At 38.2% G+C, this 72,089-nt stretch overlaps 2 protein-coding genes, 2 long non-coding RNA genes and 1 pseudogene across 6 annotated transcripts; 2 read left to right on the forward strand and 3 right to left on the reverse strand.

The window, feature by feature from the left end:
• Nucleotides 1–9,016: 9,016 nt before the first annotated feature.
• On the reverse strand, nucleotides 9,017–13,305 carry LOC106378504 (annotated as a pseudogene).
• Nucleotides 13,306–30,192: 16,887 nt separating this feature from the next.
• LOC106381893 lies at nucleotides 30,193–31,026 on the forward strand. Its single transcript, XR_001276756.3, has 2 exons — nucleotides 30,193–30,577; nucleotides 30,668–31,026. It is a non-coding gene; the product is annotated as an uncharacterized LOC106381893 (long non-coding RNA).
• A 44-nt stretch (nucleotides 31,027–31,070) lies between these two features.
• LOC106381892 (syntaxin-22) lies at nucleotides 31,071–33,098 on the reverse strand. The gene is made up of 7 exons (XM_013821835.3): nucleotides 32,707–33,098; nucleotides 32,523–32,616; nucleotides 32,298–32,437; nucleotides 31,860–31,922; nucleotides 31,617–31,774; nucleotides 31,436–31,536; nucleotides 31,071–31,355 (listed from the first exon to the last, which is right to left on the reverse strand). Exons 1-7 carry the CDS (start codon nucleotides 32,886–32,888, stop codon nucleotides 31,290–31,292), a joined length of 804 nt encoding a protein of 267 aa, XP_013677289.2. The 5' UTR covers nucleotides 32,889–33,098; the 3' UTR covers nucleotides 31,071–31,289.
• A 4,734-nt stretch (nucleotides 33,099–37,832) lies between these two features.
• LOC106379709 lies at nucleotides 37,833–40,685 on the reverse strand. Of its 3 annotated transcripts, none has more exons than XR_007319589.1 (6): nucleotides 40,305–40,685; nucleotides 39,968–40,037; nucleotides 39,584–39,725; nucleotides 39,401–39,460; nucleotides 39,229–39,314; nucleotides 37,833–38,689 (listed from the first exon to the last, which is right to left on the reverse strand). It is a non-coding gene; the product is annotated as an uncharacterized LOC106379709 (long non-coding RNA). The 3 variants fall into 3 exon arrangements; XR_007319588.1 differs by having other exon boundaries at nucleotides 39,584–39,740; XR_007319587.1 differs by having other exon boundaries at nucleotides 39,584–40,037.
• Nucleotides 40,686–53,803: 13,118 nt separating this feature from the next.
• Nucleotides 53,804–55,780, forward strand: LOC125582440 (proline-rich receptor-like protein kinase PERK1). Its single transcript, XM_048749145.1, has 3 exons — nucleotides 53,804–53,960; nucleotides 54,756–55,225; nucleotides 55,330–55,780. Exons 1-3 carry the CDS (start codon nucleotides 53,804–53,806, stop codon nucleotides 55,408–55,410), a joined length of 708 nt encoding a protein of 235 aa, XP_048605102.1. The 3' UTR covers nucleotides 55,411–55,780.
• The last annotated feature ends 16,309 nt before the right edge of the window (nucleotides 55,781–72,089 follow it).

The raw sequence follows: 72,089 nt of genomic DNA on the forward strand, positions 1-72,089 counted from the left end.
CATCCTCGGTTTGAAGCTGAGACACTTCGTCTACCACCTGAGTTTGGACCAGGTCGACCACGTCCCTCACAAGACCGTCATCAATCTGGCCGGTCTTCTTGTTGGTATACGCCCTCCTCATTAGGGCGAGATCATCAACCGGCTCGCCATCATTTTCTTCCGCCTTGAAAAAAAACATAAATTAAAGAAACATTAGAAATTAGAAGAAATGCACAATAAATTAAAATTCTGAAACTCAAATAATTGAAGAAGAAACGGTTGAACTTACCATGCGATCTCCCAGAGTGGCAATAGATTGAGCACCCAAGTTATGCTTGTAGATGCCCTTCCCTTTACGGTCGCTCCTGCGGTTGGTGGAGTTGGTGGAAGAAGTTTCTTTCGTCTCTTCCTTATCCCAATGCGCACACAACTCCTTCCAGACCGTGTCGTTCATCGACTTTGGGACCTTTTAATAATAATAAAAAAATAGTTTATTAAATTTAAAAATAGTTTAATAAATTAAAAAATTGTTTAATAAATTAAATCGAACCTTATTGATTTCCCACTTCTTCTTCCACTCGTGGATCTGCTTCCCATAGTTGTCCATAACTTTATGGACGAAGTGGTGATAGATAAAGAACGTCTCATCGGAATTCCAGTTGAACTCTTGCTGAAAAAAAAACACAATTAGTAGAAAATTTATATTAAAGATTAAAAATATAAGTAAAAAATTAGAATACTTACCGCAAACTGACGAAACCACAGAACCTGCTTGTCGGTAGGGAAGTGAGTGAAAGTCGGATGTCCCTTGTCGAGGGCCGAGTACATCATACGGTTGATCCATGCGCTGATCCCGTTCCCGGATCGGTTGAACCTAATAAAAAGAACAAACGGTTAATAATGAATCCAAATTTAAAGAAAAAAAATGTTTAATTACCATGCTTGACCCCGTCCATGTGGATACGGAGTGAGATACGGAAGATAGTCACGACCGGGCTGTTGAACCAACTCCGCAACACTCATCACTCCCGGAGGACCCGGAGGAGGAGGAGCGGATGCAGCAGCGGGAGCGAGAGGAGCAGGAGCGGGTGCAGCAGAGGGAGATGTATGGTTGGAGCTGTGGGACGAAGGGGAATCCTGAAAATGGCTGGAATCCCGAGACTGGCTCCCGGTACCACCACGACCACGACGCTGTCGAGGCCGGATCTGATCATCATAAGACCTGTAAATTAAAAATATATATTTAATAAATACAGAAATATATAAATTATTTTTTTTTTTTAAAAGTCTCAAATAATTTAATCAAAAAAAATTTATAGATATTAAAATATTTAATAAATATATAAAAATAGTTCTAATAAAAAAATAGTTTTAATAAATAAAAAATAGTTTAATAATTACAAAAAATAGTTTTAATAATATATATATATATATTTAAAATATTTTTAAATCCCAAATAATAGTTTTTAATCACAAAAAAAGTTTTATAGATATTAAAAAATGTTTTGTAAAATCCAAAAAATCGAATTTATATACAAAAAGATTTTGTAAAATCCAAAAAATCGAATTTATATAGAAAAATCGTTTTGTAAAATACAAAAATCGATTTTATATACAAAAATCGATTTTATAAATACAAAAAAATAAAAAAAAAAAAAATTATAAATCAATTCAACAAAACAAATTATTCAACCAAATCACAATTCTAAACCTATTATACAACCAAAAATCACAGTCCTAACCAATCTAACAATCACCCTAACAAAAATATCAAAACTACACAAAAACCTAACAAATAGAACCTAAGAGAGTGGGATAGGGTCCTTACATGATTTGTGTAAGAAAAGGGGAGATCGCCGGAGATATCGTCGGATTTCAGGGGGAAATCGCCGGAGAAAAAAGAGAGGAGTCGCGCAGAGGAAGAAGAAAGAAATGGGGAAGAAGAAGTGGCTCGTGGTTATAAAACCTAGGGTCCGACGGATATTATCCGTCGGAATTCCATCGGAATTCTAATTTCAATTTTCGCGAAATATTTGCCCGGTAAAATGAAAATATTCTGAGGACATTCCGACGGATAGTAAAATATCCGTCGGAATTTCCTCGGAATATTCTGAGGAACTAGTGTTTGGGGTTTCAAAACATCAATTTTTTGCCGTATTTCATTTCTTATACAATTGTAATGTATACCATTGAGGATTCTTTGTATAGATTAGCATAAACCATGAAATAACAAATTTCAAAACTAATTGAAAGTATCCCCTATACCGTTCATTAAAACGTATAAGTGTTTCTCTTATGTTGTAGGATTTCGTTCATACAATCGGAAAACAAATTTTAGACTTCATAATTAACGTAAGACACTTAATAAGGGTTATATAGGTGTTATTCAAACCGCAAAACGTTGTTTTCGGTTTAAAACCCCTATTTCCTCGGAATTTCCTCGGACTATTCCGAGGAAACCCTTTTCTTCCTCGTAATTCCGTCGGAATATTCCGAGGAACTAGTGTTTGGGGTTTCAATCTTGTACGTTTTTTATAAACGGATCGATCGATGCGTTTTTGTTAAAAATCGCATCGATCGATCACCAGATGGACGAAAGCCGTAATAATGTGATTGATCGATTAGATTATACCATCGATCGATCGAACAAAATCTCAAACGTTCCTCGGAATATCCTCATAAAATCTTGTACGTTTTTTTATAAACGGATCGATCGATGCGTTTGTGTTGAAAAACAGATCGATCGATCACCAGATGGACGAAAGCCGTAAGAATGTGATCGATCGATTAGATTATACCATCGATCGATCAACAAAATCTCAAACGTTCCTCGGAATATCCTCGGAAAATCTTGTACGTTTTTTATAAACGGATCGATCGATGCGTTTGTGTTGAAAAACGCATCGATCGATCACCAGATGGACGAAAGCCGTAAGAATGTGATCGATCGATTAGATTATACCATCGATCGATCGAACAAAATCTCAAGCGTTCCTCAGAATATCCTCGGAAAATCTCTTACGTTTTTTATAAACCAATCGATCGATGCGTTTTTGTAAAAAAACGCATCGATCGATGCGTGTGCGAACAGAATTATAAGGCAAAACCCGAACTTTTTGGATCTAAACCTCAGAACTCTCATCCCCTCCGATTTCCCCTATAATTCGACCCCCCCCCCCTTTTCTCTCTCTATAATCATCTGATTTGAACAATTTTGGGCTCTATTCCCCTTGATTTTTCGAGCTCTACCTGATTCCTACACTCGTTTTCACCCTAAGACATGTATACTCCGCGAATCTCCACATTCTCAAATCGTGTTCTTGAGCAATTTTTAAACAGATGTTTAAACATGGAATAGAACACAATTGTCTGTGATCAACGAGTTTGGAACAGGATTTGAGATGATTTAGGGATTGAGAATTTTTTTCAATTTGGTTTTTTTTTATCACAACTCGATTGTTTTTTATCAAAACATATACTGCATACTCACTTGTTTCAAAGATTCTATTTTGTAGAGAATGAAGCGCCCGAAAACATCAGCAAAGAAGAACACACAAGAAGATGGTTCGTCTCAGTGAGAGAAGCAAAGGCCAAAGAAGTGGGATAAGTCTGATACCACCCACTACAACAACATGAAGAAGGTAGCCGTTCCGGCTACACAACTAGCATGTCCTGAGACGATGACAATATTGGGAATCAAATCAGACATTGAAGGGCTGTTCCAGAACATGGGTCTAGGCCAACTATGCAACCTCAACGAACCCACTTATCCGGAGTTGGTACGCCAGTTCATAGCATCCGCATACGTCAGCCATCCCGATGATAGCCATCAGGAAGGTTTTCTGGCATTCGTAGTGCAGAAAGTATACTTTGAGGTATCTTTCACAGACCTCTGCGGACTATTTGGATTGAGTGCAGGGGAGAGGACATCTGGTCTTTATTGGACTTCAGAGCTGTTGAACTTCTGGGAAACGATTGGCACAGGGGTTTATAGATCTTCTCAGGCAAAGGAGTCACTTATCCGGAGCCCAGTACTGAGATATGCCACACGCCTCATTGGCTCATTGCTATACGGGACAACCACAGCCGCATCAGTCACGCAATGGGAGTTGTGCCTCCTGTACCAAGGTGTGAGGCATTTGCTACCGGCATTTGGAAACTCTACATTCCCACCTGCTACTGCCTTCAACATGGGAGCGGTGCTGGCCGCAAACTTAGCAGGATACAAGGGGAAAGTAACCAAATCCAAGAGCAGTGCATGTGGATTTGGTGCAGTGATTACTCGGATCCTTACACATGTGGGTGTAGACTGCGAGAACCATCAGGTAGCACTGGACAGATCGAACAACATTGCTTGGAACTACCTGGATGTCAAAAATCTAGTAAGTAAGGAGTTCATAGCTGGTCCCCACTCGAGGATCCATCGGGATGGTCCTTACGTCTACGTATTCCAGGACCGAGCGAAGAAAACACTCTACTGCCACCTGCCTCAGATCGGCCTGACTGCTCTACTTTCAGAGGCTGCAGTTGAGTTCCTACCCCCTGCTACCGCACTAGTAGACAAGCCATCCTTCTTCACGCCAAAATATCAGACCAAAGGCAAGGCCGTGGATGATGAAGAAGGAGAAGATGAGGCTGCACAAGCCATTCCAGATGATTCACAACCCCATCAGCTACTCCCATCAGACTCCAGCCAGTACAAGCTGCAAGAGCTTCCACCGAACGCCACTTCGCGCCAGCAACAACATTGGAGAGATCAGAGCATAAAGACAAACAACGACATGCTACACAAGATCTGGGCTGCCATTTCACGTATCAGGCCGTGTCGTTGCCAAAAGGATGATGTAGTTCATCGGGACAACTCTCCATCCAGCTCTGGTTCGGGTTCGAGTGGTACACACAGGGTAAGAAAGAGGTCCAAGAGACCCAAAGATGCAGGAACATCTGGAGCAGGAGACGAGGAGTAGGAGCTATGTTTTTTTTCGGTTAATTTTGAACTTAGTTTTGAACTTAGTTTTTTTTTATTTTTTTTCTTAATTATGAGTTCGTATATCTTTTACATGGTTTCTTCGTTTTATTTGGTTGTGTTTTGAGTAGTTTTTAATTCGTATTCAGCTTTGCCTTGCTAGATAAACCAAATAACTAATATCCGAGGAAAGAGGTTATATCAAGTGTTCCTCGGAATTTCCTCGGTATTTCTTTAAAAAAAAAAAAAATCAATGGTATTCTGTTTCCGAGTCATCATCACCAGATGAATCTGAATCTGGATCTTGGTGAAACTCTCCAATCACTGGTTCATCCTCTACGTGAACGACGGCTTCCTCTCCGAAGTCGGTTAAATCGACTACAAGGCCAACTCCAGCTAAATCTTCTGCTGCACTTAAGTTGCCGGATGTGCTTGGTTGTAGTGGGTCTTCCAGCTCAGAACTTCCCTGAACTCGGCCTCTCGGGTTGAGTCTTGTAACAGTAACCCATGGATCATCTCTGTTCCTTACCCGGGGGTACTTGATATAACAAACCTGTAACATTTAGAAAAATTATAAATTAATACACATGATGATGAATCATTCTGAATAATTAACATTTAATTACCTGATCGGCCTGAGAAGCAAGAATGAAAGGATCATAATATTGCAGCTTTCGCCTCGAATTTACTGATGTAACACCAAATGCATCTGTTCTCACACCTCGATCTGGAGTGTTGTCGTGCCAATCACAATAGAAAACAGTACAGCGCAATCCAACCATGCCCAAATACTTGATTTCCAAAATCTCATGTATGTGTCCGTAGTATACATCATCTCCTGATGCAGAACAAACGCCAGCATCATAAGTCGTACTCGAACGTCTCCTCTTCTGAGTTGTGAATGCATATCCTCGAGTACAAAATCTCGGATATGACTTCACAACAAAGTTTGGTCCAACGACCATCTCACGTATCCAATCGTCAAATGTTTCACCTCTGGCCAAACCAGCAGACACCTATTAATAGCACATATATATATGTTATATCAATAAATGTGAATTAGTATAAATATGTGATAAAATATATTTTAATTTGTTTAAAGCACTCACATAAGTAAACATCCATCCAGCAAATTCTCTCTGCTTCATTTCTTCTAGTTCGTCCTCTGTGGCGTATCTATACTCGAACCGCTTTTCTGCCATGAAAATCCTGTATATGATGACAATAATGTAATTAATTAAGATTTAAATTTCAACTTGTTAAAATAAAAATTTGTAAGCTAATTTATTTACCTCTCATATTGAAGAACGTCTTCGCAGTTGGTGAGCAAATATGTTTGCAAATGACTGCGCTCCTGCTCAGTAAGTCGACGGTCCTTTGGTTTTCCGCTAAGTCGTCCAACGTCTGTGAAAATGTCTGGAACCGTAACATGATATGTTGCCCGTTCGCCTCTATCATCATGCCGAGCAGGTCTTCTGTTTTTGGTCTGAACTTCTGCTGGAAAGTAGTACTCGGCAAAGTTTGAAGTTTCTTCATTGATCATCTGTGCGACTATAGAACCTTCCACCCTACTTAAATTTTTCACCATCTTCTTCAAATGGAACATATACCGCTCATACAGATACATCCATCTATACTGCACAGGACCACCAAGTTCCAATTCTCTTGCCAGGTGAATAACAAGATGCTCCATAACATCAAAAAATGAGGGAGGAAATATCTTCTCAAGGTTGCACTGAATCACGGCTATGTTAGTCTTCAAATTTTCAATACCTTCAAGAGTCACTGATCTCGTGCATAAATCGCGGAAGAAACCACTTATCCCTGCAATTGCTTCATGAACATTTCGTGGTAATAGTTCCTTGAAGGCGAACGGAAGGAGGCGCTGCATCATTACATGGCAATCGTGGCTTTTCAAGCCAGTAAACTTTCCTTCCTTTCTGTCGATACAGTTACGCAAATTTGATGCGTAACCGTCTGGAAATTCCACATCGTTTGAAATCCAATCAAAGAACGCATCTTTTCCCTCTGCATCAAGTCGGTATATGGGAAAAGGAGCCCTACCATTCTCATCAACATGAAGTTCTGAACGAGCACATATATCGACTAAATCCAGTCTTGACTTCAAATTATCCTTTGTTTTACCTTGAACATTAAGGATCGTGTTCATGAGATTGTCAAAAAAGTTCTTCTCAATATGCATGACATCTAAATTATGCCTTAGCAGATGATCCTCCCAGTATGGCAGATCCCAGAAAATACTTTTTTGTGCCAGTTATGTAGTTCTCCAACAGCATCTACCGGAAAACGCTCATGTCCACCGACGTCTGGCGTCCTTTCTGCACCAAAATCTCTTAGTTGTATCTTCAAATCTTTCCCACAAATTTCCGGAGGTGGACTGTCAAACACCCTCTTGTTCTTCGTAAACAAATTCCTACTCCTACGATATGGATGATCAGGTGGTAGGAATCTCCTGTGACAGTCAAACCAACACGTTTTCCTTCCGTGTTTTAGTTGGAAAGCATCAGTGTTATCTTGACAATATGGACATGATAGCCTTCCATGCGTTGTCCATCCAGACAACATACCATATGCTGGAAAATCACTTATTGTCCACATTAGTACTGCCCGCATTTGAAAGTTTTCTTTACACGAAACATCGTATGTTTCAGCACCTTGAGCCCATAGTTGTTGCAACTCATATATTAGTGGCTGAAGAAACACATCAAGTGATCTCTTAGGATGCTCTGGTCCGGGAACGAGAATCGAGAGAAACAAAAACTCTCGTCGCAAGCACAAGTTTGGGGGTAGGTTGTATGGTGTAAGAATGACGGGCCATAGAGAATACTGTCTTCCACTCTTGCCAAACGGACTGAAACCATCAGTACATAATCCAAGGTAGACATTTCTTCTCTCATACGCAAAGTCGGGATACTTTGATTGGAAATGCTTCCACGCTTTTGCATCTGAAGGATGTCTGATCTCACCATCTGTTGAGTGCTCCGCATGCCATCTCATTGGTTGCGCTGTGCGTTCAGACAGATACAACCTCTGCAACCTTTCCGTCAAAGGCAAATACCACATCCTTTTATATGGCACTGGAACTCTTCCACTCGTATCTTTATAACGAGGCTTCCCACAAAATTTGCATGTAACCCGCTGTTCATCCGCCCTCCAATAAATCATGCAGTTGTCGCTGCATACATCTATTACCTGATACGATAAACCAAGACCAGCTACGAGTTTCTGAACCTCGTAGTATGAACCAGGAGCTACATTATCCTCGGGTAGAATACCTTTTACAAAATCAGCAATCGCATCCACACAGTCTTCAGCCAAATTATAATCTGTTTTAATGCCCATCAATCTTGTAGCAGATGATAAAGCTGAATGACCATCTCTGCAACCTTCGTACAATGGTTGCTTTCCAGCATCCAACATATCATAAAATCTCCTAGCTTCTGCATTGGGTAAATCTTCCCCTCTAAAATGATCATTTACCATCTGCTCAGTACCTACACCATAATCTACATCCGTTCTAATTGGTTCTTCTAATCTAACCGCTGGCTGAGGTTCGCTAGTACTACCATGTTCATAATCAGTTTCCCCATGATGATACCAAATTTTGTAACTTCGTGTAAACCCACTCAAATATAGATGAGTCCAAACATCCCACTCTTTAATAACCTTTCTATTTTTACAATTAGAGCAAGGACATCTTAACATACCTGTTTTTGCTTCCGGTTGTCGGTGAACTAACCCCATGAATTCGGTTATACCTCGTTGGTATTCTTCCGTAAGCAATCTCGTGTTCGGATCCAAATGAGGTCGATCGATCCAAGAACGAAAATAATTTGAAGAAGACATATTTTTTATGAATCAAATTCGTGTGTAAATAGAGTAAGAGGGATGATGAAGATATGGAGTGAATGAAGAGGAAGAGGAGTGCTTGTATTTATAGGTTAAATCCTGCCGACAGACCGAGGAAATTCCGACGGAATTCTGACGCCAACGGCTAGTTCGTCGGAATTTCCTCAGAATTTTGTAAAATCCCCAAACGGCTCTCCAACGGCTATAATATTTCCTCGGAATTCATCGGTTTTTTCCGAGGAAATATATTTCCTCGGAATTTCCTCGGAATATTCCGACGGATTGATATTTCCTCGGAATTCCGTCGGTATATTCCGAGGAAATTCCTCGGGATATTCCGAGGATTTCATTTTCCGTCGGAATGTCCGTCAGAATATCGTTGTTTTCTTGTAGTAGATATACCTAAAACCATTGGAGTACCCTGAAAATCATATAATATCAATAAATAAGATCAAAATCTTATGTTACGAAAAAAAAGAGAGATCAAAATCTAAATAAATGGTAACTCTTAGTTTTGCTTTTAAAATATCATGCTCTAAATCTTATTTACTGAGTCATGACTGAAAGGAGCACGAATATAAGAGATAACTTACAATGCCTTCACTGAATACATCACAAATATCTTGCGAGTCCACAAGAAATTCTCGTTTTTCAGGCTCCTCACGGCGAACAATACTTCTACCCATCTCTTGTAGCAAACGGTGCATTTCCACCCGACCCCTACTTACATGAATGAGGGACTTGTCAGCTAGGTTTTCCATCCCAACATTAACACTCAAGCCACTATCTGCGAGGAACAACTTCAGGTATAGGGCAGTTCGTTTGGTTGCCGCAGGTACCGGCGGCAGCGGCAGATAGGGCAGTTCGTTTGGTTGCCGCAGGTACCGGCGGCAGCGGCAGCGTCAACATTTTGCGTCAACTCTTGTTCGTTTCGTTGACGCAGGAAGCTGCGTCTGACGCCGCGTCCTGCGGCTGACGCCGATAAAACCTGCGGTCGTGATATAATATGCGGCAGCATCAGCGGCAGCGTCAGCGTCTGCGAAACGAACAACAACTGTCTTCATTGACGCTGCCGCCGCCGCTGACGCTGAAACCTGCGGCAACCAAACGAACAAGGCTTATGTAACTTTTTCACCATTGAAAAGACATGCGATATGACGAAATATAGCTTTATATCCTTTACTACTTAATCCATCGTAACTGACTCTCAATGATTTCTCGATTTTCCCATCTATACCATTCTGAAAGTTTGGCAACAAATCCATCCAGTACTCCTTGTCCCTCCCCTGTAGAGATGAACCCAAAACACAAAGACCTAAAGGAAGACTGCCCGCAAGTCCTGTCACTTTAACTACAATCTCCTTAAAACCTTCAGGTGTAGCATTTTTCCTGAAAGCAGATCGACATAACATCTCAATAGCCAGCTTTTCAGATGGGAGACAGACCTCGTAAACGTGATCAATCCCATGACCCTTAAGAAATGCTTATCATTTGTAACCACAATGATTCTGCTCCCACTTCCAAACCATTGAGCTTGACCAATCAAGGCATCTAGCACAACTTGATCATCGAAATCATCAATCAAAATAAGAACTTTCTGATGCTTCAGCCTCTCCTCAATTGCACTCAAATGATTTACCTTTATATCTCCTTTACCTAAGATTTCAGAGAGAAAATTTCTTTGCAAGTGCAACTTCATGTTGTAGTCGCTCGGATTAGCTCTGTAGAAAATTTCCATACTCTTAGATATGAAAGCCCTATCAATGAAAATGCTACATTGAAAGTGTCGAGAAAGTCGAGTAAACAAAACTCTTGCAATCGTATGTAGTCTTGCCAATCCCGGAAGAACCCCATAAACCAACCATCCTCACTTCCTCTGATTCCAACTGCAGCAATACACTTATTTCAGCGATGGTGCGGCCCTGGATAGGCTGTCTAGTCCCTGAATCACTTGAAGGGGCGTGGGTGAAAGGATCAAGAGATTGTAGGTTTCTTGGATGGCGGATGGACTTCACCTTCGAGCTATGGATTGCTCAGAGGTTGTTTATGCTACTCCTGAGACACAGGGGCGTCCTGCTTGATGTCTAGGATGGATCACAGAAGATTAACTCTCCCTTAGTGTGATATAAACGTTCACCACTTGTGAACAAAGGAGACAGTGTCGTCTCAAGACTGGTTTGCACCAAAAAGAAGTTTATTGATAAAAAGAATGATTCCCATATTCATTCTCAAGCTTTGGCATCTTTTTAACCACAGCAAGTTTCTGTTTTATTGATCTCAGCTGGTTCTGATCAGTTATGGGACTGATCAAGGGCGTGTTACCTCCTGTTTCTCCTCTATTTTTACTGCAGATACTCAAGATCACACCATCCTCTCTCCCTTCAAAAAGATTTGACCTCAAATCTTGTTTTTCAGGAGTGAAGAAACCTTGCAGATCAAGCTTGTATGTAACTGTTTTCTGCACCAGATTGTTGTTACTTCTTATACTAACACTGAAGCTTCCTCCTGGTTCAAAAACAACTTGCTGCAAGCCCTTAACATCTCTCAAATACTCCACTAAGCTGGTCTGGAAGTCTAAAGTATACCAGGTCAGTAAGCCAGAAGATAAAGACTGAAAGCTTTCACCTTGATCAATCAAAGCATGCGCCAGTTCAGAAGTTGTAGATGACTCTCCAAGCACTTTCTCTTCTTGGTTTGTTTGATCAGGCACGTGTAAACACAGCTCTTGTGTTTCTCCTTCATGTTCAGCTGCAATCATGGGCAATGAATCCTCTGGTAGTGAATCTGGTTGTTCAATCTCTTTCAAGAAAAATTTAAATCTGATTCCTCCTCCTCCCATTGGAAACCAGGCACATACTTAAAACTCATGATTATTTTAAGCTCATTCCAAGTGTAGATTGGTTCTTCATCATCCCAGCGGGCTTCTTCCTCTACTTTCCACCAAGATTTAGCCTCACCTCTCAATAAATTAATAGCAAAGGATAGGCTTTCCCATGAGGATACTTGATTCTGCCCAATGTAACTATCTAGGCTTTCAACCCACGACTTAAAAGCTTCTGGACCATATTCTGGACCATATCCTCCAACAAAAGCCTCAGGATAGATCATAGAAACCAAATCAAATAAGTCTCTTAGGTCTCAGTCTTGTTGTAGTTTCACTTCTCTGCCACTCTTTTCCTCTTCCAAACGACTTTGATGGTAGATCAGCTACCAAAGAGAGAAGATCGTGTGCAGTTGATGAAACCAGATTAATATCTTTTACCCTAACCTTCAAGAGGCTCTGATACCACTTGGTGCGGCCTTGGATAGGCTGTCTAGTCCCTGAATCACTTGAAGGGGCGTGGGTGAAAGGATCAAGAGATTGTAGGTTTCTTGGATGGCGGATGGACTTCACCTTCGAGCTATGGATTGCTCAGAGGTTGTTTATGCTACTCCTGAGACACAGGGGCGTCCTGCTTGATGTCTAGGATGGATCACAGAAGATTAACTCTCCCTTAGTGTGATATAAACGTTCACCACTTGTGAACAAAGGAGACAGTGTCGTCTCAAGACTGGTTTGCACCAAAAAGAAGTTTATTGATAAAAAGAATGATTCCCATATTCATTCTCAAGCTTTGGCATCTTTTTAACCACAGCAAGTTTCTGTTTTGTTGATCTCAGCTGGTTCTGATCAGTTATGGGACTGATCAAGGGCGTGTTACCTCCTGTTTCTCCTCTATTTTTACTGCAGATACTCAAGATCACACCAAGCGATATGATCTTCGATGCCCACAAAGTTCTCTGAATCCTTCGATGGAGTTAAAAGTAGTTTCTGCAAAATATCACTGGCGATTTCTTCAATCATTTCTGCTTCGTTACCCCTAACAATAAGAAAGATAATGTCACTCTCTAGAAGCGAGAAGTATAATTTCACAACCTTTATTCAAGAATGAACGGTTCATAAAATCATACCAGATTACCGAATGATACCCGAGGGTATTATCTACATTGGTCAAAGCTTCACTCCATCTGATCTTCACTTCCTCTGTTTTTTTGTGACATGTTTCTTCAAAGATCTTCCCAAAGTCACCGATTTGTTTCCTCACATGGGAAGGATCCAAACCATAGAAAAAAGGTATCACCATTTGACCACACTCTTCCTTGCACTTGACTATCTCCAGAAACTCATTAAGACACCAGCTTGAAGATGCGTACCTTTTGGAGAAGATAACCACAGCAATCCTCGAATCTCTAATGGCCTGTTTAAGCTCGGGAACCAGCGATCGACTTCTCTCAGTCTCACTGTCTTTGAAAGCAATGATAAGTTTCTGGTCAAGCTCCTTTAGAAAGTGGCTGAGGAAAGTAACACGGACATCTTCCCCACTGAAGCTAGGGAAAACATCGTACACCCAAGTGCGAGAAGAGGAGGAAGAAGAAGATGATGAGAGAGAGAGAGAGAGAGAGAGAGAGAGAGAGAGAGAGAGAGAGAGAGAGAGAGAGAGAGAGAGAGAGAGAGAGAGAGAGAGAGCTCTCTCTCTCTCCTCTCTCTCTCTCTCTCTCCTCTCTCTCTTCTCTCTCTAGAGAGACTCTCTCTACTCTCTCTCGCTCGCTCTCTCGCCTCTATCTCTCTCTCTCGCTCTCGCTCTCTCTCTCTCTCTCCTCTCCTCTCTCTCTCTCTCTCTCTCGAGAGAGAGAGAGACTTGGTAACTGATCTTCTGAAAGAATGTTAGACCATATATAACGTGGCAAATTGGTGTGTACCAATTTCACCATTATTTATGATGCAACTTGACGGAAGTTTCCTATTGACTAAGTTACGTCCACAAACGTAATCATCACCCGCATGAAAATCTTAAAACTTGTCAACGTAACCTTTTTCAGTATAACATTTATTGGCCGTAGCGATTTTACCAAGTCTTCGTCAAGTCTTAAGACTTTTCGATGTAATCTTAGATGTCAACTGCTTGCCAGAATCAGAATTATGCAAGGCCTAATCATCCGAAACTAAGGTTAAATGGTGTATGAGATTTTTTGAGTTACATCTAAACGTCTGACCAATTCCATTTAAACAAACAAAACTTATGATTCATCGCTATAATTAGATAAAAACAATACCCGAAACTGAGCCCAAAAGTTTTGAAACTTGAGCTCTGAATTTGATCGTCTAGTCTCAAACCCACATAGGTTCCAAAAACATGAAACCATATTATAAAATCATGCAGTATAATTGCTCTTCCGCTGATTCTTCATCGGATCTTCATTCAGGTTCTGAGATGCTTCCTCTTATAATTTGGGATCAACGTTTTACATGCGAGATCGAAATGAGATATCAGACCTCTCAATGGTTGGGAAATTTCTTACAAGTTACTTACCTCTTGGATGATATCTTGATACTTTGCAAAGCTTTCTGAAGCAGAGTGGAGTTTTGCGTTAATGATATGATCAGCAAGCAAGAATACTTAATTAAATTATTCTACAATATTAAACTATAACAAAAAAAAAGTAATACAATTTTGCTTAGAACTTTAGATGAAATATTCACTAATGGAGATACAAAATTAGCCTAAATCTGTCAAATTACAAACATTAAAAATATTCAATTTATAATGATGAGAGACTTAATGGATTACTCATCATTTAAAGTAGCGCAGTGGAAGAGTACCTCATGAAATCTCTGACATTTAGAATAATAAAAAAATTAATAAAGCAAGAGAGAGAATGTCAAATGGGAAGAAACTTCTGGTCGCAGAGAGATTTTGCCAAATCCATCATAGATTTATATGCTACATGTTACTTTATGAATGGTTCTACATATTATTGGTTTTAATTTTAATTACAGAATAAAACTATATTAATATTAAACTCATCAGATACTCCACTAAGAAATTGAACCACTAATGATGCATCATTAGTAATAGGTTTCTTTACCAAAGTCTCTGAAAATAAATATATTAGAGCATCAGCAGCTGAAGAAGCGTTTTTGGTCTCTCATAAATGAGTATAATAATACTTTAGTTACATAATTATTTTTTCTTTTACTTTTTAGATAAATTGACCTTTAAATGTTAAACATCTGTCAACAAGAATCTCTTCTCTATCCAACATAATTTTTTCATGAACAATCGTCTCTCTCATCTCTCATCTGGTTTTCATTTTTTTGACATATTTTATTATTGAGAAACTGTGGAAGAACACCCACTACAGATGGTCTTAGTATTTTAAGATAAAGTAATTACATAATTAAAAGTTAATGTGGTAAAATAGGTAATGTTGACATTTGTAGAATTACTTTTCAAACAAAAATGAAAAGTCTCTTTCCATAGGGACGTCTCTTTCATTTCTTGCCCTATCTCTCTTGTTTTCAATTTTTATATTAGTTGTTTTGCTGAGAGACTTTGGCAAAAATTGCTGAGAGACTTTGGTAAAAATTAACCACTGCGGATGCCCTTATTATGCTGGCTCGAAGGTTTTGGTTCTCTAGAGCTTTGGACTGCCCGGCCTCACTTGAAATCTGATCCACAAAGAAAAATCGATCAGTTAGCTGAAATGTTATAAAACATTTTAAGTTTAGAAAGTTCTTCAGGCTTTTAAAGGATCAGATGGGATGACTGAACAAAATCATACCTTAAATAAGAAAAAGAAGAAAAAAAACAAAATATTTCTTGTGAGATAATTTTTCTTTTGTAAAAAAAATTAAGTATTTTGGGTCGGGTGGGAGATGAGAGCTTATAAAATTCCCAGGTTGATAATAAAAGATCTGTAGTAGGTCCGAAGACATAGGCAACATTGACCGCACTCTGTTAACCATTTTATGTGTGTTTTTCTGATCTCATAAATTCTGATTTACCGCAAATTTGACCGTGCATTTCCTAACAAGTTTTCCTTTTCCTAATTGTCTTAGCAATTTGACTAACAGACACTAATGTAGAATAATTTAATTAAGTTATTGAAATAAATATAATTTAAATAAATAATACCAATAGATCTCTTAACAAATATGTAACTTTACAAAAAAAATTGAATAATTAATTATATTTTACTGACAAGTTTATTAAAAAATTTCTTTTATAACATTTTCATATTATATATGTTAAACGAACTATTTTTACTTAACCTTATTGTCAATATTTTAAAGAATCCATTCTCTAAAAAATTGATTGGATGGTTACTTTAACTTTTTTAACTAATAAAAATATTAATAATAAAAATCATTATTTTGAAAAGAGTAAAAATAAAATTATTATATTGGTTAGGTCTTATAGTTCATGAACTATTAAATTGATAGAGAACTGTTTTTTTGTTCAAAAAAAACTAACATAATAAATTGATAGAGAACTAATTTCCCTAACTAATACCAAAATTTATCAACAGCAATATATACATATTATTTTAATAGTTAACATTTAATTAATGAAATTTATTTTATCAATAAGCTTAAATATTTATGAGTTATTTTTTAGTTCACTATAGTAAAAAAAATTATAAAGATCAATTATTATTAGGTAAGTTATCATTCAAATATTGTACTAGCTTTGGTAAATTTGATTCGATTCGTTATTCGTTTTGATTCAATTTGAAAAATCTGGATATCCATAAGTTTTCGAAGCAAAGCAAATAGTAAAAATTAATATCCATTTTTAACGAAGTAAATCATAAATAATGAAAAAAACTAAAGACGAATATTCGTTCTGCTCCAATAGATGTATATATATAACTAAATATATAATTTTAAATGTATAATCTTATATAATTATTATTTAACATAAAATTATTATTTATTTTATTTATAAAATTACTAATAAAAATATTAAACTACTAAAAGAATATAAAATCTTTATACAAAACTACACTTTTCTAAAAACTTTTGTTTTATAAGAAAATGTAATTATTTTTGAATTTTTGAAAACATATATTTTCATTAATTTTTACGTTATATTTTATATTATGTATAAGATATTAAAAATAATAATTTAGTATGAGTTTCTAAATTTAAATATCCTTAAATATCTGTGAATATTTGTAAATATCTATGAATTTTATGAATATCCGAAAAACCTTATATCCATATTTTTCCGAAGCAAATCAAATCAAAAAATTAGATATTCGTGTGTACGAAGCATATCACAAATACTAAAAAATACGGTAATATTTGATTTTTGTTCAACCCTAATTGATAGGACATTGATGCTTACGTATATAATACTATTTAACAAAAACATATATTTATTTATTTTAAATTAACTGAATTTAAAATTTATTTTATCTGAACGGCTTGTGAATAATAGACACACAATCATGATAAATAATGGTAATAATACTAAAAACTACAAAACTTATTATTATTAAATAATAATATTTGAAATAAAAAGAAAAATAATCAACGTGAAGCAAGGACTATTTATTTTAAAAAACTAAAAAAACTCAGATTTTGGTTTTTGTTTAGAAAGATGTAGTTATTTTAAAAACTAGTTTAGCTAAATTATAAGGAATCAATTTCTTACAAAATTTTGATTGGCTAAAAAATAGTTTTTGAAGTAACAAAAACCAAAAACTGTTATGAAATAACTTATAATTTATAGTATCGAGAAATTTAAATAAGAGTAGAATTTAATACCCGTAGGAATCAAATAACACTAGTATAAGGGAGAGAGTTTATTATAAGGAAGAAGAAGAAGATGTAATGGTTCTTTGATTATAAACTCTTGTTCTTGTTTATGGTGTACAAAAGAGTGAGATGAGTGATGGTATTTATAGTGAACAACAATACATAAAATAACAAAGATAATGCTTAATTTGATAAATGAGTGGGTGATCATAGTGTTTGATGAGTAGATGATCATAGTGCTTGAGTTGGTAAAGGAGTGGATGATCATAGTGCTTGAGTTTGGTAAAGAAGTGGATGATCATTTCAATGCTTAATTTATAACACTCCCCCTTGATCATCCATCTTGTATTACGTGGTGCCTCGTTAAAAACCTAGTCATGGAAAACCCAATGGGAAAAACCGTAGTAAAAGTAAAAAGAGTACAACTATGTAAGCTCCCCCTCGAATGAGTAGTCATAGAACCTTTAGAACAATGATAGATTTTCATCTCTCAAATTGTAACATTCTCTTTGGTTGTCTATCTTTTGTATGTTCTTTGTTGCCTCGTTAAAACCTTGTCATGGAAAAACCCAATGGGATAAAAAAAAACCATGATAAGGAAAAAGAGTACAACCACACTTACTATCATATTTCTTTCCCTGGAAACAATATCTTCAGGATATGCATTCCAATCAACTCTCTTCAGAGATTGAACTTAAGAGAATAAACTCTATTCATTTCTATTATGATATCTAGGGCCTTTAGACTTCTTGTCCATAATTCTCTTTTGACTTAGACAATAGTTTATTGGTCTATTTGGATTTCAAACCAAATTTCTTACATATAATCGTATAGAAATTCGTCTCGTACATACGAATTATTCATTTGTAACTATAGAAGTTACTATTATGATTTTCTTTCTTTTCATATGAAATTACATCTTTCAGTAATGAAAAAGATTAATAATTTTCTTAAATAACACTCTTACGTATGGTATTTCAGGACCAAACATATACGAGCGTCTTAAATAAAATACTTTAAGGATCTTTATGATAACATCTCAGTTTTAGATCTCCAGTTTAGAATACATAAAAACAATATAGTATTGTCAAGAGTTTTCTTTCAAAATATAATTTTTCTATAACTCTTCAGGAGTTTTGATTATATTCAAATCATGATTCTATTGATTTATAATCTCTTGATAAATACAAATGGATACATTTGTTAACCTTATAATATTTCATATATCCCATAAAATAGTTTGTTTCAATTCGATCGAATATGCAGAGTTCCCGGGAACATGATTTTGATATCATCAATCCTTCATGGATTATACTTTCAGGGATTAACATTTTTCAAGTGGATTGTTTTATTCAAGTTCTTCCTTTATTACCAGACTATAAGGAACTTGAAACTAGTTGCATCTACCATATGAAATTATGTCTCTTCACAATCAATTTCATATTGATCCTTCTTTGTGTGCAACGGTTCATTTACATCTCACTTGTTTTACACCTTTTAGTGTATGGACTACTGGTCCAAATACTTCTCTATTTCACAAGAAGTTTATATCTTTGTCTATTGCATCTTTCTGATTTGGCCAATCATTTCTTTGTGTACACTTTTCAATAGACTTTCTTTCATGATCCTCTTTCTCATTTATTATATCAACTGCTACTTTGCATGTATAATATCATCGACGTCAATTTTCTTATCGGTTCCATTTTGTTTAATACATGACATAACTTATTGAGATCTCTTCATTTGTCTCAGGTACCTGAATTTTCGTCAGTCATGTTTAATTTCTCTTCTGGAGATCATACAAAACTATATTGTCTCGTTTTGACCATTATCAATATATGCTCCTTTTCATTTACGAGGATTTATCTTGGGAACCAATCTGTCTACCACGCTGCAGGCGTGACTAGCAGTTTGATATTGTTCTTGTAGAACATTTATTCTTATTGGAGCATTTACAGCTGGTATATGTGACTTGATCACTATATATATATGGGTCGTGTCTGGCAACTGCTTTAGTAAGTTTTGAAATGAATTATCTTTTGGACTTCTATTTCACATTGTGTTTAGCCCGAAGATCAATGATAATTCATTTCAACTTATTTTCTTTTCCAGCTGCTTATTTTCTCCCCCTTATGTTGGAAATACTAATTCACTTTTAGAATTCATGTATAGCCTTACTTATATTTTTCGGGATGGCTCTGGATTCTTAAGTGTCAATAGAGATTTATATCCAACATATATTTCCAACCTCATTTGAAAACACATCTTCATTTGAAGCTCTGTGGCGGAGCAACATCCAACATTCTTAGATGAAAATGATTGGTTTCTGATCCTATACCAATGATGGGGAGAACTAGTGAATATTTATTGGCTTGATGCGAACCAGTGTTGCTCAAAATGTTTAGCACTTATCTCAGTGAATGTGCTATAGTCGTTAAAGACTTTAAGAAGTGAATTCACCAATATTATAAAAATGCATAGTGGGTGATCAGTCCACTAACATCTTCGTTATTTATGCCAATATCTTATTTTGGCTGGTGAAAACCATATTACCCTTTTATCTTATGGGTAAGCAACATATGTCAAATCATTCGGAAGAATCTTCTGGTTCTTATATGACTATGCATATGACCTTTAAGTATATATTCGCATTATTAATGAACCAAAATGGTCTAACTGATTCATGCCAAATGTAAACTTCTAGTTTACTATACATTTATCTTCATTATACTAATCTTTGTGTAGTACAATATATAAGAGGCTGTAGATATTTTCTCTAAAATACTTATACTGCTTTGAGAATTATTTCTGATTGAAATGTATATATCATTTCGTTTGCTTATTGTCTCAACATAAGTGTCTCAAAATCTTACGGATTTACTTTGAGAAAAATTCATCAATCTTAGTTTTAGTGTAAACATAATCTTCTGGATGTTTGACTTATCATAAAAAGTGAGATTCTTTAACTCTTCCCCTCGAGATTATAATACTACAGGTTTATCAATCTCGAATGTATCTCATTTTCTTAATCAACAACATATCCTACATGGGTTATGTATTTTTCGTAGATCCTTTTAACTTTTGATACTTATAAAAATACAATACCTTAAGAAATTTAAATTGTATTCTTAAGAACTTTAAATTAAATTTTTATGTGCAGTAATACTAATGTATACTTCTGGAGCATCATATATATCCTATTTTTAAGCATTATATAAGTTTTTACTACTTTGTATTGTACACACAATAAATTTTCTTTCATCTTCAGATGAATTCATAATTTCTTTTCTTTATTACCATGTTTATTTTCTCAACTTGAGTATGAGTTCTATAAAGAAACTCTTTGGACCTTGACCTCATTTATGCTCACGTCTAAAATCACTATTTATGAGTTTTTTAAATGTCATATTCTCTTCAAGAGAATGAATCATAATCAACTAGACGTGATTTATCAATAGATATTTTTCAATATATATGCATCATAAAAAAATTTCTTGAAGAAATTTTACTTTTAAACTTAACATCCAACATAGTTGGCTTTATTTACAGACTTCAGGTCTTGTAATCTTTAAATGCAAAATACAAAATGAGCTTTAGGTAATCACTTCAGGTGATAATACCTTTTTTTATATATATTATCTTCCAAAACTTATGGATCTTTAAGAGTCAAGCTTTAAACTTAAAATCCTCAATATAAATGGTAATAAAATCAAAATATTTTAAATATATATAAATATGTATTAACAAAGGTGTCTTATTATATCAGAAAATAAATAAAACTTTCATAGTAATTATTATATAGACTATATTATTACTCTCATGCTATTTAACAAAGTTTAACCTATCAATCAATTTAATGAACAAATTTATATCACTGCCAACTTCATGCAAATTGATTTATCTAATCAAGTTTGTTAAACTTGTATATAAAGCATAAAAATACTTATCTTATAAACAGAAGTATATCGGCGATGAAAGTTTCAGCTGTTCACGTTTCTGAATTGGCTGATAACTTGTACATATCTTTCCGAGAGAATACACAATCCTGAAAACTTTAAATTTTGCTCATATAAACATGGCCATTACATTAGTAAATATCAACATATAATCCAAATTATTTTATGATATTAGACCAAAGACTAATCGACTACAAAACTAACCGATTACAAATAATTTCTTTTATGATGTTAGACCATGAATCATAAAGTATGTTTCCTTAATACCATTAAACCATGAAGCAAATTAAAGTATAATAAGCAAAATTTAATTCATCAAATAACTATTATTCTTACATATAGACAAGCGTTGATGATTATTAATGATATCAAGTTCTTTAGTGCTCAAAGATTTTAAAACCAAACAATCAAACCAATCAAAGATTATATTGCAAATATTAATTAATGATTCTCAATTATTTATAGCATGAACCATATAAACCAATGGTTATCCAAACCAATTCAAACATATTATTTTCTGAACAAACCAATTTAGTATTATAACTTTGACCAAACATATTATTATCAAACAAGCATATTGGTGACACATGTGTGCATATGCATGGTTCAATGAATAGACGAGCAAATCGGTAACGCAACTACACGTTATAAAGGTGTTTTCTGTTTGGAGTGTTAACCGAACCAAAACAATTAACAATAAGCGATACACATTACAGTGTGTAGAATTAAATTAAACAAAGTCGTTTTAGCAGATCCATCGATCGATGCGTTATAGCCCATAAACCCATCGATCGATGCGTTTTAGCATATGGACAATCATTAGTCATGGTTAATATATTATATGTCATATGACTATAGTATTATAGTGCATTGCTTTAAAACATGCATATATACAATCAGACAAATTAATATCATCGTCTAATTAACATTATATGTCATATGACTATAGTATTTTGCAATTTTAAAATGAACCATTTATATTAATCATGCAAGCAATTACAAGGAGAAGCGATGTAAAGAAAATTAAACCGATTTTCATCTTAAATTCACTCGGAGTAAATTCTCCAACGAATAAACCATAAATAGAAACAAAAATAAAAATGGCACATAAAAACAAAAGTGCGCGAATCATCTTTCTTGAAATGAAAAAAATCGGAGGAGAACGATTTGAATTTTTTTTTTTTTTTTTTTGAGAGAAGATGAAATGTTTTGGATGATGAAATGGAGTGAAAATGAGTTGTATTTATAGATGAAAATCACTGTTCATGACCGTTGGAGAAAGGGGAAATTTTTGAAAATTTTTCTTTGTGACCGTTGGGGTTAAATCGAGTGCATCGAAAATCAGTCTGAAAATATCGTATTAAACGATCAATCAAATCTATTAAATTTCATAAAATTTTGATAAAAATAAAAATTATGGTGAATAAATATTTTTTTTGTTATGATAATAAATTATGCGACGGCTCAGCCGGTCAATATAGAATAATAAATAAATTATACGGCGGCTCGGCCGACCAATTAGTAATAAACAAAATATAAGGCGGCTCAGCCGACCAGTTAACAACAAACAGAAAATAAAGGCGGCTCGGCCGTCCAGTTAACAATAAATAGAATATAAGGCGGCTCGGCCGACCAATAAATTAATTAAAATATTAATAAATAATATATAGGCGGTATTCCGGCCATTATAACATAATATAATTAATAGTACATGCGGTATACCGACCATTATAGTAGGGTATATATGATACAATAAATTTTACCTAATTGTAGAGCGATCGTGCTGATAACGTGTTATGAAATAACTTATAATTTATAGTATCGAGAAATTTAAATAAGAGTAGAATTTAATACCCGTAGGAATCAAATAACACTAGTATAAGGGAGAGAGTTTATTATAAGGAAGAAGAAGAAGATGTAATGGTTCTTTGATTATAAACTCTTGTTCTTGTTTATGGTGTACAAAAGAGTGAGATGAGTGATGGTATTTATAGTGAACAACAATACATAAAATAACAAAGATAATGCTTAATTTGATAAATGAGTGGGTGATCATAGTGTTTGATGAGTAGATGATCATAGTGCTTGAGTTGGTAAAGGAGTGGATGATCATAGTGCTTGAGTTTGGTAAAGAAGTGGATGATCATTTCAATGCTTAATTTATAACAAAAACTAATTTTTGAAGTAACAAAAACCAAAAACTAGTTGAAAAACTACAAACAATCAGCCTCCATACGTCACGTCCAAAATTCAATTTCAAAGTCCCCAATGCTTAGTTCGGTTCTTCTTTTGTAAAATAAGATTTCTCTGTCTTTCCGTGTTAAATCTGCATGAGATTTGTGGGCTCTTTCTGATGGAGCGGAAGGGATAGATGGAAAGCTTGAGTCTCACGTTCCCGGAAAGCTAGAGAAACAAGTTAGGTTTCTGGTTTTCTCCACGAAAATCAGAAAAGAGGCTCTGTTTTGCTACACGAAAAACAGAGGTTTGAGGTTTGCAAGAATACACTTCTTGTAAAAACTCGGTTGCCATAAAACTCTTTACTAATTCAATCAATCGTGTCTCTTACAAACCTTTAGAGCACTATTTATAAGAAAGCCAAGCCTAAGAAATAGGAAAATAAACTTATCTAGGAAAAGGAAAACTTAAAGAAAAGTAGAACGTAAAGAGAAAAGGAAAACATATGTTCCTTATCGAACAAGGAAAAGGAGGACGTGTTCGTTAAGGTTAGGATGCTCTGCATCAGGTCTCTCCGGGTAGAGAAAGATTCGTCCCTGAATCTGGAACCTCGTTTTCACCATGGTATGGAAATAAATGCTTGACATTGAAGACATCTGAAGTTCGAATGTGATCAGGAAGACGAAGCTTATAAGCATTTGCGTTGATGCGGTGAATGACTTCCACTGGTCCAATCTTACGGGACTTCAATTTATTATACTCATGCGCAGGAAATCGATCTTTTGTTAGAACCACCCACACGAGATCACCAGCCTGAAAGTTAATCTCACGACGATGCTTATCTGCATCCTTCTTGTAAGAACTCTTGGTCGTTTCCAAATGCGTTTGAGCTTGCTGGTGCACAAGTTGCAGGTTGTCGACAAAATCCACGGCTTGTCCATGTAGTCGTGACTTGTCTGGCATGACAGTCAAATCCAAAGGACCACGAGGAACTATGCCATAAACCACATAAAATGGACTGAAACCCAAACTTCGATTATTAGCATGATTATGAGCGAACTCAGCTTGTGATAACTTCGTTTCCCAAGATTTAATGTTATCGCCCACAAGACTTCGTAGCATGTTCCCTAAAGCTCGATTCGTGACTTCAGTCTAACCATCTGTTTGAGGATGATATGCTGAACTCATATCCAAGCTTGTGTTGAGCATCTTCCATAAAGAACGCCAAAAATGACTTAAGAAACGTGTGTCTCGATCTGATACGATGGAAGTAGGAAGGCCATGAAGACTGTATATTTCTCGAAAGAACAGTTGTGCTACCAAGACCGCATCAGTTGTTCTTTTGCAGGGAATAAAATGAGACATCTTGGAGAATCGATCTACCACCACAAAAATAGAGTCATTACCTCTTTGAGTACGTGGAAGCCCTAACACAAAATCCATACTTATGTCAGTCCACGGCTGAGTAGGCGTCGGTAGTGGGAGATATAAGCCTGCGTTAGACGCCTTTCCCTTAGCTTGCTGACACGCACGACACCGTTCAATATATCTTTCCACGTCCCGGCGAAGGGTAGGCCAAAAATATCGCTCTGTGACGAGTTGAAGCGTTCTATCTCGTCCCACATGTCCTTCAGAATGCAACTCATCGAGGATACGCAGACGTAGGCTGCAATCCGGGATGCACAATTGGTTTCCTTTGAACAGAAAGCCGTCTTGTAGCGTGAAGTTTCGATGAAGACCGTTCTACACTTCGATCCAAATATGAGCAAAGTAAGGATCAGTCACATATAATTCTCCGAAAGATGCAAACCCTGCGACTGAATTAAACATTGTCGTGAGAAGACAGTGACGACGGCTTAAGGCGTCAGCGACACGGTTAAGCTTTCCAGACTGATGTTTAATACTGAATGTAAACTGTTGAAGAAAAGCAATCCATGTGGCATGTCTAGCAGATACTTTCACTTGACTATCAAGATGGCGAAGCGCATCATGATCGGTGAATAATACAAAGTCGCGATGGCAGAGGTAATGCTTTCAGTGCTTAATAGCTTGTATGATTGCGTAAAACTCCATGTCATACGTACTGTAGCGACTCCTAGATCCTGTTAATTTTTCACTAAAATATGCCACTGGTCGGTTTTGTTGGCTTAACACAGCTCCTATCCCCAACTTTGATGCATCGTAATGGAGTTCAAAGGTTAGAGAGAAATCGGGTAAGACGAGTACCGGCGCTGTTGTTAACTTTGTCTTGATGATCTCAAAAGCCTGATTCGCAGCAGGCGTCCATTCAAACTTCCCTTCACGCATGCAGTCAGTTATTGGAGCCGTAATACTACTGAAATTTGCAACAAACCATCTGTAAAATGACGCCAAACCATGAAAACTACGAACATCTGAGATTGTCCGTGGAACTGGCCATGACTTGTTGGATTCGACTTTTGAAATATCCACTGATAAACCGTCTTTGGATATCATATATCCTAAGAACAAGACATGGTCTGTACCAAATTGACACTTTTGTTTGGCAGCAAAAAGTCTTTCCTTCCGTAGAACACTCAAGACTTCACGAATATGGACAAGGTGGTCGGCCAAGGAAGAACTAAATATAAGAATATCATCAAAATAGACCACCACAAATTTTCCAATGAAAGGACGAAGAGCTTGATTCATTACTCGCATAAAAGTGCTTGGTGCATTAGATAATCCAAAGGGCATAACAAGCCACTCAAACAAACCTTCCCGAGTTTTGAAAGCAGTTTTCCATTCATCTCCAGGACGAATTCTAATCTGATGATAACCGCTCTTTAGATCAATTTTGGAGAAGATTGTAGCGGTGCCAATTTGATCTAATAGGTCATCGAGGCATGGAATAGGGAAACGGTAATGCACTGTTATCTTATTGATAGCACGACTATCAACACACATACGCCAAGATCCATCTTTCTTTGGAATTAATAGAGTTGGTACTGCACATAGGCTGAGACTCTCGCGGATATGTCCTTTCGACAATAAGCTTTCAACTTGTCGGCGTAACTCGTCATGTTCCTGTGGACTCATCCGATAATGCGGTCTATTAGGCAGTGAAGCTCCTGGCACCAAGTCAATATGATGTTGAATATCTCTCAACGGAGGTAGCTCCTTTGGCAAGTCGTCTGGAAACACATCTGTATATTCTTCAAGGAGTGGACTAAAATCCATGTTATGTGACTGAGAACTCACGGCTCTGTCTGAAACGGACAGTAAAGCCAAAGCGAAACCAGTCTGTCGCAGCTCTTCCTCAAATGCACTAACCGAACAGATCAAAGCAGGTTTTGAACAAGACTCAACCGGCTGAGTAGGTGCTGGACAAGTAGTTTGATTCGCTGGTGATGGAAGAGAGGGTTCCTTCGGTAAGAGTGTGATTGTGCGATTATCAAAGACAAAACGGTAGCAGTTACGTTTTCCGTCATGGGTTGTCTCACGATCATACTGCCAAGGTCTCCCAAAAATCAAGTGACCGACGTCCACCGGAACAACGTCACAATAAATTTTATCTTTGTAAATTGCTCCAATCGAGAATGACACCAATGATCGATGGGTAACTCGTACCTCTGTCCCTGCTTTCAACCATGTTAGCTTATATGGGTGAGGATGAGCTTCCTTCTCAAGGCTCAATTTGCGAACTGTGTAGTCAGAAACTATATTGTGGCAACTTCCTGAATCAATAATGAAGCTGCAAACTTTCCCTTTAATCGTACAAGTAGACTGGAAAAAGTTTGTACGCAGCCATGGTTCTTCTAAAACTTGAGGTGCTAAACAGATCCGTCGTGCTACTAATAGCGGACCCGAGTCACCTTCGAGTTCAGCGTCTTCTCCCAACTCGTCTCCATTATCATCATGATAGTCATCATAGGTGGGATCAACTTCTTCAATTAAAAGACCACGTTTCGATTTGTTTGGACAAACTGTTTGTATATGACCTAGTTCTCCACATGTAAAACAACGTAATGCGTTCGGTCGCGAAGAGCGGCGGAGTGTTTGTTCTTCAGTTGATGTTGCTGCACGATTTGAAGCTGGGACGCGCGTTGTTTCTGGATTTGTATTGTTCAATTCTTGACCCGTTGTTTGGTCTTGAGATGTCGTATTACGGAATCTGGCAGAAGAGTTCCAGTTAGTAGATGATGATCTACTTTGCCTTTCAAACGATGCCGCACGACGATGGGCTTCTGCAACTATGTTGGGATCAAATTGTTCCAATGCATTCTGAAGTTGGGGCCGTAAACCGCCGATAAAGCGTGACACTAGCTGAATTTCACTGTCATGAATTTCATTACGTGTCATAAGCGAATAGAATTCTTCTACATATTCGTCCACCGTACAAGATCCTTGCCGTAAATTTTGTAACCTTGTAAACATAGTTCGGTCAAAATTATAAGGTAAAAAGGTTTTGCGCAACTTCTTCTTCAGCTTCTCCCATGTCGCGATCTTCGGTTTCCCTTCACGAGCGCGAGTTGATTTCAGTTGTAACCACCATGAAGCTGCTTGACCACGAACTTTGTTGCAACAAGGGCAACTTGTCTATTAGCAAGTACCTGTTTAAATTCAATGATTTCTTCAACTGTGACAAGCCAGTCAACCAGTTCTTCTCCACGGATACTCCCTGTAAACTCTGGTAAGTCTGATTTGAATCCGTTTTCCCAACGTCGGTCTTCGACCATTGGACCACGATCCCAGTTACGAGGCCGATTGACTTGTGCTTGTAGAGGAGCAAACGGATTCTCGTCGTCCCTATCCTCATCGTCTTCAATAACATGCTCGTCGCGTCGTTGGTGTTGGCGTTGTTGTTGATGTGGTTGCTGGTGTTAACCTATTGTTGTCAACACTTCTTGTAAAGTCCGTTGTAACGACTCATGAGACTGCTGAATCGAGGTATGCATGTTAATCTGCATCTCCTATAATGTCCTTCGTAATTCAACCCAGTCATCTTGGTTAACGTCTTTGTTTTGTTTCGGTGGCATGACTATGGCAGGAACGTCGAGGCTCTGATACCAAAAGTGATGGAGCGGAAGGGATAGATGGAAAGCTTGAGTCTCACGTTCCCGGAAAGCTAGAGAAACAAGTTAGGTTTCTGGTTTTCTCCACGAAAATCAGAAAAGAGGTTCTGTTTTGCTACACGAAAAACAGAGGTTTGAGGTTTGCAAGAATACACTTCTTATAAAAACTCGGTTGCAATAAAACTCTTTATTAATTCAATCAATCGTGTCTCTTACAAACCTTTAGAGCACTATTTATAAGAAAGCCAAGCCGAAGAAATAGGAAAATAAACTTATCTAGGAAAAGGAAAACTTAAAGAAAAATAGAACGTAAAGAGAAAAGGAAAACATTTGTTCCTTATCGAACAAGGAAAAGGAGGACGTGTTCGTTAAGGTTAGGATGCGCTGCATCACTTTCGCTTTTCTTTCCCTTTTATTATTTTTGATTTTTAAATTTGAGTAACTAGGTGTTTTGCCCACACATGCGGGTATAATTATTTTATAAATACTTATTAATAAATTTACAATTATTTAAAAGATCAAAAAAATTAAATCAAATATTAATTTAACTATTTTTAATTTATCAATTTCTTAATTTTCTAACTTGTATTAATTTAAAACATTATTTGGATGACAACATTAATATTTTTTATTTTAAAATATGTTGTTATCTTTAACCATGTTTTTACTATATTAATTTATAAAAAAAATATCTAATTAATAAATAAATATATAATTGTTAATATAAAGCGATGCTATTAAGCCAAATTTTTGGAATTACCAAAACCTACAAAATCTCAAAATAAATCAAAAGCACAAGAATATTTAACCCAAGCCAACTTTACGTATTATATTAATTAAATTAATTAAAACTATTGATATTAGTATAATTATACTGTGAAATATCTCCCATAATAACTGAATAAACACTCAATCAGACCAACCTTGTTGAGAAACAAAACATTAATATGTAATGTATAAGATAAGAACATTTTCTATATATTGTTATATTCATTTCTAAATTTTCAACTTTAATAACAAATAAATGTTATTATTTCAACTGAATAATAAGAATAAGAATAAAAATGAAAATACCATGACAAAAAAATCACGTTAAATAAACAAATACAAATCAAATTTATTGTTATTGATTATATACTCTTTTAGTACTTTAATACCAAAATAAATTTAATAATTTAGAAAACTATGCCATGAAATATTAAGTTTACAAACAAATATAAATTATTATTTTTGTTATTTTATAAACTAATTTTAATATTTTAGTATAATGATTCTAATTATTATATGTGTATATATACTAATAATTATATCAAAATTAGCAAATAAAAAATAAAGATGTAGATAAACACAAAATAAATATATGGAAATATCTTTTTTTCCAACACATTTTTCATTATTTTTTGAGATAGTATTTATAATATTTATGTGGATTATACATGTAATTATCATTATATTTTCAAAACTTTTGATTATTACTATTATAAAATATTTATTTAAATTATTATGACTATTGATTATTAATAATGATATTATATAATTATTTCTAAAATCATAGTGAAATTGACAAGTAAACTATTTTTTTTTTTTTTGGCAAAGACAAGTAAACTAATTCACTTCACAAATAATATTATAAATTTCTTCTGACCCAGTTATATTATAGCCAACTCATCTGAGTTGAATTTTAGATTAACTCATCGATTGCACTTAATGGACTGGATCAGGCCATTAAAAAGCAACTAAAGTGGGCCATGATTGGGCTTGTTGAACTTGGCAACTCACCCTCACCGGAATAAAAAGAAATAACGATCTTTGTAGAGCTTGAGGAAGAAAGAATCATGAAACAATCGAGAGTTAACTAATCTCTCGCTCCCCTTCAGAGATGTATGTGTTTGGAGACACTGATCTTCAGCAGCCTTCTTTCAGATCAAACAGGTTTGTCGTTGAGATCCATGTTGATATCAGGTCTGGAGATGGTGAAATCAGTGTAAAGCTTCCCTAACATGCTCGGTATCAGGTACATTGTTATCACTCGATGTTCAGAATGAGCAAGGACATCTTGTTTTGATCAATATCTATAAGCTTGTTTCTCTGCTTATTTCTATAGCCTCTTGAAGAGAGTGGATACTTTAGAGTGGAGTTTGGAGAGCCAGACTTGTTCCTTTGCTCAAGACATGTACCAAACCAGGGACAAGAACAAAGAAGATGATTGGTTCTGTCCATTGCTGGATCGAAAACCGAAACCAGATCCCTTGTCTTGGGAAATCCCTCCCTGCTGGAACCAAGAATCATACAGAGTACATATCTGTTATTACATTTGTGGCTGCGGCTCTATCTGCGTTTTCGATCATTGTTGCATCTGCCTTGAGCTCAATGGTTGAAACTTGCAAGAATACAAAGCAGTCATGAATCAGCTTTTGGTCTTCTTTGTAATTTTGTTTCCTCTCAAATCTCAATACCATTCGGGCAATTGTAAACCGGTTCACAACCAATCTCTTGCATGATAGGAGAACGCACAAGCAACAGACTTTTAATCATCTCCAACACAGTTTGCACAACAAAACCACGCACGCACGCACTATATTACAACCGAACCAAACTAAACGAATACAAAACCCAACTTCTAGGTTTTGTCTGCAAATTACGTTATATACCAAGTTTAAATTCCACTCATTGATGCTTTAAGATCGATGAACACATTAGATAAAACTTGTTCTTGGTTTCCAAAATCAAGCTGCGAGTACGATTATCACGATCAGGAGTACAATGCCAAATATCACCAAGAGCAAGCATGTCTGCGTGTAAACGAGTTCAAGACCATTAGAGTGTGGCCTAAACCCATCCCAAAGGTTCCTAAAGTGTTGGATGTTCTTACCAGAGATGAGTTTGATCTTTGTGTTTTTGCGGCCTGAGCGAGCTGAGATCTTCCTTGTGAAGTTGCAGCTCGAGAGTTGTCGATGTGAGTACCAATATCATCTACGCGAAAAACAAGAAAGTGAGCTCTAACTATAAATATTTTGGGTCTGTTCTTATCGAGTTTATATAGACTCCTTTACCTATCATGACTCCTTGATCGTTAACCAGAACCGCAAGATCTTTGAATATTTCGTTAACCTCACCAATCTGAGTATGGATATCTTGTATCCCTTGCTCTCTTTCTTCGATCACAGCCTCGTTGAATGCAATCTCGTTGTCTAACAACACAAGCTCCTGCCTGCAAACAAGAGGAAGATAAGTTTGCAACACAAAGCGACTAGAGATGTGTAGAAGGATTTTTCTTTTCGGTATCACCAACCAACCTTTTCGACTCCATAACCTGTGCCCTCTGTTCCGAGATCTTATCTGCTTCACCCGCTGAATAGCTACATATGAAGCAAAGACAGATAAGAAAACACGATTCATTAAAACCATAACTCATAACACTTGTAACTCTAACGATCGACATAGAAACCACCAAGAACAACATAAACCTTCTTCATCATCGTCTATGATAACAACTTTTTAACAATACAGAAGAACGAATTGAAAGCAGTAAAACCAGACAAACAGTTGACAAAGTCAAACCTTTTGCTTCATATAATCAAGAACAACCTAGATGGAAGAGAAAATAGAGGGGTCTGAAGGAGGGAGTATACCAGACAAACAGTTAACAAAGTTGATGCTTTTGATCATGATATCATCACATTCCAATTCTACTTGTTGATTCAGAACTTGAGCTTAACATAGCACCTAGTTACCTAGAGGGATGAGCAGAAGGAGGCACCAAAGGAGCATAAGCAGTTTCTCTTTCAGCAGCAGTTTGCTGAGCTTTCTGAAACTCTTTCAACACAGCTTGAAAGTCCTTTGCAAGCTTAGCATCTGCTATCTTCTTACTTGGCTACACATTTAACAAACTAAACTCTAACAACAAAACTACTACTTGACAAGATTCACATTGAATCAAAAAAGAATTAAATCTTTACATTGACACCAGTTTGATGATCAGTTTCACTAGCTTCCTTAAGTTTAGCTGACGTGTCCTTCACAAGCTGCCCTATATGCAACCGTGTCTTGTGCCTATAGCCCAAAATCAACAATTCAATTTTAATTTCAATTTCCACAAATCAATTCGATTAAATTTGAATTTTTCAGAATTCTTATTATTACAGCTTGTCACGGAGCTCGGGCGTGTCTCTGGGAGTACCGAGCGTGTTAACGAGCCGCTGAAACGTGGAAACTCCGGTATTGATCTGGAATATTCCCGAAGCCACGGCTTGCGTCGAATCTTGCCGACCACCATTGATCTTCCTCGATCTTCCTCTTCCAGCTTCCAAATCTTGGAAACTCATCTCTCTCTCTCTCTCTCAGCGAATCGTTCTCAGAGCTCCTCTCTACGATAAAATTGGTATGGTCAATCGTGGAAACAGAGAGACGGAAAAGCGTTTTTTTAAATCAGTTTTTGTTTTTCGTTTCTGATCCTTTTATTTCTATTTATTTACTAATCTCTCTTTTTATTTTAGACACAGACCAACCTGGTTTACGACCTTTTTCTCTGTTCTTAGCTGCTCTGATATGAAAACTAGATCATTCATGTGGTTTGGTTCGATAAAGTTTTGTTTCTAATCTGTTTACTTGAACTTTTAGTCAAAATATAATATTATAGATGTTTATATAATAATAAAACACACAGAAATTCTGTCTCTTTTTTTTTTGGTGACATCAAAAGGCTATTTTATTACTCAAACTCGAGGTGGTCTGGATAGCTAGACCGGAATAGAACAACCAATAAAACATAAAGGTCTATGGAAAGAACGTGCATTCCTAGCTAACGAATCTGCAGTCTCATTTTGCGTCCTTGAGAAGTAGTTGATCTTGAAGTCCGAAAAACACAACCGAGGAGTTTGAATGATTTCCAGCTCAGTTGAGAAGTTAGACCAAGCTTGTGGCTGTTCTATCGTTGCAATCAGGTCTTTACAATTTGTGTCTGACTAGGAGTTTTTATGCCTTAACAATTCACATATAATACTATTTAATATTAAAATAATTTTATTTTTTACATTTTTACATTCTTTTTTATAATAAACTTCATCTGTTTAGAGAAAACTAGCATGCATATAATTATATGCAGTCTTATTTTTCTAATTTTGTTTAACTATTTTAATTTGATTTTATATAAACTTCAATAGAGTTAAAATTTACATTTTATAAGAATAACATTTATATTTCTAATAAATTTTATTTATTGACTACGTATTTTAAGAGGTTGATTGTTTGTAGTTTATTAAAAGGGTTTTGGTTTTAGTTTTTCTAAAAACTATTTTTCAGACAATCAAGTTTTTAGAAAAATACATTTCCTATTTACTAGAGAAACAAGTTTTTTCAAAAAGGAATTTTTGGGTTCACCTCCTAAGAGTTCGTCCTTTATGTAATAACCAACAAAAAGTTGCTACGTCATATTTTATTTATGAAAAAAAAATTAAAAAATAATATTAACTGTCAAAAATAATTGACACTAAAAATTCTAAACTTTAAACCCTAAGATTGACACTAAACCCTATACCTCAAACTCTAAACCCTAAATCCTAGTGTTATCTCTAAACCATAAACGCTGTCAAAAAAATCCTAAACCCTAAAAACCTAGACCCTAAATTTCAAACCCTAAGGTCTTGGGTTAATCCTAAGATTTAATACTAATCCTAGAATTTAGGATTAGTCATAGGGTTTAGGGTTAATCTTAGAATTTAGGATTTAAAATTTAGGGTTTAGTATTTAGAGTTTGGGCTATAGGTTTTAGTGTTAATTCTAAGATTTAAGGTTTAGTGTTTTAGAATTTGAGTTAGGATTTAGAGTTTTATAATGTCAATTTTTTTAACAATTAATATTATTATTTTTTTTCCATACACAAGATATGATGTGGCAATTTTTTATTGGTTGTTATATATGAGGTGAACTTATAGGTTCATCTTAGGGATGAACCCAAGAATTACTCTTTTTCAAATAACTGTTTTTTCTAAAGAAAAATCAAAATCCAAGTTTTATGATTTTTTTAAAAATCTAACGATAGTTTTCATTTTTTTCATTTTTAATTAATGTTTTGCTATATTTATGTGTTAATACAGGGAAATAAATAAAACAATAACTACTATAAGCAAATCAGATTTAGTAAAAAGCATTTGTTTAATATATATTAGGACCGGTCCGCCCTACGGACAGGATGATTTTTTGACAATTATGTAAATATTTAAAGTAAATATTCAATATAAATTATTATATTTTAAAATATACATATTAGTTAAATTTTGTATATGTTATTGTATTTGAAGACTAAATTATGTATGCCGTATTGATAAGTATTTTTTCATGGTGCCATCACAAATTTTTTAGTAGTTTTCTGGAATTGGATGAATCTAAAGAGTATCATGAGGAAAGAGACAAACTTGTAATCATAGATTAAGTAAACATTTTTGAGTAAAATTTATTATTAGGTCGGTTAATTATTAGTTGTGTAAACCGGAAACAATAATATTAAAGTATTGTATCATATTACAATAATGTGTGTATGTATTTGTGAAGTTTTATCAATATTAGTAGCTTTTGTTAATGTGAAGGACTATAATATAAATAAATAAATTTTTAAATTTTTTTTTAGGATTCATGGTTAATCTTCATTTTGAAATTTTGCTTCTTTTAAAATAAAGTTTTGGGTTGAAGATGCTCTGATAGGTGGCTTTGAATATGTGATTTAATGCAATAGTCCAATTGTTTTCCTTGCTTTGGAGTAAGAAGAATTCCAACTATTTTCGACACATGCAAAAAAAAATTGTCATTACGCCTTCTCCTCTTAATGCAATTTTATAAACAAGTAGGGTTTGGCCCGCCCTACGGACGGGTGAATAAACTTTATATATTAGAAAAGTTATAAAATGATTATTTATTTATTTATTTATTTTTGGAGTTGGCTATCCATCACTTTGTCAATTTTTTGAGTTTAGTGATCTAAAAAGAAAAAAAAATAGAATTGACTCCTTTTTCATTTTTTCTTGTGCTTTATTCAATACAACGTGAGAAAAATATTATTCTTCTTTACATAGACTTTCGTTAGCTAGTTATGAGGAAACAAATTATTTTTTTTTACATAAAAAAATTATTTGAACTTAACTAAATTTTCTTTTCATGATAATTTTTTTCTGTTGACTTATTGAATCAAAATAATTGCATAAGCATTGATCTTACGTCCATTTTTGAAACACCCTCTATTATTTTAATTTTAACGGATTGAAGATCGAGATTGAGGTGCCACTCTGGTGGACATCCAGTTAGCTACTTTGTCCATTTCCAGACCTCTAGTAATTGTGTTTTGGGCAGCAGCTGAAAGATAAGTAAAATGTAGATTGCAGTAAATGTAGGAGTGAAAACGCGGTAGCAGAGCGGTGGTGGACGTTTAGTTCCGGGTAACTTGCCTGATTTCTGGCGGTGAAACGTAGTTGAGATGGCGCAGCTGCATCCTAAGGGCTAGCTACGTAAAGTGTAACCATGGCCGTGTTTTCAGAGTAGCTGCATAGTTATTTCGTTAGTTAAAAAGTTGAGTTTCTAGAATACGACGATAAGCAACATAGGATGTTGAAAGAACCTTTCTTGTCTTGAGCTATGATGGATGATGAGGTGTTGTGGTGCGTCGATCTTCTCCAAGAGGTTTCCTGCCCACCATTGATGAACACTACTGCAGTTGTTCAAGGACGTGACATTAAAATTTTAATTAGCACAAGAAACCCAGTGTAAAGATTTTGAAGTATATTAATACGCTCATATAACACATGCTTGGTCTGATGGTATTTTCTTTGATATCTTTGCCAGTAACGTCTATTCTTAGTGACGGTTTGGCTAATTTTAAGATCGCTAGCGATAGGAGCGACCTGATAGGGACAGAACGGTTGGACTTGGTAGTACAGAGTAGTGCTTTAGAGAACTATGTTGGATCGTTGCTTTTCTTTAGAAAATTTTAGCTCTGTGTTGTGGTCTGGGACCATTTTGCACAATGGTTCCCTCGGTTTGTTTGTTTTTTTTCTTTCCTTGGATTAAATTCACATTTCTTAAAATTCCTATAAAGACTATTACTTTATAGTCTAAGTTTGTGTTATATGTTTTCAGATTCTTAGAATTCCAAAATTTATGTCTTAAAAATTGTGGTTCTTAAATTTTCGTTTTCATCTTCCATACAAAGTGAATACTACGAAATTTATAGTAATTTTCATTCCAATGATACATTAATTATGCCTTGCATCATAGACCATTGTTGTACAGAAATAATATTCGCTATACGTTTTAAAATAAGTCCATTGCGGTACAGAGAATATTCGCTATACGTTTTAAAATAAGTGGGTGAGACTATCAATGTGTATATGTTATACTAGGGTCGGCCCGCCCTACGGGCGGGATATATTTTACTTGTGATCAAAGTTATTATTTTTTGTATAATTTTGTGGTTTGTGTTTTAGATTTGCATTTCAAGAAACTGACGCGGACGTATAACGGAGTACGAACATAAACCAAATTGTTTCGTGCTAAGAGCATCTCTAAAAGCAATTTCAAAATTTCAAATATGAAGTTTTACATGCTCTAAAAGCAAGTTCAAAATTTTAAATTTCTAATTTTTGTACAGTGAAACTTCATATTTGAAGTTCTAATGCACAAAACTTCATATTTGAAGTTACTTATTTATAAATTCTTGCAATTATCTTCTTTTCAAATACTGTTGTTAACTTTTATTGTTATCACTTTAGTCCTTATAATCTTACTATCTTATAATTTTTTACTTTTAGTTTTTATAATGATTTTGTCAACTTTCATATAATATTTGGTAAAGTGGAGTAAAATATTTTGATTAATTATAAAGTTTTGCTTGAAATATCATTAATTTATATTTAAATACATATTTATATGTAGACAAACGTAAATATTCTGTAAATCTTTTATTATCTATGTGTATATTATATTTATTAAAGCTTCCAATTGAATTTAAATTATTCATTTGAAGAGAATGTAAACAACTTTCATCCTAGATGAATATATATATATATATATATATATATCTCAAAAAAAATATTTTGCATATTTAAACATTTTAAATTTTGATGATCAATAAAATTGACAGGGTAAATCTTTATATCTTGAAGCCAAAATTTATTTTGAATATGTAAATTTATTTTCTATTTAATATGTAAGTTTATCTATTATATAAAAAATATGTAAAATATTTTAGTATGAAATGTTTAGGTACTAAAAATATATTGGTATTTTGTAGGTACTATGTATTCTATATTTTTGAAGTCTAAATGTTACATCCTTTGCTTCTTTTCTTTCTGATACACACTAAATAGTTATCTACTCTGTGATAAGAACCATTGAGGAATGCACAAAAGTGTCATAAAGCTATTTGGCTCAAACTTTGCATTAATTTTCAACAGGCTCAATCAAATATTTTCCATGAACTCTTTGAGAATGTCTTTCACAGCATCTTGGGGTTTGACTTTACCAGGAAGGATGGCTTCCACAATACACCAATAAAGAGCATCATCTTGTTGACTTCTTGATTCTCCGGGAGCACAACAAAGCTCAGGAAGCAGATCTTGCTGTCAGTACTAAGCCCCAAGAACTTGTCTCTAATAGTCTGAAATCCTTGATTCTTTTGAGATTTCATTTAACATGTATACCTGGCAAGGATTTCGATACATATGTCGTTATTCTCCACTTCACTGTCCTCAGAATGTAACCTTTCTGGTTTTTTGCATCTATTGGGAAGCAAAAAAAACCTGACACATCAACTCAAAGATCTTGTTGACATCCTCCGAGTCTTTTTTCACACCTTTGGTCAACTAAGTTTTGATCGATCCGTTTCCCCCTTTTTGAAGCAGTTTGTCAAGTGAAACTATATGTCTGATACCTCTTCTCCAACCACTTCGTTAAGCAGTTTGTCAAGTGACGCTTCGCCATATCCTCCTCCAACAAACAGATGTTACATTTTTGCTTATGATCAAATTCTCTGACTCGTCATGGTTCGAAGAAGTTTCAACCGCGACACTTCATTAGCCTTTGGAAGAAGAGCAGTCGTGGACTTTGTGAGGACTACTCGGGAGCTGCCATGCCAGATTTTCTTCTCAACAGATGAAATAGGGGAACAGTAAAATTGTGAGCAAAAATCATAGCACAATACATAGGTACCTGAAATGTCAATTTCTCTCTATCTAACTACAAAATTAAGAAATTAAGAACGACCGTGAATTCAAACAAAGCTATATGTTGAAGAGAAATGAAGTTTAAAATAAATTGTAGATCAAAACTCTTGAAGTGACTCATAAAAAAATGAAAAATCTCAGTTGCCAAAAAGACAGAACAGGAATGAGATTTGATGAGATAATAATAAATTAACAGTTTTATAATATGTATTGTGGAAGTACTGAAGCAGAAAAAAAGATCAAGAAAGACATTCTAATCAGCTCCATAAACATTTAGAGAAAAGATTTTTTTTAGATAGCAGAGAGATTTTGCAGCTATCTATACTCATGCTACAAACCTCAACTTCTTAGTCATCGGCTTCCTCATGACTTTGATTATACAAAATTGAACATATGAAAGAAAGTTTCTAATATGCCATGAATCATGATGCGTAATAAAAAAAAAACAACCACTGACCTCTTAACTACCATCCTAAGCATCGTCTTCATCATTAACCTCTGAGAATATAATTGAATGGCCTCATCTTCCTTTCGGCCTTCCTCCTTAATATCGTAACAAATCAATGATTGGTCAGCGACTCAAATAACAGCCAATATATAAATTGACTCTCGTTTGGCACTTGCTTTACCAGGTATTTGTGGTAGTCAACCTTGCACTTTTCAGCATTAGCAACATAAGATGCCTTCTTCTGAATTATTGAAATGCAAGTATCAGACTTAGTTTAAGAACATGTCAACTGAGATAATAACACAATTATGAGTACGTTCTGAGAGAACGTATAGCATTGTCTCCGGTAGATTTAATTTCTAACCTGTTTTTGCATTCAAATTCAACGCCAAAGTGCCAATCAAGATCAAGAGGCTAAGTTACAAAAGAACCTTCAAGGTGAGAAGGAGCCACTCACAGCAAAGCAGCAATATATTTGTTCCTTAGGATGCTCCATCTTGAAAGTCCTACAGAAATATTACCTTTGAATCATAAAAAAGTCCAGCATTAGCACAAAGGTAGAAACTATAATGATGAAAACAATAACTGACAAAAAATCTACTCTTCTAACCTTCAGTAAATTTCACAGATGAAAAAGTTTTGGACAGCCAAAAAGTTTAATCCTTGTAAACTACTGAACAAATTAAATTGAAGAAGCAGTAGCCAGTAGGCAATGATTATATGAAAACGAAGAAGACACTTGTTTGACCTTTTTGTTTAGTTTGGTTCCTTTACAGACGCTTTGCTACGTCCTGCTCACTTGATGGGCTTCTTGACACCTAAAGAGATCGATAGGCAACATCATTAGGAACTCTATAATTTAGTCAGGTACTTATTAAAATCATTAACATAGAAAAGGAGACCTAGGCGGGTGTAAACAATGCAAACAATTGTTCGGCTCAGTAACAAAAAATCAACATGTGACCAAAACAGAACGCAAACACATAGTAAAGAGGAATCAGAGATATAATCAGGTAAGAAAATCTAAGGTGGAAAGCTTATGATTGGGATGATAGAACTGATGAAATTCACTGGGTAGGACTTACGTTTTTATAGGTGAAGGTTCTGAAAAAGAAAGTAAAAGAGGATGCATTCGATGACAGATTGGGTGAGGTGTGAGGTGTAGAGAACAATTATTACTCCATTAAAGACGACGCTTCAATTCATTCAACTTGAATGATTCAAACTCTGTAACGTTTCAAGATTTTTCCGCCGGCAAGATGAACAGAAGAAAAACTTTAGGGCTATAGAAGTTTCGATGTCAAAGATTGTCTTCAACAATAGACAAATTAAATTTCTGTACAGGCCCACAAAAAATAACACATACACGAATGATAAAGCCCAGTGGAAAACTACCGGAAACAAAATTCGTTTACCATGACACGTGTTGAACTCTCCTTCCCCTATTTTCTTAGGTGGCATCACAGGAGAGAAGCAAACACTTCTTTATATAATTAGATGTTTACAATCCGCAACTTTTATAAAGTCTAGGACGATTTAACTGTTGCTAAGTGGGCTTCTAATTTACTCGGTTTAGCTCACTATGTAGTGAAGGCATCCACTTAAAATTTTGGGAGTAATCTTAATAAGATACATTCTAAATCATAGTCCATAGGAATACTATGGAATTAGAGAACAAAATTTTCTTGCAAAAATCTTCATATAATAACTTTAAAACTTGATCATCAAAAACACAGAAACACAGTGCTGCAGGAAAACTTAATTCATTTGGAGGAATTAAAGAAAAAGAGTTAGTAGTAGTTGTGACACTACACGGAAGCGTAATGATGTCCGATGGTTGAGTTTTTAGACATTGTGTGGCTTATTTGCGGAGGGGCTACCTTCCTCAATTGTGTTTGAGTCGGATGCCTTCATTCATTGCCACACCAGGCAGACCGGTACTGGTTACATGAGGTTCAATGTCACCACCGAGTCCAGTGCTGTTGACAGATACACTAACATCAACACTATCAGAATGATTTGTGGAACAACAGCTCCAGCCCCTGGCATATTAGGCAGACATGTATAGAAGATGTAAAGAAATAAGTCAACATAATTTTTTTCAATAAATAATGTTTACAATTCACATTTGAAATCCTTATTTCTCTTGGCTCTGTGCATTAATGAAAAACTATGATGCTAAACGACACTTGGAATAGCTAGACAATTAAAAAAGAGTTGAGTTTTGGGTGCTACCTTTACGGGGAGCTAAAGGTTCTTCTGGCATCTAAAATAGGTCTTGCATCTGGACTGCACTTTTAAGCTAGGTCTGCAAAAAAGAAAAAAAATTGAGAATATATAAATTAATCAAGACATAAAAGTTGATGACAGAAAAGCTTGAAACTCTCACCTATCTCTCGGCTTTCCACCATTGTACTTCAACATCATGATACAAAAACCTGTAGCTCAGAGAAATGGATCTCGTCTTGGAGAGCGCTGAGAGATATTTAGGGTTCTATGATGGAAGGGGCATATTAATGCTTGTGAAGACTCTCAGACTGTCTATTTATATACTCTATGCCGTGCCCGTTCTTCATAAGCCGTGCGCGTCCTTGAAGAGGCAGTTAAGAAGCAATAAATAGGAAGTAGTGGGTTTTGAAGCTTAAATGACATAACGATAGACGTTTCTTAGTCGGAAGTGGGGGGAAGGGGAAGCAATACGTCTAGGATTTCAGAACCGATACTGATGTGCAGAGATGAAGCTCTATCATTGGCTAGAATTAATAATTATATGTGGACACTTTAGATTTTGAGCTTATTGCTTTTAGTATTGTTAGATAAATAATATTTTTGTAAAATAATTTGTGTATACGTATCTCTTTAAGACCAAATGATCTCTTAAATAATTTATTGCATTTCTATCCTTTAATATATTCACATATTTTTTTTCCAAACATAATTACTACGATTTCACCCTTTCCACTTCCTGCTGTGATGTTCTACTTCTTTCTTGTTTTTGTTTCTTTTCATCCATGATAATATTTTGTTTCTTTTCATCCATCCATGATAATATAGTAGAAGATCGATGGCCAAATAAAAAGAAAATGGTAGAGGATCCAACATTCGTTGTTTCAGGTTCTAAAAGTCTTTATTAAATGCATAGTTTAGTCAACATCGCATTTTGGCAAGATCGATTGTCATACCACATTTTCTTTTTCCACAAAAAAAACTCAAAAATGATCTTGGCATGTGTTCAATTCCTCAATCTATGAACTTTTAATTAAAGAAAAAGAAACAAAATTAATAAAAAAACTTTATTAGTGACTGAGTGATATTCAGAGAAAATATCTCATAAAATTTTCTCTTCTAACATTTTTATCTTCTTAAAAAATCCCAATCAGTGAAGTTGAAATTTTTTAATAACTTAAAATACATAAAGGTACATTAATCGTATTCTCCCTTGAAAATAATAACAACAAACAATTATTTGTTTCTAAATTTAAACTGTTGTAAAAAATTGTTAAATGGAACATACGCGTTTATAAAATTAAAACATAGGATACAATAACGCGGATGAATCGTGTGGGACCCCATAACAGCTCCATTGTCCAAAAAATCACTCCCATAGAAGAATGATTAAAACATAAATTCAATTAACTCAACCCTAGCCTCCTCTCTCCTTTTAACATTCTCTCTTTGCCTTTTTGATTTAGATCCAAGCAGAGCAAACATGTCCTCGGCGCCGTCTCCTGGGACTGATTAGTGTAGAGGATGGATTCGACCATCCCACAGGGCCCGAGGAATAGGAAGGCCTGGCCCGAGTTAGAAAGAGCGACGGCTCGATCTGTCGGCTCGAGAGTCAGGTCTCTCGGCTTGACTCTTGAGTACTTCTAGCTGGCCATCGTCGACTGAAGAGCATTCGGCTCAGCGGTTGCTCGAACACCTACGGGCCTCTCGGCCCAGCAAAGGAGGCCCACCAAGATGGCGTAAAATTAGGTCAAGAGCGAAGCATCGGGACGTCTATATAAGGGAAAGAAGAGGCAACGAGAAGAGCATCCAAAAGTACTGACCAAGACTTGACGGCTAGATTAGGGTTTTTCACCTTTACTTCGTCTCGCCGTTAATTATACTTCTCCGGTAGCTTGTCGGGCCACCGGTTTCCTTTCTGTCGCACTCTCCTCTTATTTCCTTGTAACCGATCGAACGTTTTCTCTCCGACCATTAATAAGACGTCTTTGTTTAAGCCCACATCTTATTTATTACCGTTTCACGATCAAACAGTTGGCGCCCACCGTGGGGCTCTCTAGCAAAGTAACGTCAGAACGATGGTCGTTAGCAATGATAGTTCAGGCGAGGAGCGCGAAGCTCTCGAGGCAACGCCTACGCCTACACCAGCAACTCCACTTCCCCATCCCGCAACCATGGAAACTATCCTGGCGCGCCTAGCCCTACAAGAAGCGGCACAGAAGGCGGCAGTTGACCAAATCACGGCGATAGCAAAGATCCTCGCTCCCCTCGCTGCAAACGCCGAAGCGTCAACAGCGCAGTATCGTCGACACCTGTTCGCCACAGAACGAACCACCGACTTGGCGCCTACGCAGGATAACGATAACCAAAGTCACGGTAACGACACCGGTGCGCACACCGCAAGCGAACTAGCCGCGTTAAAACAGTCGGTCCTCGATATCAATTCTAAGATCCACCAGGTGACGACGTCCGCCCCCCAGATCGAGCATGTACTCGCGGATTCTCTTCGTACACCCTTCACGCGAAAAGTTACCGGCGTACGGCTACAGAAGATGGACAAACTCCGTCTTCCAACCTTCAAAGGCCTCTCCGACCCTTCCACCCACGTCACATCTTTCAACATAGCGATGCGACGCGCAAACCTGACCGACGAAGACAAAGACGCCGGCTTTTGCCAACTCTTCGTCGAAACCCTAGAAGGCCCGACCCTTACTTGGTTCACCGGCCTCAGAGAGAACTCCGTGGACTGTTTCCACGACCTCTCAACGGCCTTCCTTAAGAACTATATCATGTTCACCAACCAGGAAGCAACAGTGTCAGATTTGTGGAACCTCACTCACGCCAGCGACCAAAGTCTCCGCGACTTCATGGAAAATTCAAAGCTATTGTCTCGAAGATCGATATCCCCGACCATATCGCCGTCGAATCTTTGATGAACACCTTGCACGTCGATTCCACATTCCGCCAGGATCTTTACCGATACCCGACCAAATCTGTCTCCGACGCCATCGCTCGCTCGCACAACTTTATCCGCATGGAAGAAGACACCAGAGCAAAGTTCGCAAAAGAAGCAGCGGCCAGGCAGCGAGCCCCCCGAACGAACGATACCCGCTCCGAGCCTCGCCAGCATTCCTCCGGTGGAAATATCACTCAGAAGCGAGGCTACGTAAGTTCGGTCGATGATGAGGAGTCTCCAAAATCAGCAGCCATCACGCGAGAGAAAGGCTGGAATCACTGGGATCGAGACCCCGCCTCGAAGCAATCAAAGTCGACCGAACCAACGAGTTCAAACTCCGAGGAGCCAAGGAAATGGTGCCTCTACCACAAAAGGGATTCCCACGATACAAAAGAATGCAAAGTCCTCATCGGGCAATTCTTCGACGGGATCACTAACGGGACGATTCAAATGCCCACTTCTCCAACGACACCGAAAAACACCAAAAGTTGGAGTAAGAACAAGGAGAAGAAGGCACAGAAGTCTCAACAGAACACGGCCCCGAGCGAGGAAAGAGCAAGCCCTGAGCGCACTCCTGTCAACAACGTTGGCCCCGCCAACGATTCGTCAGAAGACGAACATCCGCGTCGCCGGCGACGAGTGGAAGTCATACTCTCTCGCCCTTGCGACTCCTCTGACGACGACTCCTCGATAATGCAACCAGATGTACGCGACAAACTGAACAGCACGGTCGAGCAGTCTCTCACTCCCCCGACAGCAGACAAAGACCTGCGCACCTTACTGAAGCGAAAGAGTGCTACGAACGAGCACGTAGGAAGCGCCAATCTCGGCGCGACCATCTCCAAATCCAGCGCCAGGAGTATAGGTCAAAACGGCGACCTTCGCGACCAGCTCAATTCAAAGGCCAACGACCTGCGAATCCAACTCAACCGTTCGAAAGGATCCGATCTGCGACGACGTCTCGAATCAAAAAAGAAAAAGCCCGCAGAAACTCCTCAGTTCGAGAACACAACCGATGATTTAAGGAAGCAACTCGAGTCAATGCGAGCTGCCCACACCCCGCGCATTAGCGTCATAATGGGAGGATCACCTCCTTGCGGCGACTCAGTTCGAGCTGTCAAAGACTACAAGCGACAAGCCACCGCCTCCAAGAAGTGGCCACCTCCGGTCGAAAATGATCACCAGATCACTTTTTCGGCACTAGATACCAAGGGTGTCCACATGCCGCACAACGATCCTCTCCTCGTCGACCTCGACATCGGAGAATGCCTAGTCGCGAAAGTCCTTATCGATACCGGCAGCTCAGTCGATCTCATCTTCCGCGACACACTCGACAAAATGGGAGTCGATTTAAGGGATATGAAGCCTTCTTCTCGTACGCTCACTGGCTTCAACGGAGCCTCGGAGCAAATGATCGGAACAATTCGTCTTCCAGTATACGCAGGTGGTATAACCCGTACCGTCAAGTTCTCCGTCATCCGAGCCAAAGCACCATATAATGCCATCCTCGGAACACCATGGTTGCATTCCATGAAAGCCGTTCCCTCGACGTACCATCAATGCATCAAGTTTCCCGGCAAAGACGGTAAAACACAGACGATTCGGGGAGATCAACAAGCCGCGAGAGAACTGCTAATTGCAACTGTAAAGATGCAGCAACAGACTTCCCTCGTCAACTCCGTCGGCAAACTACTTCACAAGATATACCCCCAGAAGGAAGAAGTTCGCGAAGTCGCAATTGACGAATCCGACCCAACGAAAATCATCCGAGTGGGCGTCTACCTATCCGACGACATATGTTCAAGGATCATCTCTTTCATCAAAGATAACGCTTCAACATTCGCCTGGAAGACCTCCGACATGAGGGGGATCGACCCCGCAGTTACCTCCCATGAACTGCATGTCGACCCGACGTTCAAACCCATCCGACAGAAGCGACGGAAACTCGGTCCAGAAAGATCTAAGGCAGTGAACGACGAAGTCGACAGGCTCCTCGACGCGGGTTTTATTACCGAAGTTCGATACCCCGAATGGTTAGCCAACCCGGTCGTCGTCAAAAAGAAAAACGGCAAATGGCGCATATGCGTCGACTTCACGGACCTCAACAAAGCATGCCCAAAGGATAGTTACCCGCTCCCTCACATCGATCGTCTCGTCGAATCAACCGCCGGTAACGAACTCCTAACCTTCATGGACGCTTTCTCGGGATACAACCAGATCCTGATGCATCCCGATGATCGCGAGAAGACGGCATTCATCACCGACAGAGGAACTTATTGCTACAAAGTGATGCCCTTCGGGCTAAAAAACGCCGGCGCGACTTATCAGCGACTCGTTAACCAAATGTTTGCTGATCAGCTTGGTAACACCATGGAAGTGTACATCGACGATATGCTAGTCAAATCGCTCAAGGCCGACGACCACCTAAATAACTTGCGCGAGTGCTTCAAAATCTTGAACGACTATGGGATGAAGCTCAACCCGGCCAAATGTACCTTCGGTGTCACCTCCGGGGAATTCCTCGGCTACATCGTCACTCAGCGAGGAATAGAAGCCAACCCCAAGCAGATCTCGGCGATTCTCGACCTTCCAAGCCCGAAAAACAGCCGCGAAGTGCAGCGACTAACGGGACGCATAGCAGCTCTCAACAGGTTCATCTCGCGATCGACCGACAAGTGTCTTCCCTTCTACGAGCTGCTAAGAGGGAACAAGAGGTTCGTCTGGGACGAAAAATGCGAAGAGGCGTTCAATCAACTCAAGCATTATCTTACGACCCCACCAGTGCTATCGAAGCCAGAAGCCGGCGACACACTATCTCTCTACATCGCCGTCACATCCTCCGCCGTCAGCAGCGTATTGATTCGAGAAGATAGGGGAGAACAGAAACCAATCTTTTACACAAGTAAAAGAATGACAGAGCCTGAAACGAGATATCCAACACTCGAAAAGATGGCCCTAGCCGTCGTCACCTCGGCGAGAAAATTGCGACCCTACTTCCAATCGCACACGATTGAAGTACTATCCAACCAACCACTCAGAACGGTGATGCAAAATACTAATCAATCGGGACGGCTGACCAAATGGGCGATGGAACTGAGCGAACATGACATAGTATACAAGAATCGCACAGCAGCAAAGTCACAAGTCCTTGCCGATTTCTTGATCGAGTTGACGCCAGAGCTGGAGCAAGACCTCATCTTACCAAGTGTAAACTGGATCCTCCACGTCGACGGTTCTTCAACGAGTAAAGGGTCAGGAGCAGGAGTGCAATTGCAATCGCCAACAGGGGAACTCATTCGGCAATCATTCAGTTTTGGTTTCGCGGCATCAAACAACGAAGCTGAGTACGAATCCCTCATCGCGGGGCTCCGTCTCGCAAAGGCGGTGAAAGCCAAAAGAATCAGCGCCTACTGCGACTCTCAACTCGTCGTAAGCCAATACCTCGGCGATTACGACGTCCGCAACGAAAGGATGGACGCCTACCTCAAACTAGTCCAGGATCTTACGCGAGACTTTGAGTTCTTCGAACTCACGAAGGTTCCTCGCGGAGAAAATGTTTGTGCCGACGCCCTCGCCGCTCTGGGAAGCAAGCTACACGACCAAGTCAAGAGGATAATCCCGATCCACAAAATCGAGAAACCAAGCATCGACACGAAGGCAGAACAGGCCGCGATTATAGCAGCAATCGACGACGCAATGGACATTGACGAAGTGGAATCTCGCTCGCCAGATGACCACCCAACAGATTGGCGCAAAGAACTCATCGATTACCTCGCGGAAGGTTTACTGCCCATCGGGAAATGGGACGCCCGGCGATTGAAACGACGCAGCGCACACTACGTCGTCATGGACGGGGAACTACACCGATGGACTGCAACAAAGGTACTACTCAAATGTATCGCCGGTGAAGAAACGAGACTCGTCATGGCCGAAACACACGAAGGAGCAGCAGGCAACCACTCGGGCGGGCGAGCTCTCGCATTAAAAGTTAAAAACCTCGGATTCTACTGGCCAACCATGAACGCCGACTGCGAGACATACGCGCGCAAATGCGATAAATGCCAGCGTCACGCCAAAACCATACACAGCCCAACGGAGTTTCTCCATACATTGACTGCTCCATACCCATTTATGCGATGGGGAATGGACATCATAGGTCCGATGCCGGCATCTCGACAAAAGAAGTTCATACTGGTCCTCACCGATTACTTCACCAAGTGGGTTGAAGCCGAAGCCTACGCCAACATAACCGACAAGGAGGTACAACGCTTCGTCTGGAAGAACATAATCTGCCGATACGGACTACCTTACGAGATAATCACGGACAACGGTTCGCAATTCATCTCGCATCATTTTAAGGGCTTCTGCGACAGATGGCGCATTCGACTCAACATGTCGACACCAAGAAACCCGCAAAGTAATGGTCAAGCCGAATCAACGAACAAGACCATCATAGACGGTCTGAAGAAACGACTCGACTTAAAGAAAGGTTGCTGGGCAGACGAATTAGATGGTGTCCTGTGGTCCCACAGAACCACTCCTCGCGGGGCGACGAAGACTACACCCTTCTCAATGGCATACGGCGTCGAGGCAATGGCTCCCGCAGAAGTGAATGTGACGAGTCTGCGCCGATCACGAATGCCACAGAACACCGAACTCAACCGCAACATGCTCCTCGACGCACTCGACGACATCGAGGAAAAGCGCGACCAAGCGTTACTCCGTATCCAGAATTACCAGCATCAAATCGAAAGCTATTACAACAAAAAGGTCAAGTCACGTCCTCTCGAAATGGGCAACCTTATCTTAAGAAAGGTCTTCGAAAACACTAAGGAGTGGAAAGCCGGCAAGCTCGGAGCCAATTGGGAAGGACCATACAAGATAGTCGAAGTCATCAAGCCAGGAGTATACCGCCTCGAGACTTCAACAGGCGAAGCAGTACCGAGAGCCTGGAACGCCAAACATCTCCGCCTCTTCCATCCTTAGTCAAAGCAAAAAAAAAAAACGAGTAAATGCGCCCAAAGGCCACTTTTACTCGCCAAAAAAACGAGTAAATGCGCCCAAAAGGCCACTTTTACTCGCCAAAAAAAAAAAAAAAAAAAAAAAAAAAAAAACTCGCCAAAAAAACGAGTAAATGCGCCCAAAAGGCCACTTTTACTCGCCAAAAAAAAAAAAAAAAAAAAAAAAAAAAAAGAACTACGAATGGCTTGATTCCCGCAAAGGGATACGTAGGCAGCCCAAAGAAAAAGGGTCCAGCCGAAATTAAAAAAAAAAAAAACAAAATTCCTCCCCGAGGAATCGATCTCAGAAGCAGACGATCACCTAAGCGATGCCTACACGAGCACGCCCCGGCTCCTCGAACAAATGTATCGGCACTCGCATCCCACGTTGAATATGTCCCGATCAGACACATATTCACGGAAATCGACCGCGTTGCGACCGAAACCAACACGGCCGAGACAATGACTCCGATTCATCCTATAATTGACTAAGTAAGGTCCGACCGACCAAACGCTTGAAAATTACGGTAGGATCGACTTGGAACCGTCAAAGTCGAAAACTCCTCCCCGAGGAATCGATCTCAGAAGCAGACGATCACTTAAGCGATGCCTACACGAGCACGCCCCGGCTCCTCGAACAAACGTATCGGCACTCGCATCCCACGTTGAATACGTCCCGATCAGACACATATTCACGGAAATCGACCGCGTTGCGACCAAAATCAACGCGGCCGAGACAATGACTCCAATTCATCCTATAATTGACTAAGTAAGGTCCGACCGACCAAACACTTGGAAATTACGTTAGGATCGACTGGGAACCGTCAAAGTCGAAAACTCTTGATTAACAATTAAAACTCAAAATGGCAAACGGTCGCGACTCAAAGAGATCGACCGAGACAAAGTCATAATGAGCTTAAAACTATAACGATTCGACATCTCGAGTCAGCATTTCACACCGAACGAACAGAGTCATTTCAAATCTTGAGAAATCACGATTTTTGATAGACAAATCTAAGTTGAGAGATTCAGTTCGGTCACTAAAAGAGTTCGAGATGACAAGAAAATAACAAAATAAAAGCCTCGAAGGCGAAGGTTCGAAAAACTACAACAATGAGTCATCTATGACTCAAAAGAAAACAACAAACAAGGAAAACTAAGCTTCCCGATCACTCTCGCGATCATTAAGCGCGGAAAGCTCCGAAGCTCCGACGCTCGATCCTCGGGCAATCGGAAGGACTTGCACCGCAGCATCTTCCAACACCTTGCCGGTGTCTTCTTCGCCTCCTCGAACAGTCAAAGGATTTTCGATACGAAGCGTCGTTTCCTCGCACCCTTCTCCAACCGGGCGAGTAAACGAGACATGAAGATTCGCCGCGGTCTCCGAGTCAATTAAGCCGGCGTTGGAACCAAACGGATCGAGGCCCGCCAGAATCCGGGCATCCACGAACTGAGACTCCAACGTAAGAGGAGAGAGTCTAAAGTCTCCCTCAGGGATCTCGCCAACCTTCAGCTGCTCGGCCTCTTGTTCGTACTTCCTCTCATACTCGACGAACATATCAATGGAGGCTTGCGGTATGTCGTTCCCGGCTCCCTTCAAGGCCTCGAGGCACTTCCTAGTCCCAAAGGCTTGGCTGTAGAGTAACCGAGCCTCGTCGTAAGGACCCCGACGCTCCTCTCCAGAACGAATCCTGGCAAAGCAACGATTAGCCTTGGCGGCCATTTCCGCCTCTACTCTCCCCCTTTCTCTCGTCACCTCCAAGATTCTGGCGGCGAGTGAAGCCCTCTCACTCTCGAGATCGGTGTTTTTCTGTTCAAGCTCGCGGACGGTTCGTCGAGACGAATCCAGCGCAGCTTTAAACTCGTCGCGTCGAGCAGCGGTGCGGGTCATCACCCCGTCGAGCCTCTGCAGATCAGCCCTCAACTCGTTCAGTTGACGAGCAGACACCTCTTCCTTCTCAGCAAACTCTTTTTTGGTCCGCTCGAGCTCCTCCAAGGCTCCTTAGAGGGCCGTGTCGTATTTATCAATCACGACATTCATCGTGCTATCACCCTGAACGCGCGACACAACAGAAATCGTGAGAAGTTAGGAGTCAAAGGATTCAGAAAAATCGTAAGAAGTTAAGACCAAGCCGTTTACCAGCAGTTTGACCCTTGCAGCTTCTTCGTATTCACCCCCGAAGATCAGGTCCTTCACAGCAGGAAGAGGTTTCGCCCTCCCTCTTAGTTGACGGAGAAACTCCCCACATTTCTCCGGAACATATACTAAGGGAGCCGGTCCCTCGTAGTGAAAGGCGACCTTGTCGGGAAAGTTGAATCCAGGAGCCCTCCTTAGAATAGCAGAGCCACCGGAAGAAGTGCCGATCTGGACGGCCCCTCCTCCGACGGGAATCGGAGTTCTCTCGCAAGGAAGCGTCGGGACAGGGGACTGCCTCTCATCGTCGCCTTCATTATTTCCTCTCCTTATCAGGAGTGGCGACCCCTCGCTATCCCCTTCGGAATCATCCGAGCAAGCGACATTAAGAGAAGTCTCGCGCTCCCCCCCTTCACTCACTCTTTCCTCGTTATTCCGTCCCTCCGAGGCTTCGACCTCAGAACCCCCTTCTTCGGGTTGGATTTCTTCTCCTCGAGCATCTTCTTCCTCTTGCTCGATTTGCTCGTTGGCGTTTTCCACCTGCTCATCGGCATCTCCCAACTGCTCGCCGGCGAACTTCTTCTTTGTCTTTTTGGGCTTGCTCTTCTTCCGGGGCTCAATAGAAGGAGGGGCCTCGCTCGTCCCCTCGGCGCCCCTCCCGGCTCTCGAACCATCGTCTCTTTTTCTTTTCTTGCCCTTCCCCGCAGTTCTGGCACCGGAAGGGAGAGCCTCGCCAGAACGAGGAACCGCTGCTGGGGGTCCTTCCCCGCTAGCCAGCCCCAGCTGGGCCGCTATTATTACGCTCAAGTCAGGGAGAGTGCCCATCTTCTTCGCCTCGGTAATTTGTTTTTGGATATCCCTCGGGAAGATGTCCAGTCGCTTAGCACGAATGGGAAGAACGGTCGGGAGGTCGGATCTCCACCTTCCTGAAAACATAAGGCAGAAGAGTCAGGACGTAAAAAAAATTTTGCGACTAAAAGAGCACAGTCTAGAGGTGCGAGAGAACGTACTTCGAGCGATTCGATCTTTAAGCCCACAGATCCTTTCCACGGATATCTCAGACCAGCGATAGACTCGAAGCAGAGCGACGGCGCGAACACTCCTCAAGAAATCTTCGGGATAAGCTGGGGAGGTAGGATGGCCGACTGCATACAAAAAAAAGGGGTTGGTCAGAATCGACAAATCGCTTACGGTTCGCAATAGAGTATTCTACCACAAGAACGGTTCCAAAGAACTCGGTAATCGTCTTGGGGAGGCTCCTCGAAGGCCGAGCTGTCGGACTTAAGGAAGAAGTAGGAGCGCTGCCAATTCTGCGTCTTGTTCGGATGACCGGCACATATGTTGCAGTTTGGTCGCATCTTCACCGAGTAGGTGCCATCTTTCATATCGGTTATCGAGGTCATCTCCTCGAACAACCTAACGCTCATCGGCATGTCGATCTGCTCCGCCAAAACCGACAAAGTAACCGCTAGACGCAGCGAGCCATTCAGCAGCTGACTGATCGCGAGATCCCGACGTCTGGCGTATGCTGTGATCAGTCGCGGGATGGGGAACCAGCAACGAGTGTCCTCCTGAAAATAGGATTCGTACACCGTCTGGTACCCCATCGGAGGAGACCAGGGTCTCTGCGCTCCCGTGGGCACAAGGAAGGTCACGCCTACGGCACCCGCAGCCCGAAGAACCCTCTTCACGCTTCCAAGAGTCGACCTCGTCTCCTCTACGCCTTCCCAGTCCTGACCGGCCAAGAAGGCAGGACGCAATAAGTCGGGATGAAGTTGAGGAAGCTCCTCGAAAATTCCATCGGGGTAAAAAGTGGTCGGGAAGAACTCAACCTCAGAATCATCGCCATCCGAGAGACCAACCTCCGCAGGCCGAGCTCTCAGGGTGATCGAGTCAACGGGCATCGCCCCGCTCTGACCGTCTCTCGAACTTTCCACTGCATCCCTCGCAACGACGTTCTGACATCCTTCTCTCGCGAGTCTCGCAGCATCCGCAACCAGAAGTCGATGAGAGCGAGATAGATTTGCCGTGTCCATCATCGCCTCGCGATGAATCGCCTCCGAATCTACGACACGACTCCCGTCGGGATTCCTCGTCGGATTCGACGTCGCTGCGGCTGCCTTTCCTTTCGATTGTTCCGATAACCTCTGACCCGACGACATCGCAGAGCGAAACAGCGAAGAACGTTTCGAACAAATCTAACAACGCTTAGAGAGATAAGGGAAAGAGAGAGAAAGTACCTTTGGTCGCGGAGAAAAACTTGAAGGAATGGAAGGGGATCCGCGTATTTATAAGGAAAAGAGAGGGGAGAAACTCGAGGCGCCATCATTAGGTCTATTCGGGCCTAAACGGGCCTCGAAATCCGCCCTAAAAACCCAGCGGACCCTCGCGGCGTTTCAACTTCTCGATTCATCTAGAATTCGAGGTATCGTCATTAAAGCCTAAACGGGCCTTAATGGGCCTCGAAACTCTCCCAAATATCCAGCGAACCTTCGCGACGAACCCTTTTTACGACACGACGACCAAAAGGAGAGATAAAAGCCTCTGCTGCTCGCTTCCGAGAGGGCAACGTTGTGTGACTCGCCGACCGATCGTTCAAATCTTCCGACAGACCTCCTATTCTCTCAAACCTTCAAACCTTAGAATCCATCACGAGCTGGAAATCACCCGCTCACTGATGGACTAGGGGGGGACTTACTGTAGAGGATGGATTCGACCATCCCACAGGGCCCGAGGAATAGGAAGGCCTGGCCCGAGTTAGAAAGAGCGACGGCTCGATCTGTCGGCTCGAGAGTCAGGTCTCTCGGCTTGACTCTTGAGTACTTCTAGCTGGCCATCGTCGACTGAAGAGCATTCGGCTCAGCGGTTGCTCGAACACCTACGGGCCTCTCGGATCAGCAAAGGAGGCCCACCAAGATGGCGTAAAATTAGGTCAAGAGCGAAGCATCGGGACGTCTATATAAGGGAAAGAAGAGGCAACGAGAAGAGGATCCAAAAGTACTGACCAAGACTTGACGGCTAGATTAGGGTTTTTCACCTTTACTTCGTCTCGCCGTTAATTATACTTCTCCGGTAGCTTGTCGGGCCACCGGTTTCCTTTCTGTCGCACTCTCCTCTTATTTCCTTGTAACCGATCGAACGTTTTCTCTCCGACCATCAATAAGACGTCTTTGTTTAAGCCCACATCTTATTTATTACCGTTTCACGATCAAACAATTAGCGACAACTCCACCGTCAAACTCCACAACCACCACACCCTCTTCTTCTCCTCCGCCGCCACCCACTATTCCCACATTTCCTCCTCCGTCTTCTCCCTCTACACCTTCTGCTCTTCATCCATCTCCACCCAATCTATCTACGCCGGGATCTTCACCTCCTCTTCCTCAGCCGTCTCCACCCGCTCCAACTACACCGGGATCTCCTCCTGCACCTATCACTCCTCCTGGATCCCCTACTCTAAACCCTCCATCATCCTCAGGACCACCGTCCAATCCCTCAAGTGGCGGCGGCGGAGGACCTCCTCGAACTCCATCTTTGCCGTCTCCGCCGTCTTCTTCTTCTGATGGATTATCAACAGGAGTGGTGATCGGAATCGCCATCGGAGGAGTCGCTCTGCTTGTAAGAAGAAACGAAGAAGAGACGAAGAAGATGCTTACTACGTTCCTCCTCCACCACCTCCTAGTCCCAAAGGTATAATTATGGAAATGATAATTAATTTGTTAGAAAGTTTCAATGTTTTTGTCGATTTTCAACATATCCGATTTTGAGATTTGGAATGTTCTTGCGTTTCTCAGCTGGAGGACCTTACGGTGGACAACAGCAACAATGGCGGCAACAAAACGCAACACCACCGTCACCGTCAGTTCATGTCGTGACGTCACTACCACCGCCACACATCGTATCACGTTCTATATTGGTACGGGCTTAATAATGCAAAAAACTCGGACAAAATAAGAAGACAGCCCAACAGATTGAGAGAAAAAGTTAATGAAACAGTGAGTTTCATTTGACAGGGTACACGTGTCAATACTACGTTAAACGACTTAATGACGTGGCATCTTAGGTGTCTTTCACCAGGAGAGAAGAAACATTACTTTATATATATAGAAGATAATACAAAAATAATTTATACTAAGAACATTTATAAAACTTGTCAATAAAATAAATAAATAAATTTAATTTAATTTTATGTAAAGTTTACATGTTTTGTTAATAATCTATTGGTATTATCTATTGAAATTTTTTGATATATTCTTTTAGTAATTTAAGTTTGTTTAAAAAAAAAATTATCAATTAAGACTTCTTTAAATAACATAAAAACTAAAAGAAAACAATAATCAAATTTTAGAAAAATAAAAATCTAAAAAATAAAAATTCAAAATTAAGAAACAAAACAAATATGAAATCAATTATTAAAATCTAATTTTTTTTTCTAGTTTTGTTTCTTAATACAAATAAAAATTCATGATCCAGCCTACTTAAGTTTTTTCAACTAATCAACACATATTAATTGCTGATAATAAACCCCATGAGCACATATAGAGCTAAGGCATCTTATCTTATACTGTAAATAAGAACTTTATTCTCTGTTTAAGAGGCCACATAAGAAAATCAGTTCATTAGGCGCCGACGCGTGTCTTTTTTAAATATTATTACGATTAGCTGTTTCATCTTAATTCCTTCTCTCCCGTAAATATAATCTGTAAGCGTTATAGGATTCATTCAATCGGTGTCATAAACGACCTTCTTAACTCCTATCCAATTTTTCATTCAACGCATCTCTCCTCTCTTCCAGTGGGTGAATCTCTATCTATAAAAAGGAGAGTCTTGATCCATGGGATTTTAGACTGTTAAAGAAGATAGAATGAGAGTGCTAAGGAAAATAGAATGAGAGGATTAAGTGACAAATCGCCAAGAAGAACTGGAACCCGCCGATTTTTCGGATTATCAACAGAGAATGAATAGGAAACCAGCGCGACGGATCTCGAGAGGTTCATCATATTTGCTTCCTAGGGTTTTTCGCGGGAGTACCATGCGTTGATGATCACATAATCTTGATCGTAGAGCGAATCTGTTAACTTTATATTCGTCAGTAGAGGGCTGAAAGTCTCGCCGGAGATTGGAAATGCGAAATAATGTCTTATACAAAATATATAATTGTATTTTTGAAATTAAAAAAATTCATGTCAAATATTTAATGAATCCATTTGCCGCGCAAAGCGCGGCCCGGCCATAATTTTACATATAACTTATCAACCCCACCACTACAAGAAAACGTGCCCATAACAACGAACATTTACGACGAAAATATTTCGTCGTAAATTTACATGGGCTTTACAACGAAATTACGAGGAATCTAACTTTCGTCGTAAACGCCATGTAAATTTACGACGAACTGATTTCGTCGTAAACTCCTTGTAATTTTACGACGAATGTACGTGGAATGAGAAATACGTCGTAATCATTACATCGACATTACAACGAAGCATGTTACCGTTATATTTAGGTGAAAACGTGTATTAAATGTGCTTTAACTTACCTAATTTCGTCGTAAAGTCGTTGTAAATAATATGTTAAAACCATGTAAAATCCATGTAAAATATTCCTTGTAAAATCGTTGTTATATTTCAACTACCCAACTCGAAAATTTCTCTATATATATGTCATTTCCCACAACTCTCTTCCTCACAACACACAAACGGGAGAAAAAAAAATCCGAAAAAAAAAATCAGATAAAAAAAGATTTTAAAAAAAAATCTAAGAAAAAAATAGCCGGTGGCGGTAGTATTTACGAGTTACGGAGTTGGATGTATTTGCACAAAGATTCCGACGGGAGGGTGACGAACGCATTTCTGAGCGGGCTAGAGACATTCTTGCACCAGGCGGGCTGTACACCGATCACACAGGAAAGCAGTAAGCATTCAAAATTTGCACGTAGTGAAACTGTATGGAAGCATTTAGTAAACAGAGGATTTACACCACAATACTACATTTGGTATCAACATGGAGAGGGTTATGGGGGAAATGAAGCTAGTAGTAGTAATAATAATTTTGAGGATGGTCATCATAGTGAAGAACCGAATCATTTGCATAATGAATATAATTATCATCAAGATCATGAGCAGATGGTAGATCATGATAGGGTTCAAGATATGATTAGTGATGCATTTTTAGAAACAACTACAACAATAGCTGATGGAACTAGAAATGTAGAAGAACCTAATTTGGATGCAAAAAGGTTTTATGAAATGCTAGATGCTGCAAATCAACCAATCTACACTGGTTGCAGAGAAGGTCTCTCTAAATTGTCTCTAGCAGCTAGGATGATGAATATTAAAACGGATCATAATTTACCTGAGAATTGCATGGATGCATGGGCGGAGTTGTTTAAAGAGTATTTGCTAGAAGACAACGTGTCTGCTGAATCTTATTATGAGATTCAGAAATTGGTTTATAGTCTTGGGTTGCCTTCGGAGATGATTGATGTTTGCATCGACAACTGCATGATCTACTGGAAAGAAGATGACAAGTTAGAAGAGTGTCGATTCTGCAAAAAACCACGATTCAAACCGCAAGGCCGTGGGAGGAATAGGGTACCGTACCAAAAGATGTGGTACCTACCAATTACAAACAGATTGAAAAGATTACATCAGTCTGAGAGGACTGCTGCGTCGATGAGGTGGCATGCTGAACATGTCCAGAGAGATGGTGAGGTTGCACATCCATCAGACGCAAGAGCGTGGAAACATTTCAACAAGGTACACGCAGATTTTGCTACAAATATTCGGAATGTCTATCTTGGGTTATGCACCGATGGATTTAGTCCATTTGGAATGTCTGGTAGACAATATTCTTTGTGGCCAGTCATTCTTACGCCGTACAATTTACCGCCGGATATGTGCATGGAACAAGAATTTCTATTTTTGACCATATTAATCCCTGGACCGAAGCATCCAAAACGGTCTCTTGATGTTTTTCTTCAACCGTTGATAGAAGAGCTAAAGCAATTGTGGTCAGAAGGGGTGAGGACGTACGATTGTTCCTTGAAAAACAATTTTACGATGCGAGCAGTTCTGCTGTGGACGATAAGTGATTTCCCTGCTTATGGGATGTTGTCTGGCTGGACAACACATGGAAGATTATCTTGTCCATATTGTCTTGGATCGACGGATGCTTTTCAACTGAAGAATGGTAGGAAGAGTTGTTGGTTTGACTATCATCGTCGCTTTCTTCCACTTGCCCATCCGTATAGAAGAAATAAGACATTGTTTCGGCACAAAAAAATTGTCAGAGACGGTCCTCCTCCATATCTCACCGGCCAGCAGATCAAAGCAGACATTGATTATTACGGAGCTCAGGAAACAGTTAAAGTTGGAGGAAATTGGCATGTTCCTGGAAATATGCGTGAGGGATATGGTGTGTCACAATTGGCATAAGAAGAGTATATTTTGGGAGCTACCCTATTGGAAGGATCTTCTCTTACGCCACAATCTGGATGTCATGCATATTGAGAAGAACTTTTTTGAGAACATCATGAATACATTACTTAACGTCCCTGGGAAGACAAAAGATAACAAAAAGTCAAGGATGGACTTACCTGATATTTGCTCAAGAAGTGAGTTACATATCAAGAGCAATGGAAACGTTCCTGTTCCCATCTTCCGGTTGTCATCAGAAGCCAAAACAACCTTGTTTGACTGGGTTGCATCAGAAGTTAAGTTTCCTGATGGTTATGTTTCAAATCTGTCAAGATGTGTTGAACGAGGTCAAAAGTTCTCCGGAATGAAGAGTCATGATTGTCATGTGTTTATGCAACGACTACTTCCATTTGCTTTTGCCGAGCTCCTTCCAGCAAATGTCCATGAAGCACTTGCAGGTAATTAAAACGTTAATATATATACATGCGTTATGAAATGTTATTAATTTGATTACTTTTGCAATATACAGCCATCGGCGCTTTTTTCAGAGATCTCAGCACACGTACGTTCAATGAAGAAGTCATCGAACAACTTCATCATAACATTCCGATCATATTGTGCAACCTGGAGAAGATATTTCCTCCTTCATTTTTTGACGTCATGGAGCATCTAGTTGTCCACCTACCGTATGAAGCATTGCTTCGTGGACCTGTTCACAACGGATGGATGTATCCGTATGAGCGACAGATGAAACATTTGAAGGGGAAAGCAAGAAATCTTGCAAAGGTGGAAGGTTCAATAGTTGCGGGAAGTTTGACAGCCGAAACATCTAACTTCACATCATACTACTTTGCTCCAACTGTTCGTACGAGGAAAAGAGTTCCTAGAAGATATGATGATGGTGGAGTACCGACATCATATCCAATTGATGGTGTTCCTGACATTTTTTACGAAATTGCACGGTTTGGTGGTAAAATGAAAGAAGTATGGTGGTCATGTGAAGAGGATAAACATAGTGCCCACACTTATATTCTGCTCAACTGCGAGGATGCAGTGACCCGTTACTTTGAAAGGTAAATATTTTTGTGAATGTTAATTATATGAATTGCAGTTAATTATGTATGACTTGATTATTTGTTTAATTTGCAGCATGTTTGTATCTCAAGTTGAAGAAGCAATACCAGGAATATCTGCAACTGATGTGGACACACGTAAAGATAAGCACTTTGTCAAGTGGTTAAAATCACAGGTACGTAATATATCTCATACATTGATTAATTAAGTAAGTGTTTTGATACTTCAATATTAATTAAGAATAACTGCTTTTGGCAGGTTGATTATGACGATCCTTATTATCCCGTATGGTTTCACGAATTGGTTCAAGGTCCAGTTGCAAAGGTCACCACATCACCTATGTATTTCACACGAGGATTTACCTTTCACACATACGAGTATGGGAGACATCGGGCAACGAGTAACTACGGAATATGTGTGAAAGGTGAAACGGACTTTTACGGGATCTTGCAGGAGATTATTGAAGTGGAATTTCCAGGGTTATTGAAGCTAAAATGCGTCCTCTTCAAATGTGAATGGTTCGATCCTGTTGTGAACCGAGGGATTCGGTATAACAAATTTGGTGTTGTGGATGTCAATTTTGGGAGAAGATACAACAAATTTGAGCCTTTCATTTTAGCTTCACAAGCCGAGCAAGTAAACTTCCTTCCTTATCCTCGGCTTCGAACTTCCGGGATAAACTGGTTAGCTGCTATCAAAATTACACCTCGTGGACGCATTGTCGCTGGAGAAGAACCGCCCTTGCAAGAAGAAGACGCTATCAATGAAGTTGAGGTACCAGAACAACCAACTAATGAAATCCTTTTGATCGACCCGCAAAACTTTCAATATGAAGATATTCCCGAAGATGCGACAGGTGAAGCACGTGAAGACGAGTTCGAGAGAAGCGACGATGATGATTGTAATGATAGTGATGAGAACGAAAATGATTTAGAGTGATGTAATATTGATGAGAACGAAAACGATATAGAGTGATGTAATATTGATGAGAACGAAAACGATTTAGAGTGATGTAATATATGTCTCTGATGTTGTATTTCTCTATTGTAACCTATGTTTAAAGAAATATTGTTTTTTTACCATCCTAATGTATGTGTAACAAATGTTGTTTAATATAATATGTATTTGTGTTAATTTTAAAAAAATTATTTGGAGTTTTAGGATTTTAGAGTTTAAGTTGGAGAAAGAGCATAAAGTAGTAGAGAAGAAGAGATATGATGTTAGATGATATGTGACTTTGGGGTTTAGGGATTTCATTCTCGGTGTTTAGGGTTAAGCGTTGTAAAATCGTCGTAAACCGATGTTTCCACGTAATTTCGTCGTAAATGGAAAAACGCGGGCCTGGTAACTTCGTCGTAAACGTGGGCCTTGTAAATTCATCGTAAACCGATGTTTCCAGGTAATTTCGTCGTAAATGGAAAAACGCGGGCCTGGTAACTTCGTCGTAAACGTGGGCCTTGTAAATTTTTCGTAAACCGACGTTTCGACGTAATTTCGTCGTAAATCGAAAAAGCGGGCTGGTAACTTCGTTGTAAATGAAAAAACGCGGGCCTGGTAACTTCGTCGTAATGTTACGTCGCGTTTACGACGAAACATTTTTTATATATTGGGGCGCCGAGACGAGGCTGCCTCGTCCATTCCTCCTAAACTCCTCGTCGTAATGTTACGTCGCGTTTACGACGGAGTTTTTGTGGATCCTGCTTCTGAGAAACTCTTCCGAACAGTGGCTGGTCGGATTGAAGAACGGGAGACGCAACTAACCCAGGAGTCTCCCGATGGATTACCAGTCACATTGTCCACCCAAGAGGTCGACAGAATCTTCGAAGAGGTAACTTAAAATTTTAGTTTACATTATTTTAGATATTTTAACATAATTAACTATATTAATATATGTTTTGATTTTATAGGTGGCTCCTAAAAAGAAGGGACGGATAGTCGGTATAAGCTCTGTTAACGAAGTTGCAAGGGCAACTTCCTCATACACTTCGAGACGGGATGAAGAGACTGCTCAGATGAAGGCTCAAATGGATAGCCAGAAGGCTCAAATGGATAGCCAGCATGTTCGTTTAGACTCTCTTGAGGATTTGCTAGACGTGATGGTCGTGGGAAACCCGGTTATGCAGAGAATGTTGAGTGAGAGACAAGCCGCTCTTGGAATGCCACCACGAGATCCCCAAGAGTCCGATCCAACCCGTCAACAGTCGAGCAACCCCACCAACTACTTCGACAATATGTAGTTTTTTTTTCTGTTTGTATTATGAATTTAAATATTATTGTATGACTTTTTAAAAATATGTTTTCCAATTTCATATTTTGTTTTAAAATTTAAATTATTTTAAATTCTGAATATTAAATATAAATTAAAATCTATTATATACTAATTAATAATAATATAATAAGAAACGATGTAAACTCCTCGTAAACATTACATGGAGTTTACAACGAATATTTACGAGTGATTAACATCGAAATATTTACGAGGATTTTACATCGAAATGTTTACGAGTGATTTACAACGAAAGTATTTACGTGTGCTTTACATCGAAATAATTACGTGGGATTTACGACGAAGTCTTACGTGGCGTTTACGACGAATCCTTTCCCTGCGCTTTACGAGGAATATATTTCGTCGTAAACGTAACGAGTCGTTTACGACGAAACCTCCGTTACGACGGACGTTTAACAACGAAACGTCTTTCGACGTTAATTCGTCGTAACACCCCGTTTACGACGAATTTACAACGAATACTGCCCTAGTAAAAAATATGTTTTCTTGTACGTAAGATTTTACATTTATGTTAATCACTAGTGGTTTGCCCGCGCTTAGCGCGGGAGTTTAATGTTTTTAAAATCAACATTTTAACAACTATTTCTATAGATCCTCTTTTTTTCTTTGAATATCTCAACTTAAAAAAAAAGACAGATGCCATTAGAACATTTACAAAGAGATGGTTGTATAGACTAATCTAAGAAGAAAGAATAAAAAGAATGAGTGTAGTAGTGTTTAGCCAGAACTGAGCTCAAACCATCTTCTTCCAAAGGGGTGGTCTCTTGTATAACGAAGAGAAGATTCGGTTATAGATCTTTGTTATTTATTCTATCTCATTACTTTCATTTACTTTGTAATATGTGTTTGATGAAATTTTTTATGTAGGCGTTTCTGGACTTCAAGTTAAGGAAATGATATCCTAAGTGTGTATATTGTTTTGAAATTGGATTGTATTCTTATGTTGGGATTATGTTGTGATCCGTTTTCATATTCATGTTATAATTGTATCTTTTTTTGTATTCACAAATTAATGCTATGTCGGTTTCTTGTACGTTTGTGGAGACTACATACTTCTAACCATTTTTCTTGACTTTACGTAAGCATTTAGTTCATAATAGAGCTTCCTCGTTTTTTTTTCACATGTTCTTTGTTGGCGCAACTGAGTACCCATACTTGTTAAAATATATGGAAGGAAAAGTAGTGTAGCAAACATTTTAAAAAGAAATGTTGCAAGAGTTTTAAAAAATTTCAAAGCTGTTTTTACCTCTTGCTTGTTCCTTGAGGATGGGTTTCGACGTGTACGCTTTTTTTTTGGGGTATTCCTCAAATATAATTACTAAGAGTAAAAAAAGAAGAAGAAGAGAATGTGAATCAGCCAAAGCTTCTACTTATACTCGTCTTTTGTAGCTAATTTTAAAAATATGAGCACCTTATGTTATTTTTTTCAGGTCACCTTTATGTTATTTTTTGGCTTAAAACAATACCAGACTTTATCAAAATCATGATCCCGAGGTCAGTCCTCAAACAGTAATAACAATGCTTAAAAACTATTCCAAGAGTCTAGGTTTTTATGCTTTGTGGTGATAGCGTAGACGTGGCTCGTGCAATCTCCAACGATCTTGTTGTTCTCAATCCAATACCTTTTCATGTAAGGTCCCAAAATTCATCTAAACATACGCAAAACTTGACCCGATTAGTATCATGATAGCATATATCAAACATCATTATAGTATAACATTTAAGTAGGTGAAATGGTAAGATTGAGTATCATCAAAATAATTAGTTATTATAGCTGCAGTTTCAAAGCTAAAGTTTTTCTGAAACATCCAAGAAAACACAGTAAAAAATCAAAGTATATGTTAACGCCATAGAAGAAGCAGTGCACAGAGTTTCTAGCTTGTATATCCTGAAAAGATACATAATATACTCATAATCATATTAAATACAATATTCTGATCTAGTTTGCGAGATACTATGAGCTAAGAAATTGTATTGGAACTATATTCTCTTATATTCTTACAATGGCAAGAACAAAACCATTATGTTACATTTCTCCACTGACCCAAGCAGTTTAAGAAGCACATAAAGATCATCATGCAAATGAACAAAACTTTGGGAAACCTGCACATAAATGCATATATAAGACAAGCAGATACAAAAATTTATAGATGCCAAATGATGACTAAAGAATCCTGCTCCGATAGCCAAGTATCTGTTAATGTGGTAAAGGGAAGAGGCAACAAGCAGAATTATATAATCTTTTGTAGTTCAGGGCCGAAGATGATGAATGCAAGCATATACTACCTTCCCTTAGAATCAATTGCAATGCAATAGCACCTGGGTGTGTGGTTTGTGAGAGTGTCAAGTGGACAAAGATAAATATTAATGAACTTCAACAGTACCTGAACAGAAAACATACGAAAGTAACATTTTAGTAAGATCTTTTTTTCCTGGAAGTTCCAGAAAAGATAAAACTAAGCTAGGGAATTGTGTGCAGGAAAAGATAGAATTTAAATCCTCACCAAGTACAATAGTCAAGAAGAAAAGATCTCCTGACATGTTCCAAGCAATCTCATTTACCAGTCATAGGAAGAGGAAATCTAAGGAAGCTTTCCATACAGCGCTAGAAAATAAATTTTAAGCTATCGTACATAAGTATGAACTAACTTTCACAACCAAGATGATTGTTACATGAAGAAGGAACTAAGTGAATTATTACCACATAAGCTTGAAAAAAGAAAATACCAAAAAGAAAGCCACATTTTTTTTGGATCAAAAAAGAAAGCCACATAAGCTTGAAAAATAACATACCAAAAAGAAAGCCATCAACAAAGATTAACGATCAACGCGAGTCTTAGCTTCCATGACCTCATAACTGATTTTTTTGCTTGTGAAAAGTTTTGAACCTCTCCAGATCGGCTAGCAGGGCAGCCTACAATACAAATATGAACACTTTGTACCCACAACTCAATAACTGAAACCGGCTAATGACAAAGATGACTTAATTTTCATCACAAACTCAATCAATACAGATAAACTCACCTCCTTTCTTCACATCACTGCAGAAAAAGATGGCTCGCATCGACTGAGCTCAGCACAATGGCTTATTTTCAAGTCAAGGAGCTTGAAGGTTGCCATTGTTGAACCTTAGTAACAGACGTAGAACTCGATACTTCGAAGACCTTGATCACAAAGCAATGCAAAGAGACCAATGCTGAAACCCACAAGCAGGACGTGTCTATAACCAAGTTCAGTTCCTTGCTTGAACCCAAATATGAAGGAATAGTTTACTTTGTATCGCCTTCAGTAGTACAGTAGAACCTCTTTTTTTTTGTCAACAACTTTACAGACTCATATTGACTCTGTGAACCACACTAGGGGATCTTGATCCATGTGAACTACAAAAGAAGTTTCCTTCCTAGCGCTGTGTGCTAAGCTATCCGCCTTCTTGTTCTGCAATCTTAGTACATAGATAATCTCTGCTCGGAAAAAACTCTCTTTCAGGCTGTTTATATCTTCCAAATAACTTGCAAACGCTGGTCATTCTTTTGGTTCTGAAACCATCGTCACCAATTGAGAACAATCTGTTGCAAACGTAACCTGAAATTGTCGTAAGTTTCTCATGCATTCCATTGCCCATAATAGCGCTTCCATCTCTACATGAGGAGGAGAGAGGGAAGCCCGGACATTCCTTGCCCCCACCAAGCCTTCAAATCCTTTTAAAGTATTGTACCATCCTTGACCTAAAAAAATATCGTTATCTTTCCAGGAACCATCCGTGAAACACCATCTTCCGGAAATTGACGGAAGAATCGTAGCCTCTACCTGTGGAATCCTCTTTTGGTCATTCAAAATTTGTGCCTCATCCCAGAGTATAGATTCCGTTTCTACCAGTTTAAGTGTATCCTTAGGATCCACATCCAGATTACTAAACACTTTATTATTTCTTCTTTTCCAGATGTGCCATAGTATACATGCAAACTGATGGTCCTCCATCTGTGGAACAACTCTCCAAAAGAGATGATCCATGTTCACGAAGAGAGAGCTTGTTGGGAACATAGTTGGATTTGTTGGAATCTTTAAAAGAGCCCGCACCTGAAGTGCATGAGGACATTCAAAAAATACATGGTTGATTGATTCCTCCTCAGCTCCACATCTTGCACAACATGTATCTCCGTGTATCCCTCGCGCTTGCAAATTCTTCTTAACTGCTATGCACCCTGTCACCAATTGCCATAGAAAAAATGTTTAATTTTCGGTGGACACCGTATTTTCCAACAATATGCCTTCAGAATATCAACTGTGGGCTCAAACACTAATGGTGGTTTTTCCTTATCTGGGTATATCCTTTCAACCTGATATCCAGATTTAGCCGTATATTTTCCATTGTTTGTGAAATGCCATCCTTCTTTATCTGTCATCCGAGTTCTACTCAGTGATATACTTTCTATCAATTTCACATCCTGTGGGTCCACCAAAGCCGAAAGCGCCTGCGAATTCCATCTTCGCAAATGAGGATCAATAAGAGAATCCACTTTAAGGTCTGGGTAAAGATTGTGTTGATTTTTATTAGTTGGTCTCGGGCGAGTGGTTGGGAGCCGAGGATCATTCCATACGGATATAGAGGATCCTGTTTCCACCCTTTTTATTAGTCTTTTGCTTACCAGAGATCTAGCAGATACGATACTCCGCCAGCCATATGACGGAGAATATGAACGAATCGGATCCAGGGGTGATGCATTCATGTAATACCGACCTTTGAAAACTCGAGAAAATAAAGTATTTGGCTTCTCTATCAGCCGCCATAATTGTTTACCAAGCATCGCTGTATTGAAATCAATGATATCTTTAAACCCTAAACCTCCATCGTCCTTACTAATACATACTTTATCCCATGATTTCCGATGCATTCCTCTTGTATTACCTCCAGGGCTCCACCAAAATTATGCTACCGCACTCGTCAGTTTTTTTGCAGTAGCCTTGGGTAAACGATAGCAAGACATCACATGATTTGGAAAAGCCGTAATCACTGATTTGATGATCACTTCCTTTCCTCCTCTCGTAAAGAACTTAAAAGTCCAACCATTGACCCTATTATCCAGACGATCCTGTACAAAGACAAAAACTTGTATCATAGAACCCCCAAGACTTTCTGGCAGGCCTAGATAAGTTCTCATTCCTCCCAAATTCTGTATGCCCAAAATATCTCTTAACTCATGTCTGACAGATTCTTCGATCTTGTGCTCTAATTGAATTGAAGACTTATCAAAGTTTATTAGTTGACCTGAAGCTATCTCATATTCCTTTAAAATCCTGAGAATGGTGTGACACTCTTCCTTTTGAGCTTTACAAAAGAAGAGACTATCATCCGCAAAAAGAAAATGTGATATTGAAGGGCATGCTCTAGCCACTTTTATTCCTGTTAATTGTTTCTCCCTCTCAACCTTCTTAATATTTGATATCAAAGCCTCGGTACGCAGAATAAATAAATAGGGAGATAAAGGATCTCCTTGACGTAAACCCCTTTGTGGCACAATGAGGCCCGAGGTTGGCCATTTAATAGGACCCGATATTGAACCGATGATACACACTCCATCATTAGTTTAATCCAATGATCATGAAACCCCATTTTCTGTAGTAATGCCTTACTAAACTCCCATTTACCCTATCGTAGGCCTTACTCATATCCGTTTTGACTGCCATATACTTTCCTTTACACGCCTCATTAGTCCGTAATCCTTGAAACATTTCCTGTGCTATAATAATATTATCAGAAATCAACCGTCTTGCCACAAATTCCGATTGAGTTTCTGATACGAGAGAGGGTAGCAATAACTTCAAACATTGACACAAAACCTTCGAAATAATTTTATACCCTACATTACATAAACTGATAGGTCGCAACTCCGTCATCCTTGTAGGTCTCTCTGTCTTTGGAATCATACATATATTAGTAATATTTAATCTTGAATCCATTTCTCCAGAAACCAAAAAATCATTCACCATCTCCACCAAATCACTCTTAATAATATGCCATGAATGTTGAAAAAATAGAGCTGTCATGTCATCCTGTCCTGGCGCCTTCTCTGGTTGCATCATAAACAGAGCCTCTCTGACCTCATCCTCTGTCGCTATCCTCAATAATCGTTGATTCATTTGTGGAGTTATGCCCGGTGTTACCTCTGAGAGAAAATCGTCAAACTCCGATGGAGAAGTTGTAGTAAATAATTCTTCAAAATAGTCTACCGCAACTTTCTCTACTCCATTATCCTCTGTAATCCAATTTCCCTCAACATCAGTTGCTTAGTTAAAGCTTGATAGAATTTTGTGTTGAGGTCTCCAGATGAATATCACATATTTCTACTTTTCTGATGCCAGTACTCTCTTCGTCCTTGTATGCCTCTTGCAACTTCCTAGACACCTCCAGAATATCCTCCTGAGACCTAGTATCATCTGTTTGTACCTCTTTGAGAGCGTTCTGTAAGTCTGATATCTTTTCCTTCCCATAAGGTGGATTATTTTCCCTCCATTTGGCTATTTCGTAGCGGCAATTACTAATTTTTGCCACTATACCAGTTCCTTCACTATAATCTGACCATCCCATGCCTTCTTGTCCAACCCATATCTTATCAAATTTAAACTGCCCTTTTCTCCGGAGGACATTATCTTCTAAGTAAGCCACCACTAGGTGGTGATCCGATGCCACCATCCCTAAATATTCTGTATAAGAACAGGGGAATAGAGTGTGTCACTCCTCATTCGCTAATGCACGATCTAAACGACATCTAACTAGTACAGTAGAACCTCTATAAATTAATAATGTTGGGACTTTAAAATTTTATTAATTATAGAGATATTAATTTACAAAAATTTCCTTATTTAAATTTTTTTATTTTAAGGTATATTTATTCTTTTTTTTGTCAGCAAGATATATTTATTCTAAGATAAGAAAAATATTTGAATTAGTGTATAAACATTAATTGTTATTTTTGAAATCAAATGTGGTTTTAGATATAATATTACTAATTCTCATCAAAAATATACTAAGTGTTAAGAAAATATAAAGATAATTCTATTGTGAATATAAAACAAACAATATAATAATTGGTAATTACTTATATAAATATGTATGCATATAAATTATTAATTTATAATTTTAATGGGACCATATATTTACATAGAATTTTCTAAAAAAAATATTATCTTATTATTTTATCGATTTATGTCAAATTTTGAACCGACCCAAGTTGGAACCGGCAAATTTTTTAATTTATAGAGATTATTAATTTATCGAGTATTAATTTATAGACGTTCTACTGTATATATTAGCAGCATACATTATTATTTGCAGCATGATAAACCTGAAAAAAACTGGGAGAAATAACAGAGAAGACAACATCTAAGCAAAACTCTAAATCAAACGCTAGATATAAATACTTACCAAAGTTTAATAAGCTTCTTACTTAACGAAAACCGCAGCCGTTACATAGATTTGGGGGGTGATTGGTAAGTGTTGTGGCTTTTATTTTTTAGCTTTAGAATAATAGCTGTAAATTTATTTGCTGTAAATATTTATGTTGTAGTTTTGTAAAGTACTATTTTTGCTTTAGGAATGAAGCTCTCTATAGCCTTTTTTTAATTTCTAGAAATATTTTTGATGTATCTTTTTAAAGAAAGAAAAGCAAGATTGGTTGACATGTATGATTTTAAACTAAATTTTGGTTTTCTAGAGCATCTACAGCTTCAACCAATCATCTCTTGATCGGATTTGGTGCGAGGGGTACAATAACTCTGATCTCCGACGTCGTCTTGGAAAAAACCCTTAAAAAGTCTGGGCCAGTTTGAGGAAAAATCAAAGGCCCACAGAATAATACAATTTCCAATCAGAAAGAATCCCTTGCAACACAAAATTCAGCGAGAGAGAATAGTTTCAGAGGAATATGCCAGGTGTCAATAAAAGTTTTATGCTAAAAAATGATGTGGATGGCTGTGGAGAGAACATAATCAACTTTATTATTATAGTTAGATAGACAACCAAGTTTTGATGATGGCATTTCATCAGAATAAACATTTTACTATTAATAATATTTTCATTTTATTAATTTTAACACTAAAAACTAAAATCTATAACAACTATTCAAGTTTTTCAAAAAAACTAAAATCTATTGCAAAATCAAAAACAATAATTGAAAACCAAAATCTAAAAACCAAAAACTAAAAATCAAAATCCAAAATCTAAAAACCAGCAAAACAATCACCACCTAAATATTTTTTGACATCATATGTCTCTCATTTCTTCTTCTTTTTTTGACATCATATGTCTCTCATTTCATAGTTTAAATTTGTCTATATTTAATATAAATTCTGTGCAGTCCATATTGTCTTTGAGCGGGGGATACATGGTCTCTACTGATATGGGGCAGATGAGGCAAATCGTTTGGATAGTTTCATCAAAGTTTGGACTACTTTTAAATAGTAACCAGCATATATGCTTTAAACTATATTTTATTGTTGTTAAAAAACTACTACCTCCATTCCCGAAAGTAAGATGTTTTAGATTTTTTTCTTGTTCCACAAAGATAGTTTTTCTATATTGTTAAGTTACTTTTTTATACTTTTGAGGAACATTAATGAGAATATTTGAATTGATTTATAATTCATGGGAAACTATTGGAAAGTGTATAATAAAGTAAAAAAATAAATAAATTATAAACATTTATTAAATTCTTAATAAGCGTGCATACTCTAGAAAATCTTACTTTCAGGAACAGGAACAGAGGGAGTATATTTATTGAATGGATAAGACAACAAGCTATGATCCATAGATACTTTCTCCTTATGTGAAAAGATGTTAGGGCTATCTATACAAAAACATCATAATTTCTTGTGTTTATTTTTATCTCAAGAAAATGAGAAACAATCATGCTATGATCCAGTGGAGGCCTGCTCTATTATTAGAGAGACTGAGCCGGTAGGCCCACCCAACATCTACAACACTTTTATTTCTCGAATATCTGCAATCATATTTACTTGTTTTATATTTGGCCTCTTCTCAAAGAGAAACATCATATCTCCCTAAGTTGATCGTTTGTTCATACTGAACAATCAAGATAGTGAGATAAACAAACAAAGATTTAAATTTATTTCATTTTTTTCTTTCTCTTTATGCTTGTGGCGAACGAAAAGGTTGGTTTGTCTTAGCCGAACAACTAACAAGTAGAGAGATACGTGGCTTCAAAGGTCACTCAATTCTGCCATTGATGATTAAAACAAGTAAAAAACTTCACAGTTTTCTTATAACAGTTTTCTTATATGATATGAAGACACGAAAGTGTGAACAAAAAAAATGAGACACGAAAGTAACGTTTGTCGTGTAATAAAGACCATATATTAAATTGATGGTAACGAATGGCTTTTGCTAGAATTTGGTGTGAGTTCAGTGTTCTTGATCATTATCAACCTAATACGAATTTGTGTATATAGTTCTTTGAATGAAGGAACAAAACTTACTGTATTTATAAATGCTCGTTAATTAAATTTTACTTGATAATAACAATCACACATATACAAGGGAACTTATCCGAGCGCTATATATTGTCAAACGTAAACAGGTTTCGGTGGGTGGATAGCACAAGACGTTAAGTGGATCTCAAAGAGACCCGAATTCGAATCTACTGCTAATTTAGATAAACACGGCACGCGGGTACCTGGTTTTCAAATTTTTTTCTCAGGGGAAATGATCACCCATACTTTTTTATATTGTCAGACATGATATAATAACAAGAAAATTTCT

Source organism: Brassica napus, chromosome C2 (genome assembly GCF_020379485.1).
Source record: "Brassica napus cultivar Da-Ae chromosome C2, Da-Ae, whole genome shotgun sequence".
Classification (NCBI taxonomy): domain Eukaryota; kingdom Viridiplantae; phylum Streptophyta; class Magnoliopsida; order Brassicales; family Brassicaceae; genus Brassica; species Brassica napus.

Coding starts and splice junctions, on each gene's coding strand:
- LOC106381892 (XM_013821835.3), bottom strand. CDS start 32,888: ATGAGTTTCCAAGATTTGGAAGCTGGAAGAGGAAGATCGAGGAAGATC. Junction 32,617..32,706: donor CCCGAGCTCCGTGACAAGCT/GTAATAATAAGA, acceptor TTTGGGCTATAG/GCACAAGACACGGTTGCATA. Junction 32,438..32,522: donor ATCATCAAACTGGTGTCAAT/GTAAAGATTTAA, acceptor TTAAATGTGTAG/CCAAGTAAGAAGATAGCAGA.
- LOC125582440 (XM_048749145.1), top strand. CDS start 53,804: ATGGAAGGGGATCCGCGTATTTATAAGGAAAAGAGAGGGGAGAAACTC. Junction 53,961..54,755: donor CGATTCATCTAGAATTCGAG/GTATCGTCATTA, acceptor TCAAACAATTAG/CGACAACTCCACCGTCAAAC. Junction 55,226..55,329: donor ACCACCTCCTAGTCCCAAAG/GTATAATTATGG, acceptor TGCGTTTCTCAG/CTGGAGGACCTTACGGTGGA.